At 51.5% G+C, this 70,377-nt stretch overlaps 2 protein-coding genes, 1 pseudogene and 4 gene segments (V, D, J or C); 2 read left to right on the top strand and 5 right to left on the bottom strand.

Moving 5' to 3' along the window:
* Positions 1 to 23,541: 23,541 nt before the first annotated feature.
* On the top strand, positions 23,542 to 25,302 carry LOC117023241 (mitochondrial folate transporter/carrier-like). The gene is given in 4 exon segments (XM_033107662.1): positions 23,542 to 24,179; positions 24,181 to 24,272; positions 24,681 to 24,914; positions 24,917 to 25,302. Coding segments are annotated over 4 exon segments (903 nt in total). The 5' UTR covers positions 23,542 to 23,763; the 3' UTR covers positions 25,078 to 25,302.
* A 12,715-nt stretch (positions 25,303 to 38,017) lies between these two features.
* LOC117024153 (disintegrin and metalloproteinase domain-containing protein 21-like) lies at positions 38,018 to 40,216 on the top strand. Its single transcript, XM_033109539.1, has one exon. It carries the CDS (start codon positions 38,018 to 38,020, stop codon positions 40,214 to 40,216), a length of 2,199 nt encoding a protein of 732 aa, XP_032965430.1.
* A 4,949-nt stretch (positions 40,217 to 45,165) lies between these two features.
* LOC117024151 (immunoglobulin heavy variable 2-5-like) lies at positions 45,166 to 45,890 on the bottom strand. The segment is given in 2 exon segments: positions 45,166 to 45,665; positions 45,753 to 45,890. Coding segments are annotated over 2 exon segments (546 nt in total).
* A 3,586-nt stretch (positions 45,891 to 49,476) lies between these two features.
* On the bottom strand, positions 49,477 to 50,306 carry LOC117024147 (immunoglobulin heavy variable 3-33-like). The segment is given in 3 exon segments: positions 49,477 to 49,487; positions 49,706 to 50,056; positions 50,158 to 50,306. Coding segments are annotated over 3 exon segments (408 nt in total).
* A 1,324-nt stretch (positions 50,307 to 51,630) lies between these two features.
* Positions 51,631 to 55,084, bottom strand: LOC117024146 (immunoglobulin heavy variable 1-3-like; annotated as a pseudogene).
* Positions 55,085 to 60,427: 5,343 nt separating this feature from the next.
* Positions 60,428 to 60,958, bottom strand: LOC117024141 (Ig heavy chain V region MC101-like). The segment is given in 2 exon segments: positions 60,428 to 60,783; positions 60,867 to 60,958. Coding segments are annotated over 2 exon segments (402 nt in total).
* Positions 60,959 to 65,710: 4,752 nt separating this feature from the next.
* LOC117023242 (immunoglobulin heavy variable 3-23-like) lies at positions 65,711 to 66,292 on the bottom strand (the record flags this gene model as incomplete). The annotated part of the segment is given in 2 exon segments: positions 65,711 to 66,051; positions 66,151 to 66,292. Coding segments are annotated over 2 exon segments (387 nt in total), but the record flags the coding sequence as incomplete, so codon positions are not given.
* Positions 66,293 to 70,377: the final 4,085 nt, after the last annotated feature.

Genomic DNA, 70,377 nt, shown 5'->3' with positions numbered 1-70,377 from the left:
ACTCAGGTTTGTTACTCATTGCTTCATGAATTGAGCTGCTCTGGACCTGCTATCTACAGGTGTTTCTTCGGGCTGGAAGGAGGGGCGGCCTTGGAGGCCTCGCACCCACAGAATTTCGGTCCTGCTGCCATGAAGACGAGTGCTTCCAGTGGCCAAGGCCTCTTCAGTCCTTTCCCTGGCCCAGCGCCGTCTGCTTTTCTGCAGCACACATTGCAAACAGGGATGGAACTCTGGAGCTCTCATCTCTCGGAAGCATATTTTTGCTGCCACCAGGCTTCTCGCCACTGTCTCTATGTCATCCGTCATTGCCCCCCATGTGGCCTCTGCCCAATGTCAGCTGCTTTTTGCACCTTGATTTAGATTTGGATTCTGTGGTTTGTATCAATTTCCCCAGTTTCACTGAAAATGAAAGTTTCCATTAAAAAAATTCCACATGTTGTCTTTGCACAAATTCTGGGAAGATGAGGGAAAACTACTGTGTGGGGAGGTGTGCCTGCAGGAGGAGGAATCAGATACAGGCGAACACTAGAAGTTTCTACCACACGGAGGTGTTTCTGTGACTCAACTCACCTTCGCCGGCCTGCTCTGTCCCTGGAGGTGACCTGTACGGGCTGCTCGTCCCAGGGGAGACGGCTGAGTGTGAGAGACTCCAAGGCCAGGGCAGCTCTGTGGGGTCCTTCCAGCTCCAGCACTCCTGGTCCCCCTGGCTCTCAGCCCCATCCCATCCGGTGCCAGGCATGGAGCACTTGCAGCGGTCTTTGTCTTGTTTCCGGGGAACCCAGCCTGGGACACCCTGCTGCTCCCTCGGGCTCAGGTGGAATGGACTTGGGGATGGCCCCGTGGGTCCCCTGAGCTTGGTCCATCCCATTATCCGCAGTCTGTTATGAAACTCTCCCCAACATGCTCTATGTTCAGCCTTTCCCGCCAGACTTGGGGTTAATTAAATCGCTTTGTTTCAGCATTTCGCTTCTGCTCCCCTGTTGTCATTTCAGCTGTGCTCCAAGGGCTTATAACGTGACTCCAATCCAGTGGTCGCCTGCCGTGCTGGCCACCGGCTCGCATTCCCCCTGCACACGTGTGCCCACGGGAGGCTCGAGGCTTCACTCTCAGTGGTCGGAGTCTTTCCATTTTTGTCTGGGTTGCATAAAGTTTATCTTTGGTCAAATGAATCATTTTACTCTCAATAGTCTATGCAGTACATACTGAGTTGTGTGTATGAAGTCTGACAATTAAGTTCGTGAACTTGTTGCAACGATGTTGCTAAACTTTTTTGATATCAGAGGGATTATTCATTATGAATTTGTACCATCTGGACAGTTACCCAAGTTTACTATTTGGAAGTGCTGGAAAGGCTGTGTGAAAAACTGAGACGACCTAAACTTTTCACCAACAATTCATGGCTCTTGCATCACGACAATGCACCAGCTCACACGACACTGTCTGTGAGGGAGTTTTTAGCCAGTAAACAAATAACTGTATTGGAACACCCTCCCTACTCACCTGATCTGGCCCCCAGTGACTTCTTTCTTTACTCAAAGGTAAAGGAAATATCAAAAGGAAGACATTTTGATGACATTCAGGACATCAAGGGTAATACGATGACAGCTCTGATGGCCATTCCAGAAAGAGTTCCAAAATTGCTTTGAAGGGTGGACTAGGCGCTGGCGTTGGTGCATAGCTTCCCAAGGGGAGGACTTGGAAGGTGACCATAGTGATATTCAGCAATGAGGGATGGAGCACTTTTTCTAGGATGAGTTCGTGAACTTAATTGTCCGACCTCGTATGTATAAATACACATACATGTATAATACGACTGAAAATAGTTATATTTATCATAATTAATATTAATATGTGTGTGTGTGTGTAAGTTTACTTAACAAGCAAGGACGCAGGGGCCAACCCCCAGGTTTGTGCGTGTGACAATATATTTGAACTCCCGTCATGCTGGGCATAAAGTTCTTGGATTGTATTTTCTCTCCCACAGTGTTTTGTGCGCATTGGTAAACTTTTTGTTTTTTTTTTACGTTTTGAGAAATCAGACTAGATTGGTTCCCATCACATTAATGAGCTGACGTCGCTGAAGTGCCTATCTGCTTGTTTTGAAGTCCAGTGACTCCAATAAAGCAGTGTTATCGACTGCTCTGGGCAATTTTTCTTCTGGGAGTTTAAAGAATCTTCTGGAATGTTGTCTTGAGTCACGTCTCGGAACGTTGGTTCTGGATTCCTGGCTGCCTGTCCCTGTGAGTGGTCAGTGGTGTGAAGTGAAGGTTCTGTCTGTCTGTGTTTTGGGCGTGCTGTCCTCTGGAGGTGGCCAGGGGGCTTGTCACCTCTAGACATCTCATGTGCATCTCACTGTGGGCAAAGGGCAGAGGGCAAATCACATGCTGGACGCCCCACCTGCTGACCCCATTTACATCTCAATGGCCAGACACAGCTCACGTGGCCACCCTGAGCTAGGTGGGAAGGATGAGGGGACAGTGGGTACTGGGTGGCACTCAGATGGTCTGCCCCAGAAACGGATGGAGTAGGAGCTGTAAGAATGGCCGTGGCCACCAGCTCAACATGGCCCCAGGCCTAGGTGTGCAGAGTTGGGTTGAGATCAGGTTCCAGAAGAGGGGTGGGCGGGGGGAGGGGAGAGGGAGTGGAGAGGAGGGAGGGCCTGTGGGGCAGAGGGGGAGAGAGGTGCAGGGCCCAGGGTCCGGGCTGTGTAGGGAGTGAGCTGGAAAGACAGGAGGGGGGCAGAGGTCGGCCGCCGCAGACTTCGTTCTGGAGGTGGGGGAGGTGGCTGAGGGACAGAAAGACGGTCTTGTGAGAAGGCAAGGACGCGACAGTGTGTATGCAGGTGGCAGGTGGCAGCGAGAGGGTCAACCCTCCACAGACTGCAGTGGGAACAGGAGGGGGCGGGGGGCTGCCGTGTGGTGTGTGAGTGTGTGTGTGTCACTCTGAGGCCGTGGCTTCCAGGACAGGCTGGGCTCTCGTACAGGGCGGAAGAGGAAACAGAATGTCTGCCCAGGCTCCTCGGGGTGGATATGGGGGTCACAGCAAGGGACATGAGGGCCAGATCGTGGTGTGGCCGTGGCCGGGGAGGGGGCTGGAGGGCCTGTGTGATGCTGCCTGAGGTCTGAGAGACAGCCTCGCCTTCTGGGGGACATTTCAGCTCCCGCTGGTGGGGGTGGGGGTCAGGGGGTGGGGGGTCAGGGGGTGCGGGGTGGATGGGGTGGGGGGCGGAGGGGTGGGGGTGGGTGAAGGTCCTGCTGACCCAGCCTCCTTCCTGCCGTGCTGCCTGAGCAGCGTGTCCTTGTCCAGGCGCATCCAGGGCTGGGCTGGGCTGTGTGAGGGGCTCTCTGGGGTCCCCTCCACTCACCCCCAACCCCATGGGCATCAGCATGTTGCACCGCCCCAGGAATTGCTGTGTCTGAGTGTCCATGAGATTCCCGGGGGTGGCCCGGGAGCTTGACGACGGCGCTGGTCTTAGGGACGCCGAGGAGGGGGCTTAGCTCACTGCCGTTTGAGTCTGCAGAGCCCTGGTGAGGACGGGGCCTGGCCCAGCGGCGTCCCTGTCACGCCCGCCCGTCACCTGGCACCACGACTCTGGCTCCTGCTGGTCCCAGTGCAGGTCTCCAGGGACCTCAGACCTGCGGTTTCTCTCCTGAGTTTCCCTGTCCCCACAAAGTCAGGGTGTCGCCAAGTCCTACATGCTCCTTCTCTCCAACTGCAGCTAAAAGTGCCCCCTCCTCCAGGAAGTCTCCCTGACACCCGGACTGACCCCAGACTGGGCCAGGCATCTCGCCCTCCGTGCCTGCCCTGCGCCTCCCCTCAGGGCCTCGTGCCACCACTGCAGTGTCCCCTGTGTCCGTGGTCACACCCCAGGGCCCGGCTCAGGCCCTCTGGGCTAGAGAATGAGTGAGTGAAATGTTGTGGCATTGGGAGTTAATGAAGAAACACACTGTTGGCTGGAAAAAAACACATTGCAGAGAAATCCATGCAGGGCAACCTGGGCTTCCTGTTGACATGATTTGCAAACCTCCCAGGAGGGGTGGGGGGGGGCAGGAAGGGGCTCCCTGAGTTAGTGGTTTGGACACCAGAGCTGGCCTGGAGCTTATCTGCTTCCTGCGAGCCGGCGCCCAGGCCGGGCAGCCTGGCCCTCTCAGTGCCCTGCACGCTGTGAGAGAGCAGGTTGCCTGGGGGCTCAGCTGACGTTCAGGGCTCCTGCCCCATGGGTGACCAGCACTGGCCCATTGGGACCCCAGCACGAGGCACCTTTGCCCAGGAAGGGAGCCCGGTGAGTGCCTCCCAGAGCTCCCACCCTCTGAGACAGGCACGTGTGAAGGGCTGGGTGGGACTTCCAGGGCTCCAGGTGTGGCCACGTCCCCACAGCTGGGACAGCGGCCCTGTGAGGACCAGGTAGGGGCTGCTGGTTGGCTGTCCCGAAAACGGAGGGTGGGGGGGCTCTGTGTAGATGGGTGGGCGGGGGCTGGGGTCAGGTCTCCTGGGTGTTCCTGCATTGGGCTCTGTGACTAGTGTCCTGTCCGCTGGCCATCACCTTGTGTGCTGGTTGCCCGGCCACGCTTCCTGAAAGAGCCTGAGGCCTGGTGTCCTCCCAGCCGGTTGCCGTGAGCTCCCGTCCCAGCCAGCCCCGCCAAAGGACAGAGGTCAGGAGGTCTGTGGTCTTGCTGGACACTCGGGGCCAGCCAGGCTCTGGGCCTCCTGGTGTGGCTCTGGATGACACATGTGAGGGGTCATGCCTGCAGGACCCTGGCCCTGGGGCAGTGGTGGCAAGAGTGGATGCTGACCATAGGGCCAGCTCTGGCCAGGAGCCCTGGAGGCCTGGCAGGAGGGCGAGGACAGGCCCCATCCTCGCCACGGATGGGGACACCAAGGGGCGTCTGGGGCGTCTGGGGTGGCCTGTGGAGCCTGTGACATCCCCTGGACGGGAGCTGGGCTCCACTCTCTGACCTTTGGCCCTAGCTGGGTCCCTGAAGGCGGTGGGGACAGTTTTAGCTACAAACTGTCACCGTGGTTGGTCCCACTATACTCACGGTGACCAAGGCTGCTCAGAATCTGCCTTGGGGCTGTGAGGGGTGGGATCCCGGGTGGGGTTCTCCTGTGGGGCAGGGCTGGGCCCGCGGGTGTGGGGTCGGGACGGTCATGGGCAGGTTTTACGAGTGGCCTGTGACACTGTGAGCCCCAGTTGTTATACCCACACTGTCTCAGACCTGCACAAATTCTGTCAAGGACCCCACACGGTGTGCGGGGTCCTGCCTCCTGGCCCAGGACCCTTCCTCAGGCTGTGGCTGTGCCCCAAAAACGCAGGGTGGGGCGTGGGGGCATCTTCTGGCCGGGAGGATGGGTGTCGCACCTCAGATCTTGAGTGCAGGCTCAGCTACTGGCCAGCTTGCGGGCGAGGGTTTCTGTCCTGGTGAGTGTCACTGTGGTACCAGCTGCTAGTATACCACGGTGACACAGGCAGGACCAGAAACCTGCTAGCCTGCTGGGGGCTCGGTGTCTCCGTGGTCTTGGGTGAGGCCCTCCCTCTCTGGATGAGCTCCCCCAGCCCCTCCCCTGCACCCAGCAATACTTCCACACTGGCCCTGTCATGCTGCCTGGGCACTGTGCCAGGGGAGCCGGGACTTGGGAGACGGGTCAGCAGGCAGGCGGATGGGTCATGGAGTTCCTGGGGGTTCAGCTCAGCTCTAGACCAGGTGTGGGCACAGTCAGCCCTGCCCGTCTCTGCGGCCAGCACAGTGGTCGCCAGTAGAGCCTTCTACCAAACCCTCTGCACACTGACCACCACGGTGTGTCCTGGTGCGTCCGTCCCTGTGGCTTAAGAGGAGCCAGTAGGTGGGGGCGCAGGAGACGAGGCCGGGACCCCGGGAGGACCGCTCAGTGGGCCGTCGTCCCTGTCCGTGGGCCCGTCCTGTCCTCTGGCCTCTGGACAGAAGCGCTGTGAGGAAGGGCCTCCCCGGGCAGGGCAGCAGGTGGGCGGAGGAGGGGGGCAGTTCTGGGCAGGAGGGCTGGACTCCGTGGTGTCCGGTGGGCGCTGTCCACATCCTTCCCTGCCCAGGGTGCTCGCACTGGACACCGGCAAGGAGGTGGGCAGCCTCTCAGCCTGCAGCGTCCCTGTGTCTGCAAAGGAGCTGACTGTGAGTTCACCAGCTCCCTGTGGCGAGGGGACCGGCTGCAGCTCCTAGCAGGGGTGACAGAGCCAGTCGGGAACAGCTGGTTTTGAGCACAGGCCGAGTCACTGTGGGTGCTATACCCGTACCCACAGTGACAGAGGCCCGGACAATATGCTTGTCCCAGGGTCTGGGGGCGGGACACACAGTTCACAACTGCCCACTCTGGCTGGGGTCACGGCCCCTCCAGGTGTCCTCAGAGGGACAAGCCAAGGTAAGTGTCACCTCGGGGAGCTAACTGCAGACAGGACTGGGGAATGGGGCTCCACTGAGTGTTCCCTAGGTCCCCTCATGTCCAGGAGAGGTCCCTGCACCCGGTGCAGGCGGGGTGCTGGCCAGGTACAGGGCCTGGGCTGCCTGCTGGGGCTCCCAGCCCCCTCGCTGCTGGGTGGACCTGCTCCGTGCCTCAGTGTCTCCACTGTGGAGGGCTCCTGATGGAGGCCCTGTGGGGGCAGGGCGGCCGTGACGATGAGGGGTGATTTGCCGAAGGCCCACAGCTCCATGCTCCCCGGCCCCCACCTGGCGTATGTGCCAGGCCTGTGCCTCCTGGTTCCTTCTGCCCCTCCGTCATGCTGGACGCTGTCCCCAACAGCTTCTGATTTCTGTGGCACCATTTAGACCCAGTCAGCCCTGGGACTCCTCTGGAGCACAGACGTCTGGCTTGGGGGCGCTCCTCCCTCCAGGGCCCGAGGCCAGGGGCCGGTGGCCTCAAGGGCCCCAGACTCAAAGGTGTGAGCTGCCAGGCCTGGGGTCAGGGGCCTGGGCGTGTGGGTGGTACTGGGGCTGGTGCTGAGGTGACTGCGTTGCTGCTGTGGGCGGGGTCACTGTGGGTGCCGGAGTCATCGAGACCACTGTCTGACCCCTGTGACAATAACTGAGGCCTGGGGTTCGGAGGTGCTCAGGATGCCTGGGTCCACTCAGGTTGTCGGCCGTCCACGGACGCCGGGGGAGCTGGGGCCGGGAGGCATGGGGCAGACTGCACGTGAGGTGTGGCGTTTGCTGTGCTGGCGGGGCTCAAGCCGCTGCCCCAGGGTGGGGACAGCATGTCAGGGGCCAGGCCCGGCTGGTGAGAACTGCCTGCCAGGGCCTGGGCTGGGCTTGGGGCTAAGGTGGGCATCTAGTCTGCCCTCTGATGCCCCTGGTCCAGGGTCCGAGGGCACTGGATGGGGAGGGAAGCCCCTGAGGGACCCTCTGCTGGTTACACAAGGGGCTGGGTGGCTCCGAGGGCTCACCTGGGAGCACGCCTACCTGGGCGAGAGGTTTGCGTGGGAGGTTGCAGCCTGGATCAGAGGAGCAGGGCTGGGGCAGCGGGAGGAAGGTTGCAGCTCCCAGACAGGCCCTGGGGGAAAGGACAGTCCCCAAGGCCACTGCCCTTAGCTGCTGCCACCCGAGGGCTGCTGAGTGTGGTCTTCGAGGCGGGGGCTATAGCCTGACCCAGGCCGCCCTTCTGGAGGTGCAGGCTCCAGCTTTGCTGCTGCGTCTGTATGTCATGTCGTGGACATGGTGACAAACCCTAGGTCCCAGCTCCTGCCGTCTGCAGCCGGCCTCTGCCTGGTGGCGCCGCCTGGGACAGAAGCCTCGACGTGGATAAGGCAGAGTGTGCAAAGGGTAGGTGGGACCCCAACACGCACAGGCAGAGCAGGGGGGCGGCCCTGTGGCTGAATGCAGGGGTGAGGCCCTGGACAGCGTCTTCCAGCTGGAGCCTGGCAGGCACGGATGCCAGCCCAGCTCAGAGCGCCCTGCCACAGCCTGACGGACGGCGTGGGCCAGCTCCTCCGAGGGGCTTTCCCTGGAGGCCACTCACTGTGGGTGGATTTCTACCCGGTGCATGAGACACACCACGGCCAAACACCTGCACAGCCCTGCTCCTGGGGGGAGGCCCCTGGAGCCCCTCTGGCCATGTGGGAACTGGACCCACCTGCTTCAGGGCTGGCAGCTGGCAGGTGACGCTGCCCATCGGGTCAGCACCTATGAGGTGAGGGCTGGCCCAGCTCCATCACCCGCGCCTGTCAGCCTCTGAGGGTCTCTGGGGGCAGGACTGTTGGGAGCTTGGCCTCTGATGGTCGGCCCAGGGCAGGCCCCGTCCCTCCCGATTCCTGCAGTGGTGAGTGCCAGGGCTGTTTGTGCCAGCTTGCCAGGCTGGGGTGTGTGCACACGGGGTCAGGGAGGTCACCTCAGAGCACTTAGAATCCCCCGGCTGCAGGTGGGTGCTGTGCCCATGGGCTGAGCTGGCCGGGAGTGGCCCTGGAGGCCAAGGGTCCTGGCTAAGACACCCAGGAGTGGCCCCTCATGGCCCCGAGGGCCCGGTGGTTACAGCCAGGGTTTTGGTGCCCTGTCTGTCACTGTGGGAGGTATAACTGTAGTAACCCAGTGGGAGGTTCCGTGGCGAAAAGCCCCTGCATGTGGTGCGTGGGCCTCTTCCCTGCCTGAGGCCCCGGTCCAGGCGTCCAGCGGGGCCTGTCCTCACAGGGCCATCTGTTGCAAGTCCCCATGGAGTTGGCAGGACAGGTCCGTGTGGGGGGAGCCGGGGGGTTGCTGCGCCTTCTGCTGTGCCTGCCTTGCCCCCTGGTTTGTGTTACTGGCTGCTCACTGTGGTACCACCGTACCCATGGTGATGTGGTCCCCTACCAAATCCCGTGACGCGTCACTGCCTCACCGAGGACAGACCAGGGTTGGGCTTGGGCTCCGGGCCAGGCTTTTTGATGGGTGCTGTGACGCTGTGGTTGTGTAAACTGTTTGCATAGCCTCTTCTCCGAAGTAATCTGCGTCCACAGTCTCCTCATAGTAACACAGTGACACAGACCCGCCCCCAAACCCCCACCCCGGGGGCTGGGCTGAGGTTGAGGGCCGGGACTCAGGGCTGACCTGTGGACAGAGGCAGAGCCCCAGGGAGGCTGCGGGCCGGTGCAGGGCTGCAGGTGTCCTGCTGGGAGCACCTGGGAAGCCTCGCCCGCCCGGCAGGTGGATGTGACTGCTCTGGTTCTGCGCTGAGGTCACACGCAGGGCACAACCGCCCCAGGCTGGTGTCTGTGCTATCCTGGACCCCAAGCCCACCGTGACAGCCTTCTGGGTTGAGTCCCTGTGATTATGGGAGACGGCTATTGTCAGGCCTCCAAGCTCCGGCCTGGTCAGTGGGGTTTCCCGCTGCAGCCTGACACCCCTCCCTCTCTAGTCCCACCTGAGAAGAGCGCCGCCCTGTCTGGGGGCTGCCCGGGCCGGGCCTTGGTGTTGGTTGTCCTCCAGTGTCCCATGAGATTCTGGAGCTGAGGGCAGCCCTTTGCTGGGACCCCACCGTGCCGGGCCCCGTGCCCGAGGAGCCTCAGCTCCACATGGCTGCCCGCTCGGGGCAGGACCTCTGTTCCTCAGTGGCCCCACCCAAGGGGCCCGTGTCGGTGCCTTTTCTCTTTATTCTCGAGGTGGGGACTGCCCTGGGACCCTGGCCACTGTCCCTGGGCAGGCAGGAGCCACAGGCCCAGGACCCGGTGTGGTTCCCAGCACGATCAGGCGGTTACATTTTAAAAATACATTTACATCAGATCTGAAATCTCACTACAGACGTAGTGTCTGCACGTGGTAAAGTGTCAGTGAGAAGGTGGCAGCCCCTTCCCCGTGTTCTCACGCCCAGCTTCCTGGGCTCCCTCAGTGATGGCAGTGCTCGTCGCTCCCGGGGTGTCCTGCCTCCTGCCCCATCTGGTGGTGGGGCCTGCAGGGGCCTGGATTGCTCCATCCTTCCTGTCACAATCTGGGCACGGCCCTCTGCCCCGGGCCAGCTGTCTCGGTCAGGAGCCGCCAGGCCGCACTTCCCAGACGCTGCAGGCAGCATGTCCGCCTCGCAAGCCTGTCGGGTGGGGATTTTGGACGGCGCTGTGTCACTGTGGTAATAACCACTACTATAGTAGTATCACAGTGACACGTGCCCCCACAAAATCCCCTGTCCCTGCAGGGCTGTGTCCTCCCGTGCTGGCCTGGGCTCCGCAGCCAACAGTCTTTTTCCAGTGGGATTCTGCTCTGAAATTCGGGGTGAGTGGGGATGATCTGACCCAAACCCCCTGGTCGCAGAACGCACAGGCTGCCTGGTGCGCTGCCAGCATGAGCCTGGCCTTGGAGTCGGTGTCGGTGGCTCGCAATGAACAGGAACGCCGCCCTCCAGGCAGGTGGCCCTGGTGATCTGTCGGTTTCCAGTCTGCGCTGGGCCCCTTTTGGTGCTTCCCTGTCCCCGGTGTGGCCAGCAGGGGCCTGGCATCCCACCCGCTGCCTTATGTTGTAGCTGCTGGAGTTGCGAAGGTGGCTCGTGTTCTCAGTGGACTGGGGCTGGGGGACCGCTGACGAATCCCACCTGGGGGCCCCTGCCGAGCTCCCCACCTCCGCCTCGCCCGCTCTCCAGCCGCACCTGGCACTGCGCGGTGGTTCATGGTCTGGCTGTCTCTGGAGACCAACCTTCCTGGCACTTTCATTCCCGGCTGGGGGGAGGGTGGGCTTCCTCCCCAGCGACTCTCGAGAACCCTCTACTCCCTGGAGGGCATTTCGTGTGCTCAGACTGTCTCAGCCTTCATCCTGAGAGCTGGAGCCCAGGCCACCGGCTGCCCCTGGGCCAGGGTTCCAGAGCTCCAGACGTGCCCAGTGCTTTCGGTGAGCATGCAGCTGGGTCCAGGGAGGCTGGGGGCCCAGGTAGGTCCAGGCCAGCCGTGGCCTGAGTGAGGACAGCCGTGAAGGGCTTGGGGAAGGCCCGCTGCCCACCTGTGATCCTAACAGCCTGGGCTCTGTGTTCGCTGGGCTATACCGTCCAGGTCAGCTGTCCACTCAATGACTGGCCAGGTCAGGGGCCTCTAAAGGGTGTGAATTTCAGACTCTTTAGCGGGTGGCTTCAGGTCTTTTATGACATGAGCCCACACCAACGCTTTGGACGTCCTGAGCGTAAGGCTCTGCCTTCTCCCTCGGTGGTGACTGCAGAGTCCATGGTGTCCAGCTTGTCCCCAACCCTGGGCAGGGGTGGTCAAGGTCAGCACAGCCTCCATCAGTTAGTGGTAGAAACAGACTTTATTCAGCCGCTCCGACAGTGGAGGAGAGAGTGAGCTCCACTCAGAGGAGACCGGTGAGGGTGGGGTGGGGCGAGTGGCCTGGGGAAGAGAGGGGCGCCCTGTGCACCGGGCTGAAGGGTCAGGACGGGTGGCCCCAGGAGGTGCCATCAGGCCGCTGGTCTGCTGCTGGCAATGGTGCAGCCGGGCTTGTCCTGCACAGACATGGGGCCGGCGTCCCATCTGTCCTGGTGATTCCAAGTCAACTAAGCTCCCCAAAGACGCTCCCCAGAGACGCTCCCGGGTTGGTAGGAGACATGCAGTCCCAGGGTGGGTGCAGGATCCAGTTGTCAGCCCTTCTCAGTAGAAGCTCCAGGAAAAGAGAAGGCGCTGTGCGGGGTGTGGGCCGGCAGCACTGGGCTTTCTCAGGCTGGCATTTCAGGAGCACTGGGGGTGTCACGGGGACGTGGCTGCCAAAAGCCGTGCTAGGGTGTGGCCGTGTCTCAGTGCAGGGCTTTGGGTGGAGTCACAGCATGCTGTCCCAGAGGCCTCAGGCCCAGCCTGCAAGGGTCCTTCTCTGGAGGATGGCAGCCACAGGCAGGGCATTGGAGGGGTCTGCTCACGGTCCCCCTTCAGCACTTCTGGGGGAACATTGTTACCAGGACGGATGACAACTCGTGTACAGAGTACTTGGAGCTTGACAGATCCGTCCCAGCACGATGGGGTCTCGGTGCCACCCTGCATTCTCAGGGGGTGGGTACCTGGGTTAGGAGCCCAGCGTCCGTGCTGCCTGGGATCCAGGGGATCTGGATACAAAGGTTTCGAGCTGCAAGCATTCCGGATTCTTCCAGAAGGTTCTGCCTCTGCCTTGCTGCGGGAGCAGTTGGGGATTTCCCAGGCTGGAAAGCAGTTTGTTGTCGGCGGTGTTGGGCTGGTGAGTCAAGGTCTCAGTGAGGACAAAGCTCAGGGGTGCACCCCACGCTGGCCACATGCGGTCCCTTGGGAATAACCCCAGCAGCCCTATGTGGATAAGCCTTGGGTTCTCTGTGGGTTCTGTTAAAACTGGGAAGGCGGAGGTTTGCCAACGTATGAGAGGGGGGAGCGGTCCTCAGGTCCGAGGCTGACAGCCCGGCTTTCAACCGTTCTGTCCACTGTGGGGAGGAGGTCCTGTTCCTGCTGCAGGCATGTGGACACCGTCCATCTTGGGGGCTGCAGGACGGAGAGCTGAGCCAGCCCAGCAGGCTGACCCTTCGGAAAGGACCTCCTTTTGGGTGCCTGTTGCCAGCTCCGAGGGCTGTAACGTCACACAGTGACATTGAAGACTTAGTGCCTCCCTAGCCACCACTGCTGGGAGCTCTCTGAGGGGACGTCTCTGCCGGTTGCCCTGCAGAACATCTGTGCACGCAGGGACTTGGACACGGGGGCAGGTCCTGCCCATTGTCTCCCGAGTGTAAGACGACGATGTCTCTGCACAGACCAGGGAGGGTCCGTGGGAGCCCAGCACAGACGTCTCCAGGGTGGGGGCCATCGGGTACGGAGCTGGGGGCCTTCAGAGTTGTTCTCTGGGCTTTGCAGGTCCCCTCAGGTATGGAGAGGAGAGGAGGCCACCCCATGGCCTCCACGGTGGTGCCTAGAGGTTCTGGTCGGACTGGGACCTGGGTGAACCCTGTGAGTCTTTTCCTTTCTGTCGGGATAAACTCAGGTTGTCTGTGGCCTGAGTGCTGGGCTGAGCTGGAAACATTCCTGATTCCCGGTGTGAGTCTGTTCAAGGAGCTGCATGGAGTCTGGCTTCCTGGGTTTCACTGACTGGCTCTTTGTTGCTGTGTTTCTTTTAGGGGCTTTGGTTTAATGTTTGGTGAACTATCCATGTACCGCTGGGTCCTGGAGCAGCTCACAAGGCGAGTTTGCCAAAGCGTGAATCTCACCGAGAAGCCCTCTGGGCTGAGCCCTGTGCATGGGGTGTGCGGGGTGGCGTGGTGGGGAGGGGTGGTGGTGGTGGGGGACACGTCTGCGCCCTGTGCGGGGGTGGGGGGTGGGGGGGTGGTGATGGTGGTGGGGGGGACGCGTCTGCGCCCTGTGCGGGGGGGGGGGGGGGTGGTGGTGGTGGTGGTGGTGATGGTGGTGGGGGGGGACACGTCTGCGCCGTGTGCGTGGGGTGGTGATGGTGGTGGGGGGGGACGCGTCTGCGCCCTGTGCGGGGGGGGGGGTGGTGGTGGTGGTGGTGGTGATGGTGGTGGGGGGGGACACGTCTGCGCCGTGTGCGGGGGGTGGTGATGGTGGTGGGGGGGACGCGTCTGCGCCCTGTGCGGGGGGGGGGTGGTGGTGGTGGTGGTGGTGATGGTGGTGGGGGGGGACACGTCTGCGCCGTGTGCGGGGGGTGGTGATGGTGGTGGGGGGGACGCGTCTGCGCCCTGTGCGGGGGGGGTGGTGGTGGTGGTGGTGGTGGTGATGGTGGTGGGGGGGGACACGTCTGCGCCGTGTGCGGGGGGTGGTGATGGTGGTGGGGGGGACGCGTCTGCGCCCTGTGCGGGGTGGGGGTGGTGGTGGTGGTGATGGTGGTGGGGGGGGACGCGTCTGCGCCCTGTGCGGGGGGGGGGGTGGTGGTGGTGGTGGTGGTGGTGATGGTGGTGGGGGGGGACACGTCTGCGCCGTGTGCGTGGGGTGGTGATGGTGGTGGGGGGGGACGCGTCTGCGCCGTGTGCGGGGGGTGGTGATGGTGGTGGGGGGGGACGCGTCTGCGCCGTGTGCGGGGGGTGGTGATGATGGGGGGGGACGCGTCTGCGCTCTGTGCGGGGCGGGGGCGCAGCCTGCAGGTGGACCCCTAGACTCAAGGCTTCCTTGAGGACGCTGGTTCCTGTTAGGATTTCTGCACCTCTGAGTCAGTCTGGCCATTTCGTTGCTAGGGAAGGAGACTGAAAGGTGACAGCGTGGGCACATACAGCCCCTTGGGAATAACTAATAGCAGCTTTGTGGTGACAACTGCTTCTGTACCTGTCCTGAGCCCCGAGCCTGAGCTGTGCTTGGTGACACGAGTCAGCATGTCCTCAGCGCCCGGATGCTGGGACTCGGCCTGGGCTGGGAGGTGGAGTGTGGGTGGACAAAGGGTGGGCTCGCTTCAAGAATGCTGGCCCATGGAGACCTTGCCTGGAAGCGGCGCCTCAGGGGCCGGCCGAATAGGGACCCGAGGGGTCATCGTGCAGGCGTCTCAGGTACAGCAGATGAAAGGATCGGAGCAGAGGAACGTGGTGGCAGAAATTTAACAAGAACGGCTCGTGTGCACTGAGTGCCCGGTGTGGGCTGGATACCACCCCCTGATGTCCGCCTTTCACTTGGTCCTCACCACTGATGAGTGGGGAAGCCATTATTATTGTCACCGTCCCATGGTGCAGCGGGGAGGCTGAGCACAGGCGGTGAAGGGATCTGCACAGCCCCTGCCAGCGGCCGGCAGAGTCAGGTTCCCATGGAAGGAAGATGACCAAGAAGGTGGATGGTTCCAGCTCTTTGTGGGAAGGGAAAGGACCCCGACTTCTGGATGCTGGGCTTGCTTCCGTCTGACTGTGTACGGACAGTGGGCGGAGGCTCATGGAGTCCAGGGCAGGGGTTCATGGTTCAGGCTCAGAGTGAATGATGGGGCTTTTGGCCGGCCCTCACCCATGAGTCCTGGGTGTGGATGCCCTGTGCTGGATGGAGGGCACCCTGTGTCCTGTGGCCCGTGACCAGTGGTGTGACTGCGGGAACGGCCGGCATGCCTGTCAGCCCCACCCCCAGCCACTGGCTCCCCGTTGGGGCCACCATGGGGGTTTGGGGAGAGCTGACTTCTCCCGTCATCTCCCTCAGGGCCACAAGGGGACTGGCAAGGTCTCCCCAGCTGAGAACTGCTCACGTCCGGCCTCCTGGGGCTGCAGCTCTCCCCAGTCCGTGACCATCCCCTGTCCTATGCTGAGTGGTGTGGTCTGTCCTGGCAGCCTTTCCTTCTGGGGCTACGATCCGATGAGGTCATGTCCTACCCCCCCAGGTGCCCCTGGCAGCTCCCAGCCACGCCCAACCCCCAGCAACCACAGAGCTGGGCCCCCAGGACAGCGTGGGTCTGTGGTGGTGATGGGTTGGTGTCCATGATGGTGAGGGCAGCCCCGCCCAGGAGGTGCTGGGGCTGTGGCAGGGCCAGCAGAGCCCTCCTGATCTTGAGTGGCTTGGGGTAGTGACAGGAGGACACAGCTGGGGAGCCCCTTCTGGAGCACTCCCCTTCCACACTCTCGTGTGGACCCCACCTCCCCACCCTCAGCCATCTCATCCCCAGCTCCTCCCTCTCACCCTGGGGGTCCTCACCTCCTGTAGCCCTGCTGGAGTTGGGTGTTTCCACAACCTTCCATCTCTGAGCTTTAAAAGCCCTTTGAGGATTATAAGGGTGCCACCCCCAGGAACGGTGGAGAAATGGAGGCGCGAGCCCAGCCCCACAGTGAGCGAGGAGCCTGCAGAGTGCAGGGCCCACCGACGTGCAGGCCGTGGGCAGCCCTCTCCTGCCGGCCTCCTGGTGTGAGAAACAAGAAGCCGCATATTCCAGACTTGGAAAGCACTCGGGCTCCGGGCCAGCAGGGCACAGCATGTGGCCAGGCCCGTGTGACGTGCAGAGTGCATCTCTCCGGTGGCTGTTGGCATGGGCACCCTTGCGGCCTTGCCTCCCAATGTGTCTGCTGCCATGTTCAGGTGGCTGTCTGGGCTTTCAGGACATCCTGGAGCGGGGGTCTCCCGAAGAGCCAGTAGTGCTCACGGGTCAGCCGGGGCTGATGAGGGGGCCTAGGTCAGGTGCACGCCACCCCCACCCATAGGGGCCCCTCAGCAGACTCCCTGGCAAGTCAGACCCTTTCCCGGGGGGACACCTGACCACCAAGAAACAGCTCATCCTGAGTGGGGTCTGCCACCCAGCCCCCTTCTCAGTGGACACAACACCTGCCCCACTGGGGTCCCCCAGGAGGGTCTGAGGCTCGTTTGGGTCAAATAGGCCCGTCCTCTCTCTGTTCTCCTGGCCTCTCGGTTTCTGGTGGGGGTGGGGTGACATGAGGGCAGCCTGCAGGGCACCGGGCCCTCGTCTGGATGACCACTCAGGCCAGGCCCTCCCTACCACCAGCTCCTTCCCACCAGGATGGACAAAATACTTTCCCTCCAAATCTCGGGTCTGTACATCCCTGTGCCCTCCGTCTGGACCAGCTGTGAGCCCTGTGCGTGCTGACCGCTCAGGCCCCAGCTCCCGCACTGCCCAGCCAGGCACACGTCCCAGGAGAGGTTCAGCTGCGGATGCGACTTCCCAGAGCACATCCAACATTCCAGTTTCCTCCAGAGCTGGGGAGGGGCGGCTTCCTCCCTGTCCTCTTCCTCTGCAGCTGGCTCCTGACTCCAGAGTCCAGCACTGAGACCCTGCTTGCTTCCCAGAACCTGCTGTCTCCTGGAACCTGGCTCTGACCCTGGCCACAGTGTGGGCACAGTGCCACAGGCCATGCTGCCAGGATGTAAGGAGGGTACACTACGGCAGGACAAGGGGGTACAGAACCCAGGGAGGGAGGAGGGGCCTGCAGGGATTCTGGCAGCACCTTGGAGGGATCAGAGCCTACTTCAGGGGTTTTTCACAGGATTCGTCAGCCCCAGGCACGTCAGCTCAGCTTAGAACCAAGACCCCCACTCAGCTTCTGGGGGCTCTCATGCCCAAGGGGACAGGGAACATGTCTAAGCCCAAGAGTGGGTGTCCGACCCTGAGAGGAGGGTCTGGAGGCCTCCCAGAGCTGAGCGGGCAGGGCCGCCTCTCAGAGACTCCAGGGGTACCCGCTCCTGTCCTTTTCCAGTTCCCAGAGTGGCACCCACACCCCTCTGCTCAGGCGCCTTCCTCGTCTTCAGAGCGGCGGGAGCACCTCTCTGACTGTTTCCTTCTGCTCCTGCCTCACCTGGGCTCGCTGTGTCACATCTGCTTGTCCCTCCTATAGTGACAGTTGTGACCATATTTAGAGCCCAGCTGGATAACCCAGGATAACCTCCCATCTTATGACCCTTAACTAAATCGCACCTGCAAAGACCCCTTTTCCATACGAGGCCACACAGTGACGGGGTCCAGGGAAAAGGACCTGGATATCTCCCGGGAGCCACCACTCAGCCTCCCACCCAACAAGCAATTAAGAAAGATCAGCTGGGAGAGGGACCCTGCTTTCTGAGACACACTGATGTTCACCGGATTCTGGAAGCTTCTGCTGCTTCAGTTTTAGAGCCCGAGCCCCAGGACCTACTGGTGTGGCCTGGTGGAGGACAGGGAGGTGACAGAGCCCAGCTCCCCCACAGGGCCATCCTGCTCCCCGTGGCCTGCTGGGGAAAACAGGCCGGTGCAGCCCCCAGCCACCACGTCTGTGGCCTGGTGGGTTTGCGTGCTCCCCATTCCTCTGCTCAGGGGACGGCTCGCCTTGGGTTTCTCTACCCTGCGTCCTGACAGCTGACCCTGCTCCTTCCAGACCGTCGTTCTTGGCCAGCGGTGACCTGGACACACAGATGGTCTGTGGGCTTTGTGCAGCACTGGGCCGGCCCATCCTGTTCCGGGGTGAGGACCCAGGAAGGACTTGGGGAAACGAGAGGGACACGTGGGCCATGTGGAATGCGTGTGGGAGACCTGGGGGCATACTGTGGCCACCTGGGGGCATATGGGGACCACATAGGGTCACATGACAGGAGTGTGAGAGAAGTGGGGTAATGGAAGGGCACATGGGCTCATGTTAGGGGGTCAGGTGGGATCAGGTGGGGTGAGGTCAAGGGGTCACGTGGGTGTTCCATGGCCGTCACGTGGTGGTCACATGGGAGCCCTTAGGAGGCCACCCTGCTGTCACACATGCCAGTGCACTGGGTGGACAGGGAGGGGCCCAGCTTGTGCTGGGGAAGCTGGTCCACTTGGTTGTCACTTGGCCCCTCCACCTCGGATGCAGGTCCTCAGCCCCGTCCTCTGAGCGGTCACCCCACTCAGAGGTCCTTGCCTGGTCCGTGACACAAAGACCCCAGGCTCAGGCCTGCAGGAGAGCTCCGCTGTTAATGGGTCCTGGGGGCCCTTGGTTGGGTCCCGGTTGCGGCACCTGCCCTGTTTTCTTGCTGGACAGTGGTCTCGGGCAGGGGCCTGTCTCGGCCTTTCTTAAAGCCCAGGGGTTAAAGTCTGCTTCCCGAGCACCTTTCGCTGATGATGCATAGACCTGCAGCGCGGTCTGTGGCAGACGTAAGTGGTCGAGGCCGCCGTCTCACTCTGCACGCTCTGCCCTGGTGTTTGGGCCCCAGCACGTGGGCTGCCCAGGGCGTGGACGCAGCCTCCCTACTGCACAGAGGCCACTTGCCGTCTGGCTTCCCGGGGTGGGCGGGCCCAGCTGCACGCCTGTCTCCACCTCATGGCCATGCCCACCTCACTTGTGCCGTGGCAGATGTGGCAATCTGGATGAAACGTCTGTCTGACGTCACATCCCCCCCGAGTGAGCTGTTCACTAGCCCTCCACGGAGCCGGGGTCCTAGGCTGGTTCTGGTCTCTGGCTGAGCCCTTCGGTGTCTCAGGATTTCCCCGGGAAGCACAGACGTGCTCAGGAGATGGCTGGCTCTGGATCCAGTCCCAGCCACAGGGTGGGGGGTCCTGCAGGGGGCTGGGCAGCCCGGCCTCAGAGGACCCTGCATGGAGCCCTGGGGTGTCCCATGCTCTGTGGGTGCATCAGGGCCCCTCTCAGCTTGCACACAAGCCCCTTCACGGTGGGGCCCTCAGGCGGGCCCTCAGGAAGCTCATCTCCGCCAACCCCACACACCCTGACCGGCCCTTCTCCAGCCTCTGAGCCCCACAGTCTGTTAGGGAGGCCCCAGCTTGGCAGGCGTGGAGGAGAACTCAGCTGAGGCTGGTGGCTTCGTCCCTCCAATGTGTCGCCATCGTCCGTGGCCCGGTGAGCAGCCTGCTCCCATTTTACTTGTTGAGGAGAAATACGGCAGGGCTTTCACACGCAGAAACCTGGAGCGATGCTCAAGTGGGGGCTGGGGAGGCACAGAGGTTATTTTGTGTGTAGAAAATGATCATCTAAACTCAGCACCTCACAGACAGGGACACTGAGGCTCGCATGCTGCTGAAATGGCTGGAGCAGAGGTGGCCTGGGTGGCACGCCCCACCTGACTGGTAACCCAGAGCTCAGCACTAAAATTAGCCCTCTTCCAGGGCCTGTGGGGAATTCTTGCCCAGGCCTGCCTTGGAGGGGGTGGGCAGCACTGGGGGCTCCTGAGGTGGGTGGCCAAAGCTCCGAGGTGGGGGCGCCAGGGTGAGTGCTGTCCTGAGCCAGGGCACCCCTGAGGAGGGTGAGGGTTTGTCATGCGGGGTGTCATCCAGGGTCTCTAGTCCCACTCCCCACATAAAAACGCAGGACATGGTGAGGCCAAAAAGGAACACCCACAGAGCCATAGATGGGGGAGTCATACCACTATATTCTCACTGGTGGCTGGGTTGGAGACACAGAAAGCAGGAGATACACTATCCGCAACCTGCTGTCTGCTTTTCTCTGTCAACCAACCAACCTCACTTGCTAGCTGCAATCTGCCGTGCTAACTGCAATCTGCTCTTGATGGCTCAGCCACCATCTTCTTGCTGGGCCCCATTTTCTGCTAGTGTAGCCACGGCAGTTATATTAGTGGCCAGTGGCTCACTGGTTACAGCTGACGGCCAACTAGCCACAGCTGATGGCCATTTACTACCTGAGCCAGCACCTGTCCACGTGAGGCCGAAAGTCTGGAAACTGCACTCCTGGCTCTGTCCCCACAGGTTCCACATGCCCCGAGCATATTTGTCAGGAAGCCCAACTGGGGGACATAACAGGTTGCTGGCCAGCTTCAGGCTCCTCCACATATGGGACATGCTGTGGCTCAGGGCAGCCTGTGACAGCTGGTCGCCCTGTCTTGGCGTGTCACGAGTCTGGTCCTCTTCTTAATGAAGTTGTCCCTGGGGTGAGGGACACGTGGCAAAAACCAGGAATTCAGAGCCAGACCAACTTGGGTTCAAATTCTGTTCCTGCTGACTGCAGGTCCCTTGGGTTCTCTCTCCATCTTGCGAGAGTCTACTTGGACCAGTTTTCCTGAGGCTCCTCCAGGGTTGGGCGGGTCGAGGGTCCACACAGGTCAGCGCCCTCCCTCCTCCCTCCAGCAGGGGGCCACGGCCTGCACCCAGGAGCCGCAATGTCCAGTGACGGCCAGTCACCCAGAACACCTCATGGAGCATGAGTGTGTGTGTGTGTGTGTGTGTGTGTGTGTGTGTGTGTGTGTGTTTGTAAAGTGTGCGTGAGCGAAAGCCTGCAACTGAGTGAGTGTGTGTGCTTGAGTGTGGGCACGTGGGTGTTCTAGTTCACACGTGAAGTGTGGGCTCCCCAGGGCTCCGCAGCATTGCAGGCCCAGGGGGCACCCTGAACGCTGTGTATGTCGGCTCCACGGCCACCTTCTGTCCATGCCCCTGCTGCCGGGAGGTCAGGACCCAGAGGGCATCCCTACTCCTCCGTGCCCACATGGGTCACCGCCATCCCCTGTCACTTCCCTGAGCCTACCAGGCAGGGCGCAAACACCCAACCCTTCAATTATAGCTACTAAAATTGGGAGAAATCCCGTCCTTGTGGATGTGCAGAGAGGATAGCTGCCATGGTGCCCCCACACCGAGATGAAGGTCTTCGAGGCCCAGCGTGTGCAGGCCTCAGGGATGTGACCCTCTGAGCAGTGGCTCCTGGTGGCCTCTCTCTCATCAGCTTGGGGACCCAGGAACACATGGGTGGTCTCAGGGGGTGGTCCCATCTCTATGCTGTAGGGGGACCTCAGACCTGCCATTAAGAGCCACACTTGCCAGGTGCCCTTGCATGCCCTCCTCCTGTCTAGCTGGTTAAATTGGACGTGACATTTATTTTATTTGCTTTTCTCTTGAGGCGTCAGGTGAGAACAAGAGACTGACTGGCTCACAGGTCCTCAGGCTTCTGACCAGGGGAAAAGAAATCCACAAAATTTGGAGGAAGTGTTAACTCTTTCCAAGTCCTTGTGCACAGGCATTCCAGAATGGTTTGCTTTTAAGAAATTTGTGTAACGTTCACACGGACGGCACATCAAGGAGAAAATGTGGTGACATGTTCATGCACTCTAGAGAAGCAGCCAGAGGCTTTGAAAACCAACGAGATATAGTTGTAACACAAAATACGGTCAGCTTTTTTAAAATGTGATATAGAGAATTGAGAAGAAAACATCTTCTCTTTTCCAGGTGAAAATCTGGAACCCTCTACGTAGTTGGCCCCGCGTGCAGTTCAAATCCAGCACCATTCTTCCTGCAGAGCAGAGCCCGAGCAGGCGCAGACGCAGATGCAGGAGTAGACACTGGCAGCTGCCGGTTCACCTGAGTTTCCGAGGCACTACCTTTTATCGCGCGGGCACAGGTGCAGGCGCAGGCGCAGGCGCAGACACTCACAGCTGCGGGGTTCACGTGAGTTGCCAAGGCGCCACTACCTTTATTGCACAGGCGCAGGTACTCACAGCTGCTGGGTTTGCAGGAGTTCGCGAGGTGTTGCCTCTGCAGTTGTTCCCTGCATTCCGTGGTTCCGAATGAAGTTTGTGTCGGCCGTTGTGAGCTTTGGGAAGGACTGTGCGTTTTCAACACACATCATGGAGGTGTTTGGCTCAATGCCCCTTCCCACACACGCTCACTTCTCAGGTGTGTGTTAAATCCTCCAATAAAGCCGAAAACAAGTCATGATGTGAAAAACGTGAGGTTCAGAAGGGAAAGGCAGAAGCCCTCTCACCTGTCCTCGGCTTACCCTCTCCTGGGGGTAACCGGCTCAGGGTTCAGTGTGCGTCTGTACAACATACTTTGTACATCGTACAGACGGCGTGGGCGGGAAGAAAGACGAGGGGACACACGCTAGAGTGGGGCTAATCAATTTATTTAGCAATATCTAATCAATTTATTAAGCAATATGCACTAGCAAAAGACAAGGGCAATTAATAGAATGTGCTAATGTCAGAAAGTAAAGGTGCTTAAGACTAAACTATATACATTGATAACAATGTCACATCAAAGGAGTGCACATACGTGTAAGTTTAAGAGATCCCAACATATGTTTACTATTGATCAAAAATCACTTGGCTACATACACAAATAACATAAGCGAGGAGTATCCAAAAGCAGTAATAAGCTCTATAAGATAGTAACTATTACAGTAGATGCCAAAAGCTCACCAAACTGGGAGAGAACAGCACTGGAAAAGTCATAAAACCTTGTCAGATCTGTAACTGAGAGACACTCAGGCGTCTCCCACACCGCTGTTTGTTAGTTTCCAAGAATGCTGCTGTTTGTTGTCGTTAGAAGTCAAGCCGTCTTCTGATGTTGTAAGCTGTCAGCTGCATACAAGTTTTCTAGATGCTGACAAGTTCTCTAGAAGGCTAACCGTGGGGAACAGCACTGGAGAGGCCGGGAACCAGCCGGCCCTCACCAGGCTCGTGGCTGGAAGTCAGGACATCCCCTGGTGTCGTAACCTGCATGTTGCTGGAGGTCTTCACAATGTTAGAATGACGAGAAATCACCAATGACAAAATTACCAGATGATGGAACAATAATTATAGTGACACTGCAAACTGAGGTCTATCATACACATTTCCTCAGATTCACCTTAGAGCCAAGTTTCTTGTTCCTGCCTCCCCCTCGGGGAATGGCCAGTTCCGGGAGGGTCCAGCAGTTACTGATATGAATGCTGCCCGTCCGGCCAAAGGGCCAATTCATCCCGATAAGCAATATCTACTGTCCTTGCTGGGACCTTCAGCCCAAGGCCTTCCAAAGCCTGGCAACGTGCCTGTCGCGTCATCCTGATATAACTTAGCTACTTCTTCACTCCATCTGCTGATGTGGGCGAAACAGACAGAACAAAGAGGGAACTCTCTCCACCCCTGATCAAGAATTCCTTTAACCCTAAGCTAACCATCCCCTCACAACATGGACAGAACAACAAACATCACCTCACGTCTCCCCTGCTCTGGAGAATGAGACCAAAGGGGGAGTTTACTCAACCCCTGGTCACAGCACAGACATCACCTCACATACAGGAACAGACAAAAGCGAATAGACAAAAGCTCACATCAGCCAATGAAGGCAAATTTTCCTTAACATCTACCCTACACTCTTCATATATCATATACATTTTTTGCTAACTTTCCTTTTTCACAAATTTATTAAGAAGTAGCTTATTACACCCGTCTACGTCCATCAGCCCCAGCCAGCAGCGGCTGTGGGCGAGGCTGGGCGGGGACCTGGGGGGGGGGGTCAGGGACGTGGGGGGGTGGGCGCGGTCCCACCACCTCCTTTGAGCTCTGCGGGGGGGAGACGTGGGGCTGCCCTCCTGACAGGCCTCCTCTGCGCCCGGGTCTCTTGGCTTCTTGCCTCTGAGACCACGTACCGTCCCCGAAGTGGGCTAGAGCCCAAGGGTTCCTGCTTCAAGGCGGCGTCGTCGCCCCGGTGGTGACCCTTGCGTCTCCTTCCACCTCCGTCCCCCAGGCGCGGTGGTGTCAGCGGGCCCCAACCAATGACCAGCCAGGGCCAGTGGGCACCCGGGTCTTCGGCGTGGAGCACGGTATTCCGCCACGTATGGTACGGTACACGGTATGAGAACCTGGTGGCGGGTGTGAGCGGCGGGGTCCTGTCCAACCTGGCGCTGCACCTGCTGGACCTCGTGAAGACCCGCTTTGCTGTGAGTGATGGATTGGAACGCAGACCGAAATATAAAGGAATCTTACATTGCTTGACTACCATTTGGAAACTTGATGGACTACGGGGACTTCACCAAGGAGTAACCCCAAATGTGTGGGGTGCAGGATTATCCTGGGGACTCTGCTTTTTATTTTACAATGCTATCAAGTCATACAAGACAGAAGGAAGAACTCAAGGGTTAGAGGCAACAGAATACCTTGACTCAGCCGCCGAAGCTGGGGCCGTGACACTGAATCACAAACCCATCATTGGTAGCAAAAACTCGCCTTACGTTACAGTACGATGGTGTTAACTCACCACAGCGGCAATATAAAGGAAGGTTTGATACTGTTAAGGTCCGGAATTGTCCCCCTCAGACAGACAGAGAACCCGCACAATAATGCAAGTCACACAGCGAGGTTTATTTCCAGCCGGCTGGGGTCCGAGTCTCTGCCTGACGCAGCGGGTTTTAACAAGGACCCCAAACACTTAAAGCCAAGGGGTTATATAGCATTTTCAAGGCTTTCCATAGCTTCTGAGAGTATAAGATAAACTTACAGGACTTACATAGTTTCAAAGAGTATAAGATTTACTGCAGGACAAGGAGACCAGGAGTATAAGATAAGCTACAGAACTTCTAGTCTCCATGCTGCAACTGCCCACATCCTGGAATTTTATAATTATGTTGTTTCAGGCTAGGGGCTGTTAACCCTGACCTAAAGATAGCAGTTCTCATGCTAACAGTCTCTTACAATACACTTGTGAAAATATATAAGGACGAAGGTGTGCGTGGATTATATCAGGGATTTATGCCTGGGCTGTTTGGAACATCACACGGTGCCCTTCAGTTTATGGCATATGAATTATTGAGGTTGAAATACAACCAGCGTATCAATAGATCACCTGAAGTCCAACTGAGCACTGCAGAACAGCGATCTGTTGCAGCACTGTCCAGTGTGTCTGCTGGAGCAGCAGCGTATACGTATCAGTTGTGAGAGCTCGTCTGCAGGACCAACACACGTCTTACGAGGGTGTGGTGGATGTAATCACAAACACATGGAGGAAAGAAGGCATCGGTGGATTTTACAAAGGAATTGCCCCCAATTTGATTAGAGTGACTCCAGCATGCTGTATTAGCTTTGTGCCTTAAAGGGATGCCAGAATAATACCAATATTTTTATTTATCATAAACATTTATAAATACTATTGCACTACCATCTATCTGTTGTAAATCATTGTGGTTTTCAAAGCCATATTTAAATGGTTCTTTGAAAATTAGGTCTATTTTTTATATTTTGAAAATGGCACTGTTTTAAAAATAAAGGTGAAATGATTACAAAAAAAAGGAAATAGCTTATTACAGTAAAATAACAGAGTAGTCACATGACATGATAAGCAGAATCCCTTTTTTAACATTTTCTGTAAACATTCTGTTCCCTCATTTGTCAGAGAAGAAAACCATTCCAAACTTTGTTTTTATTTCTCCTTTGTCTTGCTTTGCAGTTTTAATAAATATGTATGTAATGCCTATTTTAAAATACATGTATAAAGTAAATATTACATAGTAATGCAGTAAATAATATCTATACAGTTTTCCCTCGAACAGTGTGGGGATTAGGGACACTGACCTCCCGCAGAGTTGAAAATCCAGGTGTAACTACAGTCGGCACCCCACACACGCCCACGGATTCCCAACCATTGGGTTGACTCTTGAACAACATGGGTTTGAACTGAATGAGTCAACTGAAAAAAATCCACATGTAAGTGGATCTGTGCAGTTCCAAATCATATTATTCAAGATCAACTGTATATACATATTATTTTAACTTGATAAAAATTATATATATAAATATATAAAATAAATATGTTTAATGTATTAAGTGATATGCACACACGCACGTAGAACAAGATATTTGCAAGGTTATTCTCCTTTACAGGGCATTTGCTCTTATTTCCTACCTGATTTGATCTTAGGAGAATCTCTGTATCTTCTTCAACATCTCTCTGGAGATAATGAACAAAAGTTTATGTTTAGTAGAGAAAAAAATTATATTGGTAGAAAATCAGACAAAAGATTACAAGATAATAAAATTATACACCAATGTTCATTAAGAACACACAGACACAATGTCACTAAACTTTTAGGGAATGTAAATCATGACCATGGCGAGCTATCAGTTTACCCTTGTTAGAAGAGCTAACATAAAAAATTGTGATGATACCAAATGCTGGCCAGGATTTGGAGAAACTGGGTCATGCATGCACTTTGGAAAACAGTTTTTTATAAAACTAAACAGGCCATTATCATATGACCCAGCAACCATACTGCTGTGCATTAATTCCAGAGAAATGAAAACTTATGTCCACAGAAAAGTCTGTACACTAATGTCCACAGCAACTTTATTTCTGATAGCCTCAAACTGTAAATAACCAGGACATCCTTCAATGGGTGAATGATGAAACACGCTAGTACTGTGTTTCCCTGAAAATAAGACCTAGCTGGACCATCAGCTCTAATGCGACTTTTGGAGCAAAAATTAATGTAAGACCCAGTATTATATTATGTTATATTATATTATACCTGGTCTTATAATAAAATAAGACTGGGTCTTTTATTAATTTTTGCTCCAAAAGACGCATTAGAGCTGATGGTCCGGCTAGGTCTTATTTTCGGGGAAACAAGGTATATCCATGCAGTGAAATGCTACTCAGAAATAAAAAATAGTTAACTATTGGTGCATGCAACAGCTTGGATGGCTCTTGAATCCGTCTGAGTGATGCTGAGTGAAGAAAGACAACCCCCAAAGGTTGCATACGGTATGAATCCAGTTATATGACATTCCTGAAATGATAAAATTGTATATATGGACAGGTTACCAGGGGTCAGGAATGGTGGTGGAGAGGACAGGGGTAGATGTGACTATGCAGGGATTACACGAGGGAGATCTTCCTGGTGACAGAACATTTCTGCATCTTGATTGAGGTGGTTACGGAAATCCACATGTGAAAAAATGTCACACACACACACACACCAATGAATGACAGCATTATGCAGATTTTCAGTCATGAGAGTCCTCAGAGACTTAGCAGTTCTCAATCAATTCCTCACTTCAATAGGCCCTGGCGCCTTAAAGCTTACGTAAGTGTCTTAAAATTTGGTAAAAACTTAAAGTGAATATGAAATATAAATAAATATGAATACAAAATATTTCCAGAAGAAACAAATTGTTATACCTTGCCTACTACCAGAGGGAATTATGAATTATAATAAATAGTCCTTAAAACGAAATGGAAATCAGTTTGGATTGGTTATTAGAAAATAATATGAGCCTATATAAATTTCAAATAAAAAAGTCCCAAAATTTTGAGAACAAAAATGTGCTGCTTATTTAAGGAAAAAGTACTGATTCTTTAAGAAAAATTGTATGTGCTTGAACCTTAACTTAGTGTGGCCACGCAGCAGCCCACCTGTCTGTCTCCTTGGACCCGCCCCCAAAGAACGGAGAGTCTCTGAGACGGATCCTTTCAGGGACTTTGCTTCACCTTTGTGTTTGCACCTCGTGTCTCCCTGTTTGGCCCCAGAAAGATGGCTGGTCAGCCAATGACGGGTAAGATTCCCCCCGGGGCGGGGGGCGGAGGACAACTCAAGCCAGGCGCAGTCCAGTGGGGACCAACAGGGGAACCCACGGGGTTCATACAGGTGGGCACAGCCCCCCACCTTCCCCCGGCTAAGGAGAGCCTCTGCCTCTGTGGCTGCATTCCTTCCCACAACCTGCAAGGGAAGAGATTCAATCATGTGCTCTCCACCTAGTCATATGCATATAGGTTTTGTCCCTTGGGGAAGCACAAACATCCTGAGACTTAGGTTCTCCTGCCAGCAGGCGAGGGTGATGGGCTTGAATCAGTTTCCTATTGTGGTGTGTGGAATTCACAGATCTTGAGACTGACAAGCTTTATCTCCTTTACTTCACCTAACTAATAAAAGCTAATGTGTTGGCCCTATTAGGCACATCCAGTCCTTGAGGCTGAACGACCCTTGGCCCTCTATTCATGACCACTGTCTTTTCTTAACCCTGCACCACCCTCCTCGCTCCCCACAACCTTGTCGTGAAGGATTCGACAGTTTAGAAGGAAAAGAAAATATTTAATTATGATTTAAATGAATCACATAGTTACCAGGTACAAGATAAGTAAGAGAGTAGAAACAGAACTTCTGTATTTTAACAACTTGAATTTGGTATAAATTTGTTATATAATTTTCAGAAGAACATAAACATAATAATCACACTCAGGATGAACTTTTTTTTGAAAATTGGGCTGGTTAAATAGTTTTGGTTTAAAAAGACTTCAGCCTTCTCAATTTTAATATATCATAAAAGTAATATTAAAACTATTTGGAGTTAATTGACCTTGGATTTACAGACTCATGTCTTTTATCAATTTTTGCTCATTATTTCTTCAAATATTCTTTCTGCCCCTTTCATTCTCTTCTTCTGCAATTTCCATAAAGCATATGTTGGTCCTCTTGAAGGTATCCATAGGTTGCTTAGGCTCTGTTCACTTTTCTTTATTCTTTTTCCTTTCTGATCCATGGACTCGATAATGTCAATTGTCCTATCTTCAAGTTTATTTTCTTCTTCCTGCTCAAATTCAATGTTGAACACCTCTAGTGAAAATGTCCTTTCAGATATTGTACTTTTCAGCTCCAGAATTTGTTTTGTTCCTTTTATAATATCTTTCTATTGATATTCTAATTTTTTTCATACATTGTTCTCCTGATTTCTTTTAGCTCTTTGAGAGTATTTAAGACAAACAGTTGTTTTAAGGCCTACCTAGTAAATCCAATATCTAGACTTCCTTAAGGACTGTTTCTGTTAATTTTTTCCTGTGAATGGGCCATAATCTCTGTTCCTTTGTATACCTAATGGTTTTTTTGGTTGTTGTTGAGAATCAAGACATTTGAATATTGTAATGTGGTAACTCTAGAAATCAGATTACCTACCTTCCCCATGGTTTTCTGGGTTTTTTGATTGTTGAAGGCTGAAGCAGTCCATTTGTTTGGTGAGATTTCCAATCTATTTTTGCAAAGACTGAATTCCTTGTGTATGATAGCTGAAGTTTCACTTTCTTTAAATCAAGTTCAGCTCATGTTTTCACGGAGATTTCCTTGAATGCCAAGAGCTAAACAAACAAAGCAAAAATAAACAAACAAAATAATGAAACAAGCAAATAAAACCCCCAAACATCTCTCAGTCTTTGCAGATTGACTATGCCTTCAGGCACTTTGGTATATGGTAAAATGAGCTTAGCTAGGCTGGCACTGACTCTAGAAGTCAGCCCAAGGTCCAAACTTAGGATCGTCTCAGGACTTTTCTGAGCATGCATTTTGCTGTGGTCCTGCATGTGGCTTTCTACACACCCCCCCGCCCCCATACATATGGGTGCTTTTTAATGGGTGCTTTGAATCTCTTTATTTCCCAAAGACTTTCCCCAGATTTCCTTCTAGATTTTAGGCAGCCTGTTGTGTGTCAGGACCATATCTGCCCCAGACATCTGCAGGTCATTAGCTGTCTTGCAGTGGTTTCAAGTAATACCTGCTCCTTTTAGGACCTGCGTTTGAGTTAGGTGAAACAGATATGAACTCTCTGTGTCAATTCTTCCCAGACAGTAGCCCCAGACAGGTTAGAACATACAGATACAATAATCTTTGAATGTGGTCTGCTCTGTTCCTTCTGGAACCAGGACCAGGGTCCCCCACTGGGAACATGTCCCACTCCCACTTCAAAACAGCCATAACGCTGGGAAGGTGGTGGGGTGCGGGCAAGTGAAAATACCACAAAGCTTTACTTTTGTTTTCAATTGATTCAATTTGATTTCAATTGATTCAGTGTTTACTTAGTTGCTGCAAATCTTTGACTGTTTTCCAGAGCCTGACAATGTCCTGTCTGATATTTTCTGTTTGTTTCTTGATGTTTTTGTGGGGAAACAAGAGCTTGGTGCTGTCTACTCCAGAATTTTGCTTCTGTTACTTTTTAGTGACTCATTTCGAACAAATAGAGAATGAAAAAGAAAAATAGTAACAGCACGAGAAGTCTACCAACTACAGAGAAAACAGAAGGTGGGTGGTAGTTTATAGCTTAGGCCAGCAGAGATGAAAATAAGGGCCCAGATTGAATCGGTTACTTTGGTATATAGTGAAATGAGCTTGTGTTTTAGGAAAAACAAGATTTCTGTTATCTGGAAGATCACAGGACACACACATCAAGAAGAGATGATTTATCTATAGGGTTAATAGATGTGTTACAGGAGTCTCTGCTCAGCATGCGACTCCAGATACCCACCTCCCCAGGTTGCTATTTCAGTGACTCTGGGGATTCTAGTTTAAGAGAAACACACAGATTAGTGGCTTTTGGGGACTGAGAAAAGGAAATGTGGAGCTAGTGTTTAATGGGTTTCTTTATGATATAATCAAAATGCTGTGGACCTAGACAGAAGTGATGCTTGCACAACATAATGGCTGTGCTAAATGCCACCGAGTTGTACACTCTGTGGACGGAAAAGGGGTACGTACAAGGTCAGTGACCAAAAATACCCTCACACAGTGATCTGATTATAAATTCCTAACTGGGCACGTCGTGGTGGGTAGTCACACCCAGACCTGTAACTTTTTTACTAAAAGGTTTGTCTTTGCCTTAAGCAGCCCTGTCGCTGTTTCTGTGCATTTGGGTTCACACACTTTTTTTTTTTTTTTTTTTTTTATTGGGGGAGGGGAACAGGACTTTACTGGGGAGCAGTGTGTACTTCCAGGACTTTTTTCCAAATCAAGTTGTTGTCCTTTCAGTCTTAGTTGTGTCGGGCGCAGCTCAGCTCCAGGTCCAGTTGCCGTTGCTAGTTGCAGGGGGCGCAACCCACCATCCCTTGCGGGATTCGAGGAATTGAACTGGCAACCTTGTGGTTGAGAGCCCACTGGCCCATGTGGGAATCCGACCGGCAGCCTTCGGAGTTAGGAGCACGGAGCTCTAACCGCGTGAGCCACCGGGCCGGCCCCTCACACACTTTTGAAGGGCCTCTTTTCCAGATCACCTTGGAAGCGTGACCACCCTCAAAAGGGCACTTAATCTTGTGAACTATCCTGTAATCTAATCCCAGCTTGCTTTCTCCCACCTTCATGTAATCTCACTTATGTTCTCTCAATTCCAAGTGCATAAAAGAGACTGCAAATTGTTATTCTCCAGAGCATTTGAAATCTTACTCCCCAGCATCTGAGGGTGTCATCAGTTTGGCTCGAATAAATTCTTATAAAAATTCTTCATAAGTTTGAATGTTCTTATGTTAACAACTTTAACGTGGTTAATTTACGTTGTGAATTTTTCATCAATTAAAATCAAAGAACACGCAAAAACTTCACAGGTGGAAGGAGGCATAGATGGAAAAGCCTCCTTTCTAAAAAAACAGTCAGTGACAATGCTAAAGCAAACTTCGTTTTTCTCCAACACATGGAAACTCTTTAAAGTTATCCTTGTGGCAAATTTTTAGTAATCTCTACACATGGCAGAGAAACGTGTAATAACTTGTGTTCTAAATGAAGAAAAAACAATATGTTGGTGTAAGGAATGAGCAAACCTGTAGATAGTTTTTTATGAGTTTACTTGAACCAAACTGATGACAGTTGCTAGGAAGCAAAATCTCAAATGCTCTGGAGAATGACAGTTTATAGTTTCTTTTTATACATTTGGAATTAAGGAGGGTACATAAGGAAGATGACAGGAAGTGGGGGAGAGCAAGGCCGGGATTGGATTGCAAGACAGTTAACAAGACTATGTGCTCCTTACAGATGGTCACACCTCTGAGGGGTATGACCTCTGGCGTGTCAAAGGTGTGTGAAATGGACAGGGCTGCTTACGGCAAAGGAAAACCTCCTACTAAAGAAGTTACAGGTCTGCTGTGATGACCCACCATGACCTGCCCGGTTAAGAATTTATGATCAGATCACCCTGTGAGGTTACCTTCAGTCACTGAATTTTGTCAGATTTATTAGGGAGCCCCTTTTCCATTTACAAACACAGTCCCTAAAATCAGATATAAAAAAGGGGCATTCTGTCAGCTCTGTTGCTAACTAATTTAAAACTAATTTAAGACTGAGCAGGTAATTTCATCTTTGCTTAACTCTGCACCTACTCCTGGTCTGGGCCCTGTGCTAGAGGTCCTGAGCGCGCCCTGGAGTCCTGAGCGCCCCCTGGTGTCCTGAGCGCGCCCTGGAGTCCTGAGCGCGCCCTGGAGTCCTGAGCGCCCCCTGGTGTCCTGAGCGCCCTCTGGTGTCCTGAGCGCCCTCTGGTGTCCCGAGAGCCCCCTGGAGCCCAGCCCTCCTGTCCCTTGCAGGTTTGTGTCTGGGCTCACGCTGACTTCCCCTCACTGTGTCCCTCGCACGGTAATACACGGCCGTGTCCTCGGTGGTCACAGATTTCAGCTGCAGGGAGAACTGGTTCTTGGACGTGTCTCTGGAGATGGAGGTGCGGCTCTTGAGGGACGGGCTGTAGTTAGTGCTCCCATCATAACATATGACCCCGATCCACTCCAGTCCCTTCCCCGGGGGCTGCAGAAATCACTGGTGATGGAGTAACCAGAGATAGCGCAGGTGAGGGACAGGGTCTGCGAGGGCTTCACCAGTCCTGGGCCCGACTCCTGCAGCTGAACCTGGGACAGGACACCTGGGGACAAGAGAAAACTGGTGTGTTACAACCGGACAGCACAGATCCATACTGAAATTTTTGCAAGACTCACAAGGAGGTCCAGCCACCAGGCAGAGGACAAACACACCAATCTCGTGTTGTTTTTCAGCACAGGCATGACATTCTTACAGGCCTGCCCAGGCCCAGGGGAGAAAAACCACTGACTCACTCCATACTGGTGGTGTCACTGGAAGGGACGTTTGCATTTGGTTGACACCTGTGTTTTCAAGAGTGGGCTGTGCAGCCACCGCTGTGACTCAGGTAGAAGCTTCTCTCCCCCATGTCCTGGGCTCCTGTTGGCTTTTCCACAGTGGAAACGGATTGGGCAGCATTTTGGGGAGCAAACGACGACGGGGTGGGAGGGTGGAGAAGCAGAAACAGTGACCGCAGTTAGAACTCTCCAGGGGAGGCGTGGCTTCGGGAAACCCTTGGTATGGTTTTCTTCACTTTGTGAGGAGCTTATGAAGGAATGGGGAGTTGAGTCAAAGCCACAGACCTCCAACCCCAATTCAACACACAGAGAGATCATCTCTGGCCCAAATGCTAATATGCTGGGCCTAAACATTTAGCATGTCATTTTTTTCATATGTTAATCAGGGATGCTGTTGCTACTGTCCCCACCCCCGCCCCCCTGCTTTAGCAAAATGGCAGGCCCACGAGCTATAAAAGTATTCCATAGTTCACCTTTTTGCTAGTTTTTGGTTTATGTTTGGCTTTTAAACCTGTCTCTTTGTTTGTGATTTACCTATTTACCTTTTGACCCCTTCACCCATTTCTGCCACCCCCACCTCTGGCAATCATCAATCTGATCTCTGTATCTATGAGCTTTTCTTTTTAATTTTTATTTTTAGATTCCACATATACCTGAAAGCATATGGTATTTGTCTTTTCTGTCTGACTTATTTCACTAAGCACGATGTCCACGAGGTCCATCCATCTTGTCACAAATGGCAGGATTTACTTTTTTATGGCTGAGTGATATTCCATCGCATATTTGCACCACCTCTTCTTTATCCATCACCCATTGATGGGTACCGAGGTGGCTTCCATGTCGTGGCTGTTGTCAACAGGGCTGCAGTGAACAGGGGCGTGCAGGGATCTTTCAGGTTAGTGCGTTCATTTTCTTTCAAAACTTGGACTTCCAAAGGCTTTCTCATTCATGGTGATTGACTGAGATGATGTTCTCCAGGAGCCCGGCCCAGAGCCCAGAGCGGCAGGAGCAGGGCCCTGGGTCACTGCAGGGACCACAGCTGGGACTGCGGTCTGTGCACCTGCACACCAGGTGGGGGGACGAGACTTCTCCTGGGTCCCTTGGCGAAGGGTGTTGGATCTCACAGCTCTGAAAAAGGCACATTTGTCTGTGGATGGGTGCCAGTTTTTTTGTTGGGGTGGAGCCAACTTATACTGCTGATGTCACCTCTACCACACTTTTAATTCTTTTGTTTGGTTTGAAAGATAAAAACATAAAATATGATTGTAAGTCAGTGTTAATGGGTGCACAATAAATACATAAAGATGTGATTTTTGAGTGTGTGGAGCTTTTAAGGAGTAGAGTTTTTATGGAATTGAATTTAAGTAGTTATCAGTTGATAAAAACTATTATGACTTGGGCATTTTACATAATCCCCATAGTAACCACAAAGAAACTATCTAAGGAATCTATGCAAAGAGAATTGAGAAGGGAATAAAAATGTGTCACTACAAAATTTCAACTAATCACAAAGGAAGTCATTAAGGTAGGAAGTGAGGTACAAAAACTAGCAGACACACAGAAAACAACAAACAGATCTTATTTTAGGTGTTCTTGTCAAAATAAAAAAGGCCACTGCTCATTTCCATCCAAAATTATGTTGCAGTCTTTAAGGTTTTCTATGTACAAGTTCATGCCATCAGTTAACTAGGAGAGTTTCACTTTTTCCTTTCCAATTTGAATGCCTTTTATTTCTTTTTCTTGCCTGGTTGTTGGATATGGAACTCCAGAGCTATGTTGGATAGCAGTGGTGAGAGTGGACACCTTGTTTTGTTCCTGATCTTAGAAGAAAAGTTTTCCACCTTTCAGCTTTGAGTTTGATGTCAGCGGTGTATTTGTCTTATCTCGCCTTTACTATGTTGAGGTGTGTCCCCTCTAGATCCCGTTTGTCAAGAGGTCTTGTCATGAAAGAATGTTGAATTTTGTCAAATGCTATTTCTGCATCTGTTGAGATGGTCATGTGATTTTTGTCTTTCATTTTATTAAAGTGGTGTTTTATACTTACAGATTGGCAAATGTTGAACCCTCTCTTCACCCCAGGGATGAATCCCACTTGGTCATGGTGTATGATCCTTTTTCTATGTTGTTAAATTCAGTTTGCTTGTGCTTTGTTGAAGATTTTTGCATCTTCATTTTTTTTTTTAAATTAAAGTTCATTGGGATGACAATTGTTAGTAAACTTACATAAATTTCAGGTGTACAATTCTGTATTACATCCTCTGTAAATCCCATTGTGTGTTCACCACCCAGAGTCAGATCTCTTTCCATCACCATATATTTGATCCCCCTTACCCTCATCTCCCACCCCCCACCCCCCTTACCCTCTGGTAAACACTAAACTGTTGTCTGTGTCTATGAGTTTTTGTTTCTCATTTGCTTGTTTGTTCTTTTTGGTTCATATACCACATATCAGTGAAATCATGCGGTCCTCTACTTTTTCTGTCTGACTTATTTCGCTTAGCATGCATCTTCATTTTTGCATTAGGGATATTGGTCTGTAGTTCTATTTTCTTGGAGTATCCTTATCTGGTTTTGGTATCGGGTTAATGCTGCCTCATAAAATAAGTATGGAATGTTCTTTCTCACTGACCACCTGAGCGACCCTGCTTTTCCCTCCCCCACCCTAATTCCCACTCTTTTGCTTCAAATTTGCCAATAAAGAGTGAACCCTTGAAACCCTAGCTACGCCACCCTGGGACTCTAATGAAGGCAGAGCCCCAGGTTTACCCTCCTCCCACCCCCTATGTGGCCCTGGGGCGTGCCATGTACCCTGTGGGGACAGAGCCCCAAAAAGCAGTTTCCAGGCTCTCGGCCTCACATAGAAAGGTGCTGGCTCAGGTAGTAAATGGCCGTCGACTGTGATCAAATGGCCATCAGCTGTGGCTAGTTGGCCGTCAGCTGTAACCAGTGAGCCATTGGCCACGAATATAACTGCCGTGGCTAGGCTAGCAAAAAAATGGGGGCTAGCAAGAAGATGGTGGCTGAGTCTGCAAGCGGCACAGTGAGGGTTGGGAATTGTGTGGCTCCTGTGTCCTGTGTCTCCAACCCAGCCGCCAGCGAGAGCATAGAGATACGACTCCCCTACTTATGGCTCCGTGGGTGTTCCTTCTTGGCCTCACCGTGTCCTGCGTTCTTATGTGGGGAGCGGGAGCAGAGACCCCGCAGGCCGCCCCGCATGACAACCCTCATTTGCACTGTGAGTTAAACCTTGTTTTTCAAAGTCCTTGAAGGTTGTTGCTGAGGTGTGTTCTGCAGTCATAGTAAAAGCCACAAAGGCTGGTGCAGCCTCAACACTGGCCCCTGGTGGGGGATGACGGGACTGTCCTTCGGGCTCACTAACTGGAACGCGAGGAGTTGGTGGGAGAGTGACTCAGGCATTCCTACCGAGAACATCCCAGTTCTAGGCTGGGACCAATACAGCATCCTCTCTATTGCCTGTAGTTTTACAGGGGTTGGAAGGCTGACATTATTGATCCAGCCTCAAAATATGTCACTTCCTTCACTTTGGTGGTCTTGATGGATCTTTCTTTTGTTTGTGGCCACTCTTAAGGAGTGCATCATCAGGCACAAAAGTGACAGAAGACCAAGCTCAACTACAATATTGACTGTTGGATTTGTGTTAGTGGCCACATGCTTCTTGGAGGGGCCCACGGCTGACATTCCCACTGGCACTTGGGGTGGCGCCGGGGAGGGTCCCAGACCAGTGGCAATGGCAGTTCCTTTGATTATTGAGAATTCCTTTGGAACTACATTTCTCAGGGACACAGATGCTTCTCAGTGCAGTCAAAGTTCTGTTGCAGAAGCTGTTACTACTGGAATTTTCAGGAACATGGGGGGTACTAGATCTCACAGGACCAGCATCGTGCATTCCGTGGACTGTGTTCATTCAGCCCAAATAGCCAGACCCCAGAGATCAGAGACTGGTGGGACGCCCGGGTAGACGGGTGTGCTGGTACCTCACGGCCTCCGTGCTGCACATCGCCTGCTCCACGGGCATGAAGTGGGGGAGTGCTTGTCTCTTCTACAGTGTCCAACAGGAAACAGCACATCTATTTAGATGTTTATAGTTGAACCCAAAAGTTGTACAATAGGGAAGGAACGTGGACCAGCCAGACATTAGGAGACAAAGAAAATGGCACAACCATTGAAATATATTGGTGATCACATTATGTTTAAATCGAGTGCTATACATTATTTTAAAAATCGGAAATAAAATTGTTGCTTCTTATCATGACCTGTTAATGACTTTCCCGTCTTCTCACTGAGCAACTACAGAATTGGATGAAAATCTGTGAAATATTTGTTCTCTCGCAGTGGGCACCAGCAGAGGCACCCTTGTGTCTTCAGCTGAGAGCTGATTGACACACGCCAATGAGGAAATTACCAAATGCCAGGAAAGAGCCACACAAAAGGATGTGAGGGAACAATCGTTGGGGTTCACATTGATCAGAAAGGATTTATGTTGTCACCACCTGGGGTAAGAAAAAATAAAACCTCGTAGTTCAGGAAGTATCTCAGTACTGGGAAACGTTTTACTCAGTAAACCCAAATAAAGCTTCAAAGCAAAACCCAGAAGAATTACGTGGTTTGCAAATTCCTTGGCTGCAAATCAGAATAAGACATGTATAGTTTAGAATTAAAAAGAATTCAACACATACGAAGGTGAAAATAACAAAGCCTAACTTCATCTGCCAAACAAGTCTACACAACAAGGGAAACAGAGATTCCGGAGTAGGAAGGTGACAGAATTGGTGGAGAAGTCAATTGTGTGGTGATTATATATCATATATTGAAATACGTAGCTAGAGGAAAGATTGAATGTGTTGAATGGAGACATGTGTCTGCTTCCTTCTCTTTTTTTATTTCCATGTTAGCATTTGTAGACACGGCCCTCCCACCTCTCCCACATCAACCGCAGCTGAATTAATGGCCAGGCCCACCCACTGCCACGCCCTGTAACTGTTACCTAATTCCCTCCGGTGACCCACTCAGAGTAGGGTACAGGAAGCCTGTTTTCTGCCAGTGTCTCATTGGTAGGAAGATGGTTCAGACCTGGCTTTGCTGAGGACCCTCCCTTTCATTGTCGCTGACAGATGTCCCTGAGCAGGGGTATGCAGCTAGCAGAAGGCCAGGTCACCCTGAGGACGCCCCTCTTGCTACTTGGGCTCTGGGTGGCACTGTCTCCAGTCCAGTGTTCTCAAGGTCGTCCCTCATGGCGCTACATCTCCTCTGAGGTGGTGATTCCCAGGAAGGAGACGCACCGTGGCAGAGGTGTCCCCATGCTAGGCTGGCTCTCCTACAGTCTGCACTTTGGGGGCCAGAGACACGTCATCCACATGCGGCGTAAGAAACTGTTTTGGCCCAGACATCTGCTGCTGATGACTCAGGATGACCAAGGAGCCTTGCAGATCGATGACCCCTTTGTCCCTCTGGACTGTTACTACCTCGGTTACCTGGAGAAGGTTCCTCTTTCCATGGTCACCATGGACACATGCTGTGGAGGTCTGGAAGGCATTATGAAGTTGGATGACCTCGCCTATGAAATCAAACCCCTCAAGGATTCCCAAAGGTTTGAACATGTTGTTTCTCAGATAGTAGCAGACACCAACGCAACAGGACCCACGTACAGATTGGGATTCAAGGAAGACAAGGAGCCCTTGTTCTCTCAAGCAAACGCTAGTGCAGCCTCCAGGATCAGCAGTAAACTCTACGCATCCCATAGGGCAAATATGAAAGGCTGTATCATAGCTGCACATTCAATTTACACTCTGTTCCGCAATATGTCACAGTGTGCCCACTACCTGAGGAGTATGGGCAGTTTGTTGAACTCCATGTACAAAAGTCTTGACATAAGGTACTACATCGGCATCATGGTCATTTATCATGACAGAGAGCCAACCACCATGAGTTACTATCGGGTGCCAGGGAGCCCGTTTTTTAAGTACTATGAACGCGTCATTTACCAACCTCTTCTTCCACACTCAGCCTTAGTTATGATTAGATCTGGGCCGCATGAACGTTATTTTTCTCCAGTATTTCAAAGTATATGCGACAATCAAAATCTTGTCATGCTGGGTCATCTGGGCAGACATTATTTATTGTTAGCTATTATAGGAGCGCATCAGATCGGGAGAACTATCGGTCTGCATTATGATACAAACACTTGTGTTTGCCAGAGAAGGACCACCTGCATCATGAACAGGTACCCTGTGCTGACAGATGTCTTCAGTAACTGCTCCTTCTTACACTTGCAAAACATCCTTGGGGACTTCCCATCATGCATGTACATGACTGACATCGTGTATACAAACAGGACCATGACAGTCGCTCAGTGTGGAGACAACGTCGTGGACGAAAACGAGCAGTGTGACTGCGGCTCCTTCAAGCACTGTTATAGCAACGCCTGCTGTAACAGTGACTGCAGTCTGACAGCTGGGAGCGCCTGTGATGCTGGCAGATGCTGCACAAATTGCACCTACTCCCCTGCTGGGACGCTGTGCAGACCCATCCAGAATGTCTGTGATCTGCCTGAGTACTGCCTGGGGAGCACCTTCACGTGCCCTGAAAATGTCTATCTGCAAGATGGGACCCCGTGCACGGAAGAGGGCTACTGCTATCATGGCAACTGCACCGACCGCACCATGCATTGCCGAGAGATCTTTGGTGAAGGGGCACTGCAGGGTCCAGACATCTGCTATAATATAAACAGAAAAGGCCACCGATTCGGACACTGTAGGAAAGACGCTGTGGCTTTCAAACCTGAGCCTTGCAATGAACGAGACATCACGTGTGGACGACTGCAGTGTACCAATGTCACGCATCTGCCCCGGTTGCAGGAACACGTTGGATTCCATCAGTCTCTGATATCAGGGGTCTTGTGTTTTGGGGTGGACTTGCACCGTGGGACAGAGACAACTGACATTGGACATGTGAGACCTGGTACCCCCTGTGGCTTTGGAAAATTCTGTCTTAATACATACTGCACTGGTACTATGGCTGAAATAATATATGACTGTGAGCCTTCAAAATGCAATCTCAGAGGAGTTTGCAACAATCGAAAAAACTGCCATTGCCATGTAGGCTGGGAACCTCCAGACTGCATACTAACAGGTGCCGGTGGGAGTGTCAACAGTGGACCCCCTCCAAGAAGAATGCGGTCGGTATCACAAAATATTGGATTAGTGGTGTATTTCAGAGTGGTCGTTGGTCGTATGTATACCTTCGTAGCTGCAATCCTCTTTGGATTGGCCACAAATGTGAGAACTATCAAGATCACTGTAGTCACAGCAGAGACGGTGGGAACGAAATAACAAAGGAGCTTCCCGACCCCTGTACAACTATAGGCAACATAGACGAAACATCTGTGAAAGAATCACACACTACGTGGCAGAGCTCAAATCCACATTTCTAGAACTCTGCAGCGGCCACAGGGGTCTGGCCACACATCATGAGCCGAAGGTGTCGGTGGTCTCACACCAGCTCTGTTTCATGAGTCGCTGACTGGTGCTCTGAAATAAATCTTGAAAACCATACGTTGGTGTCCTCTACATTTTTTGTAAGCCTTTGAGAGCCTAACTGAGCCCGAGACTCTGGCCTGCAGAGGATACCTGAGTCAGCAGCTGGGTCTTGGCCTGTGTGGTTTCTTGTCCCACACAGAATTCATGAAAGTTGACTCAGGTTCCTTTGGGGACCAACTCATGACGTTGCTCTGCAGCAGTGCTCTCGAGCACTGAGGTTTTCTTCATTCTCTAGGCCATCTACCCCTAACCCCAGACTGGCTTCAGGGCCATGGCAGTGCTGGGGCTGTCCCCCGGGGTGGCTGTGGGCTGTGGGCTGTGGACCCTGAGGGATGAGGCTCCATCTTTTGCCAAGTGCAATCTGTGTCACCCTGGAGAGCAAACGTCCCTGTGTGGAAGGCCGAACGCTGTGTTCAGTGACATCGAATCAGAAAATCAGGTAGACGTGGCTGTTTGTGACGCTGGCCTCCGGAGGGAGCCCTACAGATGTTAATTCCTGTCTTCCTGTTGCCTCTACATTGCAAAGGACTGAAGAGTGAGTGTAAGCTGACTGATGGCGGACAACAGACACAGTCTTCACATCAGGTGGGTGGGGCTGGAGAGCCAGTCTGCTCTGTATCTAAATAGTTTTCAATGAACTATTATTTTATAATGTAAGGTAACATTACTAAAAATAAAATGTATAAGTAAAAATAAAATTTTAATTTATAAATTAACTTTTAAAGTTGTATATGCTTTCATGCACTACAGGTACATCACATGGAATTTAAAAGCCGAAGCTCCCACAAACCCAAGGAGTTCCACTTCCCATGTCACCCACAGAAAACCACTTTTAGTAGAGGTCTCTCTTTTGTTTTCCAGTAGGTGGTGCTGAAGCACCAAGTTTTTAATTTTCCCTTACCCGCCCTGCTGGGGTTTCTGGGGTTTCTGGGTTCTCCGGGTTCCCCAGGAAGTGGGCGTCCCCTCTACAGCCCAGTCGCCTGGGTACCAGGGCACCACTCCCGTGGTTGGAAAGGGAGGGCTGTGGGTGTCCTATGTGTCCCTGGCACCACCATCCTGTAGCCAGAAGCTGCCAAAGGGCTGCCCTTAGTTGGCTCAGCTGCTACTACTGGGCTGCGCTTCCCTGGGTGGGGGTGGAGAGTTCACACCTCCCTGGTTCGCTCTTCCTCGTGGGTTTAGCCACAGTGAGGTTGGAAAGTTTTCTCCCTGCCCCCACTCCGTTTCAAGTCGTTGTTTTTCAGTCATAACACCCCCTGGCGGGTGCTGGTGTTATGAGCCTGCGCCCCCCCGGCTCAGGCAGTTGATCACAGGTCGTCGGTCGGCCGCTCACAGCAGCTCATGGCAGCTCTCGGCAGCTGCCAGCCACTCACGCTGGCCACCGGCCACTCATGGCAGCACACGGTAGCCCACAGCAGCTCACAGCAGCCCAGCTCCAGGGAGAGCCGTTGTTCACAGTCTTAGCTGCAGAGGGCGCAGCTCGTTGGCCCATGTGGGAATCACATCAGTGACTTCGGCCGTTAGGAACACGGCGCTGCAACCACCTGAGCCACTGGGCAGGCCCCAGTCTCCCCCTCCCCCCCCAGCCCTTTTGCTATCTGCTGAGGATTTTGCTGCCTTCTTGGCCACATGGGGGATAAAGTTGGTGGATTCCCTGTTGGCAGAATCCTGTGTTCGATTCTGGCAGTCTTTAGAGCGCTCTGAATATTTTGCAACTGACTCTGTGCCCAGCCTCAGTGTGTGCCGGCCACCCAGGCCTGACTCCTGTTTCTGCCCCTGCAGTCTGGTTCTCCCACTGGGGGCTGCACCCTGGGAGTTGTCACATCTTCTGGGGCCACAGCAATCGCCCAGCTGCACATGGTTTCTGTCTCTGTCCTCTCCCTCCCTGTCCAGTCTCACTTGTTTCTTCAAATTTACCCACCTTCAGATGTCTCTACTGGATCTCTCAGATGTATCTGTGTGTTGAGAAGGGAATCCTTTGTTGAATTATAGCTGTCCAACCTGTTGTAACTTCAAGGGGAAAGACTTGGAGGTCTTCTCATGCTGCCATGCTGCTGACATCACCAGAGGAGGCACTTTTTAAAGATGCCCCAAGTAGTCTCTGGGCCTCACATGCAAATGAGGTTGTTTTGTTACCCAGCGTACAGCCTGTGCACAAGCTGCTGGGACAAGGAGTATCCCTCCTCCATCAGAGCCCCTTCACCTTCAATTTCAGCCAAATTACATTTTTGGGCTTCTTCCTTCATAAGGTAGTGCCACATAATTTCCAGATGAGACAACTCGGTAGAAAACCAGCTTGTGTATCTGCTCTAAGTTCTTTTTTTTTTTTAAAGTTTATTGGGGTGACAATTGTTAGTAAAGTTACATAGATTTCAGGTGTACAATTCTGTCTTACATCATCTATGTATCACATTGTGTGTTCACCACCCAGAGTCAGTTCTCCTTCCATCACCATATATTTGATCCCCCTTACCCTCATCTCCCACCCCCCTCCCCCCTTACCCTCTGGTAACCACTAAACTATTGTCAGTGTCTATGAGTTTTTGTTTCTCATTTGCTTGTCTTGTTCTTTTGTTGTTTTTGGTTTATATACCACATATCAGTGAAATCGTATGGTTCTCTGCTTTTTCTGTCAGACTTATTTCACTTAGCATTATACTCTCAAGATCCATCCATGTTGTCACAAATTGTCCTATTTCATCTTTTCTTACCGCCGAATAGTAATCCATTGTGTATATATACCACAACTTCTTTATCCATTCATCTATCGAAGGGCATTTTGGTTGTTTCCATGTCTTGGCCACCGTAAACAAAGCTGCAATGACCATTGGAGCACACGTGTCTTTCTGTATAAATGTTTTCAGATTTTTTGGGTAGATACCCAGGAGAGGGATTGCTGGGTCACATGGTAATTCTATTCGTAATTTTTTGAGGAACCTCCACACTGCCTTCCATAGCGGCTGCACCAGTCTGCATTCCCACCAACAGTGTATGAGGGTTCCTTTTTCTCCACAGCCTCTCCAGCACTTGTTACTATTTGTCTTGTTGATGATAGCCATTCTGACTGGGGTGAAGTGATATCTCATTGTGGTTTTTATTTGCATTTCTCTGATGATTACTGATGTTGAGCATTTTTTTCATATGTCTATTTGCCATTTGTATGTCCTCTTTGGAGAAATATCGCTTCAGGTCCTCTGCCCATTTTTCACTTGGGATGTTTGTTTTTGTTGTTGTTGAGTTCCTTGTATATTTTGGATATTAGTCCCATATCGGAGGCACTGTTTGCAAAAATCTTCTCCCATTCAGCTGGTTCCCTCTTTATATTGTTGATGGTTTCTTTTGCTGTGCAGAAGCTTTTAAGTTTCATATAGTCCCATTCGTTTATTTTAGCTTTTACTTCCCTTGCCTTTGGAGTCAAATTCATAAAATGCTCTCTGAACCCAAGGTCCGTAAGTTTAGTACCTATGTTTTCTTCTATGCAGTTTATTGTTTCAGGTCTTAGACTTAAGTCTTTGATCCATTTTGAATTAATTTTGGCACATGGTGACAGATAGCAGTCCAGTTTCATTCTTTTGCACGTGGCTATCCAATTCTGCCAGCACCATTTATTGAAGAGGCTATCTTTTCTCCATTGTATGTTTTTTGCTTCTTTGTCAAATATTGTCTGTCCATATTTATGTGGTTTTATTTCTGGGTTCTCAATTCTATTCCATTGGTCTATGTGTCTGGTTTTCTGCCAATACCATGCTGTTTTGATTATTGTAGCCCTGTAGTACAAGCTAATGTCAGGGAGTGTGATACCTCCAGTATTGTTCTTTTTCATAAAATGCTGACAATTAAGATTACACGCTCAAACTTGAACTTGAGACATCATGAGAGATGCTTTGCTGTATATTTACTGCCAGACTGCTCGTCACCTGTAATACATGTGCTTCTGGAGCCAAACTTAGGCATTCCCGTTTCCAGGTTTGGGTGTATCACTATCGTGGACTCTCATGGCTCTCTGGGCACAAAATAATGTTGTAAAGATTTCGTAGGGTATCCGATGGGCACTTGTCTCTTTAGGGAGACCACCTCAGGGAAGATCTAGATGCCTGATCACTGCACTGTACACCTGAAGTTGAAGCTGAACAATAATGAATGTCAACTACAAGTTTATATGTATAATTACAAGAAGCGGAGTACAGCATTAGGAATAGAGACAGTGGAAATGTAATGGCTCTGTGATGTCAGAGGGGTAGTGCATGGGGGAGGGGGGTTCACACAGTGTGAGGGATAGAAATGATAAATGTCTAACTATTACATTGTTCTGTGCACCTGAAACTAAAAAAACCCAAAAACATGGAGCAAGTTTTATGTGTCACACCTCCCGTGTGACACCGCTGACGATCATCTGTGCACGGCCACTGTCAGTCACTCCATGAGGAGAGCACCGTCCATCTGTGCTTTCATTTCATACATTATTGATTCGTGCATTTTGGACCACTTTTTCTTCTTCATAGCAAGAGAAGCTGGGATATGAAACTCGGGAATTCATTCGGATTTCTTATGAGCTACTGCTACTTCAGCATGAAATCCAGCATTTTAATCAAACTTGACTTTGTGTTTGTTTGTATTCTGTCACTTACATGGACAGCAGCCCGTGAAACAGCGGCATCCTGTGGGTGATCTTGCGTCCACGTACCTGACCTTGTCAGGTTAAATGCTGATGAAACAGAATTGAGCCTCTCACCTGTATGCAGCACTCACAGGGCCGTGGGTCTTCTAAGGAGAGAAGAGATAGGAAGACGGGGCGCTGAGGCTGTGGATGGGGAGGAACCCCAGAGCCTGGCAGGAAATGCCATGTGCCACACGTTCCTGTGCTGCAGACGTGGGGCCCCGCTGAGGCCCAGCCTGGGTTCTTGTACAGGAGCCCCCTGGGCTGTGTCTCTGTGCCTCCGTGCACAGAAATATGTGGCTGTGTCTGCAGGGTCCATGCTGGTCATTGTTAGGACCACCTGGTTTCTGGAAGTGTCCTTGGAGATCGAGAGCCGGCTCTTCAGAGATGGGCTATAATACTTACCATCATCCCACCAAATGGTTGCGAGCCACTCCACAGCCTTCCCGGGGGGCTGACGGACCCAGCCCACACCCATACCACTAGTGCTCAGTGAGAACCCCGAGAAGGAGCAGGTCAGCGTAAGGGTCTGGGTGGGTCTCACCAGTCCAGGACCCGACTCCTGCAGGGTGACCTGGGACAGAACCCCTGTGGAGAAAGCACGAGAAAGGTGAAGCTACTTCTGGACGAGAACTGGAGTCCCTCCATCCCTGAGGCCCTGACCGGAGCACTCACAGGAAGGGACGGTCAGCAGCAGGAGAGTGGAGCAGAGCGTGTCCATGGTGGGGCACAGTCACTGCCCCAGGCCAGGGCTCGGCTTTTCAATCCACGGAGGGGGGTGGGGAGATTTGCATGGTGTCACATGGTGCTGACGCCTATGGGAGACTGAGGTCTGTGCAGTAGGGGAGCGAGTCTATGCTGTAGGAGAAGCGAGCCCTGGGTGTGGGCTCCACGTCTGCTCTCCATAGGGACCCGACTCAGGACTGGGTGTCAGGAGACAAGTCCTCAGAACTGCCCAGTGTGTGGATGGAGTCTGGGCTGTGACACCCCTCTTCTCACAGACAGTGTCCTCTGCGTGGACACCCCTCCAGGGACCCTCGCCCTGGGGGTCCTGTCCTAGAGGAGGGGGAGTGGAGAACTGGCCAGACGGTCCTCCGCCTGACTCCAGGGCTGAGGTGTGAGCCTGGGCAGAGCAGGAGGCTGAGCCCCCTGTCGTGTCCGAGCTTCCCTGTGGTTAGGAGACGGAGGGTCAGTGGACACGTCACTCACACTTACTGTGTGAACAAGTGCAGCTCATGGGCGTGTTCCCACTGCGTGTGCATCCCACAGGGTGGTCCCGACGTGGACCTCGTCAGGGGGCACAGTCACCTCTGTGGGCTCAGTGACCTCACGTCGGCCTCCCCTCTTCTCCCCCGTGACCCCGACATTCTAGGGCATCCAGTGCTCTGTATGCTCCTCCGTGCTGGCCGTTCTGAGCTCCGTGATTTTCCATAACTGTGGTCACTCCCTGTCCTGTAATGTTGCTCTGAACCCACAGTTCTGTCGTGATTAAACACGTGTGGTTTGTGTGGGGTCTATTGCTCCAGGTTTCGGGGCCAAGAGCACGAAACGTGCCTGAGTGACAGTGCTATTAGAATACTGCACAGGCACAGTGCGCTCAGCGTCAGGAAGAGCCTGGAGGAAGCCTGCAAAGGGCTGCAGTGTCAGTCAGGGTCGTACCTGATAAGCCCTGGACTCATGTCACTGCCTCTCACAGAATGACCGGGTGACAACTAGGTTCCCTATATCCTCGGGTCAATCCATGTGTCAGAATCCTGGGAAGAGCATATGGGCCTACATTTGGTCACACATTCAATTTATGAGAAAGAAGGAGTTGCTGGGAATAAATAGCTTTCATTAAAGCAATTTAATAAGCTTCTCAAATAAAACTATTTGATATCAAAAGTTGGAATGATGATAGATAGAGATGAAAATATTATTACCCTGCAATTTGGCCTCTCCCACACACACACACACACACACACACACACACCACACACGAATGGACTCACACACACAGGGACAGACCCAAGCACAAACTGTTCACTCAGATCTGCATTAAATTACTGCTGTGTCCAGTGAATTCAGCAAACTCATATACAATGTAAAGCAAATCCACACACACATTAAACTCTTCTGCTAAGGGAAACTCCATTTAATTAATGGGGTAAAATGTATTCCACATAGGACATCATGTCCTGTGTCACAATGCTAATTGTACGTCTTCCTTTCCAATTTGGAGCCTTCATTTGATTTTTTGGTGAAATTTCTTTGGCTCTGACCTGCACCCCTGTGATGGACGGGAGTGGAGAGTGTGGCATCTTTGTCTTTCTCCTCGTCTTCGAGGGAAAGGTCTTATTCTTTCCCTGTGGAGAATGAAGTTATGTGTGCACTTGTGACATAGGGCCTTTATTGTATGTCACAGTTTCCTTCTATTCCCATTGTGTCGCACGATATTAAAATAAAAAACCATGCTGAATTTTGTCATTTTATTTTCGTGCATTGATTGATCACCTGATGGAAAAAGAGCAGTGTCATCAAGAAATGGTGCTGGGATCAGTGGACATCCTCCTGCAAAAGAATATGACTGAACCTTGTCATATACTATATACAAAAATTAATTCAAAATGGTTGAAGGACCCGAATATAAGACGTAAAAGCATAAAATCCCTAGAGAAAACACAAAGGAAAGCTTCATGACAATGGATTTGGCAATAGTTTATTCAATATGATAGGAAAACACAGGCTACGAGCACAACAATAGACAAATCAGGATAGATGAAACTCGAAATTGTATGTGCATTAGAAAGGCACAATGGACATCATGAAAAGGAACTTATTGCATGGTAGAAAATAATTGCAAATTATATATCTGATAGTGTGATACTGTCTAGATTGTAAAAGAACCTCTAAAACTGAAACCCAGAAAACAAAATAGCATAATCACAAAAAAGTAAAAAATCTGTATTAACAACAACAAAAAAGAGATAATAAATCGTGGCACAGATGTGCAGGAAAGGGAATTCTTATGTCCTATTGTTGGTAAATAAATGGGTGCAGCTCCTACAGAAAACAGTATGCAGGTTCCTCAAAATATTAAAAATAAAAGTATGATATTATCCAGGAATCCCACCTCTGGGTATTTATCTAAATGAAACAAAGTCACCATGTCGCAGAGTTATCTGTGCTCCCATGTTTACTGAAGCTTTATGTACCATAGCCGAGACATAGATGTAATCTAAGTGTCCATCAACAAGTGAGTGAATAAAGTATGTGTAATGGAATACTATTCAGCCATAAAAAGAAGGAAATGCTGCCGTTTGCAGGAACGTAAATGGACCTCTAGGGCATAACGGTAAACTATGTAAGTCACACAGAGAAAGGCAAACACTGTATGACCTAACTTATGTGTGGAATCCAAAGAGAATCATACAAAAAGGGATCGTATGTGTAGTGACCGTGGGTGGGGGCTGGGCAGTGGGAGAAGTGCATGATGATGATGAAAAGGTACAAACTTCCAGTTACAGGAGAAGTGAGCGCCGGGATGTAGTGGACAACTCGCTGGCTGCAGTGAACACTGCTGTGTGCTGTGTTGGACGTCGGTGAGGGAGTCGACCCTCAAAGTACTCAGCACATGGAAAACACACTTTCCCTCCTTGTTCTTTTCTTTGTTTTGTTTTCTTCTCTTTCCTTATATCCATATGAGATGATGGATGTTATCAAAACTTATGTGGCAATCATTTCTGAAGATATGGAGACATAATTTTATTTATAATAGTTGTTACTGTAGTGGGTAAAAATAAAACAAATTCCAGTAAAAGGTCATCTCTAAAGCACATGTAGTAACAATATTAGGAGGACGGACCATGTGCCCCGAGAATATTGCTGATGGTCCATGAACAGGTGGAAGGTGTCTGGACACATTTCAGAGGAAACCACGTGCAAAATCATGTGCCCTCAGAACACATTTGTATGACGGCTTGTGTTTGAATGTATTTCTTTCTCTAAAACCTGTGTGTGTGTGAGTTTGAGTGTGTGAGTTTTCTGTGCTTGTGTGTGAGTGTCTCTGTGTGTGTCTGAGTGTGTGTGTCTGTGAGCCTGTGTGAGTGTCAGTGCACGTGTGTGAGTCCGTGTGTGTGTGTGTGTGTGTGTGTGTGTGTGCTGATCAAGTAGCATGAGAACAGCATGAAACCTGATCACTACCTATGTGAGCAGACACACTCTGGGGCACATTTTGTTGTGTATTGAAGAGTCAACATGACATTTTACTTAAAGTTGTCAAGAGCTCATCTGCTCCTTTCTAGAAGAGGCTTCAGGATGGTCGTTTCGTCAAGAAATAAATACAGGACACCAGGAATTTGGTGAGGAGTGGTCCCAAGTCACTGCAGTATGTCATCTGAAAACAGACCATGTCCCTTCTTCACTTGTTGTCTGCAGTGAGAGTATGAGAAAACAGAGCCACAAAGCAGAAGTAAGTGTTGTCCCTGGGGGCAGCTGAGAGCTTTGAGAGGAAATCTCTGTTCTCAACAGGAAGCCCCTTCCCCACCCAGGTCCCACCTGCTCCTGGGGCTGGTCCCTGTGCTGGGTGTGTCCTGAGCGCCCCCTGGTGTCCTGAGCGCCCCCTGCAGCCCAGCCCCGCTGTCCCCTACAGGGACGTTTGTGTCTGGGCTCACACTGACTTCCCCTCACTGTGTCCTTCGTACAGTAATACACGGCCGTGTCATCGGCTCTCAGGCTGGTCATTTGCAGATACAGCGTGTTCTTGTTGTTGTCTCTGGAGATGGTGAATCGGCCCTTCACGGAGTCGGCGTAGTATTTCTGACTTCCATCATACCATATAACTGCCACCCACTCCAGGCCCTTCCCTGGAGCCTGGCGGACCCAGTGCATGCCATAGCTACTGAAGGTGAATCCAGAGGCTGCACAGGAGAGTCGCAGAGACCCCCCAGGCTGCACCAAGCCTCCCCCAGACTCCACCAGCTGCACCTCACACTGGACACCTGCAAACACAGAGACATCCTGGTCAGAAACTGTCGCACATCCACTGTTTCTCTGTCATATTCTCTCACATATTCAGAGGCTCCTGTTCTCCATAAATTACCTCTTAAAACAGCCACAAGGAAAACCCAGCTGAGCCCAAACTCCATGGTGTGTCGTCTGTGCTCTGTCCTGATCACGGAATGGGGACACCTGGGGATCCCGAGGCTGGGGCTCCTGTCCCACAGCTGCAGGGTCAGGGCTGGGCTGGTTTTCATCAGCACAGGGGCCCCTATTTGCATGTCCTCCTTCCATATAGGGAGCTCCGGGCTTGGACACCTAGACAAGGGCAGGGCCTCATGCAGGCGTGAGTGTCCTGGTTGGTTGGTGGTCACGTGAGAGTTCAGGAAAACATGATTTCTTACACGGGATGGTGCTGGAGTGAGTGCTCAGCACCCATGACCTCATTTCATTTGTGTGTGAGCACCCTGAACAAGCGACCGAGGTATCAATCCCACCTGCATGTTGCAGAGGTAAACTGCACACGGCAGCCTGAGGAGCCGTGTGATGTGTCCAAGGGCACATATCAGCTGAGAGGGAGCCCCGGTACCCGCCCCATGGACCCCACTGCTCCCTCATCCCACTCCAGGGCAGGGATGGACATGCCAGGTGAGGTTCCAGAACCTCTTTCCTGTAATGAGAACATGTGCGATTTTCTGCATCGTAGTATTTACCTAAGAATGTAGAGAATGGGATACACGTACATATAATTTCATAAGTGTGACATTTTGCATGTTGTTGTCTGTAAGTCTTTCCTTACCAATTGTCCATTTGTTTCCTTGTAGTAGCTTTAATGATGCATTTTTGTCCGTAGTAAACAGCACAGATCAAGAGGATGCAGGTCTTACCTGAATCTATAGACGTTTTATTGAAACTGGAAGCAGGAGCACGAGTAGGAACAGCCCCACCCATTGTCCTCTCTCTGGGTCACTCTCTGTCCCACCTGAGGGACTTGTGGTGATGCCCAGCTCAGGTGGGCGTCTCGTGCAGGAGACTAGCAGGCAGGGAAAGAGCCACCATCGCAGGGACAAGGGACCCTGTCAGTAGTGTGGGGCTGTGACTTCACAGTGGGAGAACGAAGACGTTTAACTCTTAGTGAATCCACGAGGGTATATTTGGAACTGCTCAGTTTTGATGACATGTGGACAAGTGCCAATATCAATATATAATTGAGTGAATGATACTAAATCTACTGGTGTGCGGACATAGCAGGGGGAAGATGTAAGTGTATACTGTCAGTCACATCGTATCTAGTGAAATGTCCACATGCATGTTCCTTGAAGCAGAAAACTAAAATAACCCCTAATTCTTCTCGGACACCTACTGACTGACAAGCCACCAGAATCCCCAGTCTGTCTATATTATACATTAGATCCTTAACTGTATTTCAAAGTCGATGTCATTTCTGACAACGGCATGGTGTGTCCTCACCAGCCTGCAGCATCCCCACACCACGTCCCTGCCCTATGCAAACAGCCCACTGGGTCTCCACCAGGAGACTGAGGAGGAGGACACCTGCCCTCACCTGCCATCACCGTCAGTCCCAGACCTCAGTGTTTGCCTTCCTGAGCTGCACGTGCTGAGCTATATGGGCAGCTGGACAGCAGTGAGGGGTGGGTGTGCTCTTCTTCCTGGGAGATGGTCCTGGGGTCTGGGGACACATGTGCCCTGGGAAAGGGGCCCCGGGCTGCACATCCTGTAAGAGTGCACTCGGTGTGCACGTGATGGTGGTGCCCTCACCCCTGGGCACCTCTGGCTTCCCGACCTTCAAGGAGACCAAGAAGACGCAAGTGTTGAGAGGATGCTTTTCTATCCCTGGGACTTGGAGATCCTGAGAAGTTAGAGAGAGAGTCATGGAGCTGATGGAGAGGCTGAGGGTTCTCAGTAACCACCAGGGCCATTTCCAAGGAGTCTCTGCCTGGACAGTCAGGAAAGAGCGTCAACAAGTTAATACAACAGAATAATTGGTGACGTCAGTTAGGAACACCCGCCATCAGGAGGAGTGCTGTTATTGAAGGTTGGTTATTTATCTATGACACAGAAGTCCCTGCCGTCCCAAACTCATGGCTATTACATGATTATGGGAGAGGAAGACGTCGCAGTGCCTGGCCCTTGGGAACTGTGCTCATTACCGTGGTGACCGTGTATTCTAAGTAGGAGAGTACAGTGCGGGGGACACAGTCAGCAGCATTGTGAAGACTGTACAGTGTCAGACGGGGGCTCCTTCATAAATTATATAAATGTCTAACCACTACGCTGCACACCTGATACTAATGTAAAATAGTATTGACGTCAGGTGCAATTTGGAAAGTAGTCACACGGATGTGTAGTGTCATATGGGGAATATAGTCAATAATGTTCTAGTACAAAAAAAAGGGGGGGGGAAGGACGCTTCTGTGTTTCCAGAACGTTTAGAAAACACTTTCTGCTGCGTGAACGTCAGGAGGAGGATTGAGGAGCCTGGAGACCAAACCCTGACAGGAGAGCAGCCCTCAGCGGACTCCTCCCGGGATGTGAATTGAGTGCGTCCCGAGCGCCCCCTGGTGGTGCGCGAGCGCCTTTGTCCCAAAGCCCCTGCGGACAGACTGTGTCCCTTCCCCTTTATCCAGCATCAGTGTGGGACCCTTGGAGCCCAAGTGCTCTACACCCTCCTGTTCACAGGATTCTTCCTCCCAGAATTTTTCATTACCTGACCCCTCCATTTTATCTATTTCGAACGCAAGCGTCCGTAACTCTTATCCTTTGCCTGCCCTGCTGTTGTATTTTAAGAGACAACTTGTCTTCTAGTGTCACAGACAGAGAGGATTTTACCCCTGGATAGATCCACCCAAATTGTGACCCATACCTGATTTAGAGATTGTATTTGGGACTTTTGAGATGATGGTACTCATACATTTCATACTGGATTTCATGCTTTAATGAGTGAGCTTTTGGGGGATGGTGGGAGGTTCTAACTGTGATTGGCCTGTGGGATGTGTGTGAATACATGGAGGGCTGAGGGAGCTCTGAGATGGTCTGAGTCATGCTTGGACCCTGGGAGTGTTTTATGGGAAAAGGGGCTTTGTCATCCTTGGTTTATTTAGGAATCATGGGAAGAAAACATTTTTCTGAGTGACTCCTAATGCATCCACAGTGTTCATAGCAGAGGGAGGCAGAGGGAGAAGAAAGCAATGTGACCTCTGATGGAAGGTGACCTCCTCCTGGCGGTGAAATTGGAGGAAGAGGACATTGGATGCAAGAAATGCACCTCTAGGGGCTGGATAATAAAAATAAACAGCCTTTACCATTCTATTCCATCTGGGATGCTACCAAGTTTCATATGCTGGGTACATTGTAAACAACAAATATTTATTCGCCACAGCTCTGCAGGCGGCAATCCAACACCCAGGCCCCACATGGTCACCACTGGTGAGGACCCTCTGCCTGATTCACATCCGGTGGCTTCCTGCTGTGTCCTCACAGGTTGGAGGGGACAAGTAAGCTGTTGGTCTCATTAGAGGGGCTCTGCTCCCCTTCCTGAGGGCTGCGTTCTGATGACCTAGCTCCCCAAGTCCCCACCTGCTAACACTACCCTCCCTGGGCTCACGTATTCAACACACAAAACGTGTGCCACACATTGTCAGAGCAGAGCCTTCCTGCAGACCTTCTGGGGTGTGTGTGGTCCTGCCAACACCTTGATATCATCCGGTGAAACTGCGCACGTGCTCTGAGCCCCAGACTGTGAGGGAATCACGTGAGTGGATCTGAGCCCCGAGTGTGTGGTAATTAGATTCACTTGTCCTGGGAAAGTAACAGGCTGGACGTGGGTCTCACATCATCCAGGGTCTCCCCCCGCTGCTCCCTGTGGTGTGAGGACCCCCAGGACTCCCCAGGGACAGGGACACCCACAGGATGGGGTCTGAGGGGAGGACCCTCTTCAGGAACTCACCCCTGCAGGAGAGGCTGAGGGGACGGTGAGCTGACGTAGACTGTGCTTGACCTGGCACACCTGTCACCCATGTCGTTGTCACCACGTGTCATGATGGTCCTCCCATATGTCATGTGTGTGGTGCTTGATCACAGGTGGGAAGTAGAAATTCGCGGTTCATTTTATACTCTCTTTTCCCAAGCACAGTTCTGTTTTTCAGAAATAAGGGAAACTGAGAGAACTTCCTAGGAAACTCTAGAGTCCAATTTCATAATCGACCTCCCACCACGTGATCCTACGTGGTGTCTGAATTAACCTCCCTCATTCAGAGAAGAAGGATGTTCCATACCTGTCCTTTTCAGGGAATTTGAGACTTGATAGAATCCTTCCAGGAAAGGCTTTCCCTGGTTCTTCCTTGCAGATGTTTGGACCCTGGACACCTTTCCCTGAATGACTGAGGGGCCCCTGAAAGCCTCACTGCTCGTCTCAGGTCCTGACTCTGTGTGAGGAAGTCAGGAGACTCATCGTCCCTGTCGTCTCCACATTCCCGCACAGCTGCCCTCTCCTCAGGGTTTCTGACACTCTCAGGATGTGGGTCGTCTCACTGTGTCCCTCGCACAGTAATACACGGCTGTGTCCTCAGGTCTCAGACTGCTCAGCTCCATGTAGGCTGTGCTGGTGGACGTGTCTGCGGTGATGGTGACTCTGCCCTGGAACTTCTGTGCGTAGTTTGTGCCACCATTGCCTGCATAGATCTCCCCTATCCACTCAAGCCCTTGTCCTGGGGCCTGTCGCACCCATTGCATCCAGTAGCTGGTGAAGGTGTATCCGGAAGCCTTGCAGGACACCTTCACGGAGGCCCCAGGCTTCCTCACTCAGCCCCAGGCTGCACCAGCTGGACCTCGGAGTGGACACCTGTGGAGAGGAGACAGGAGTGGGTGGAACCCCCGTGACTGACCCAGGTCCCCTCTTCAGCCAGGGACTGGGGAGCCCCTTACCTGTCGCCACTGCCACCAAGAAGAGGACTGTCCATCTCCAGTCCATGGTGAGGGCTGTGCTGTCAGGACGTCTGTAGGGGAGCGTGTGGCTGTGGGGCGATGCTCTCAGGACACAGACATGTCCGTATTTAACCCCGCCCACCTCAGCTCATTTGCATATTCATGAGCACAGGGTTTCATAGCTGAAGACTTGACCCACCTGAGAGAAGCTCGATGACACAGGACCATGTTCAGTGGGCGTCTGAGGGTCCAAGTCCTAATCCTTGTTGGAGGATGTGTGTCCCCTGCCAGGTCCCTGAATCTGTGCAGACAGAGCCCCTCCCACTGAGGAAGAAACCCCCAGTACAGGATCCTCACTGAGAACCCCCTTTGAACGACACGGAGACCACCTGAGCCCGTTCTGGGCTTTGATCTGAATTTTTCAATCCTGGGGTCAGTGTGTGTCCCCAAATTTTTAAAATTTTACGTGAGTAAAACCACCGTCATCACTTAGATTGTTGCTGTGAGACATCTTGAAGACATTGAAACACCATTTTAAATTTAATTTTATTGCCCCTTGTGCTTGTTAAGATCTCCCAATAGATTACGATATTTACAGACTCTTCAGGAGTCCTTGCCCGAATCTTGTTTTAGAGGTTTTTATAAAGAGGAAGGAAGCCCCAGGCCCTCAGAGGAAGCCCCTCCCCCGCTCCCTCCCCACCTGCTCCTGGGGCTGCAGCCCCCGCTGGGTGGGTCCTGAGCGCCCCCTGCAGCCCAGCCTGTGCACTGCAGGGAGGGTCCTGTCAGAGCTCACAGGGCGTGACTTCTAGAGTCCCTAGTCCAGTGTTAAATGTCTGTGCCTGACCTCACAATGCTCCCTCAGGGACGCCATGAGCTTTGATCTCATCTCTGCAAACAGTGGTTGGCCTCAGTAAACCCCAAGTACACTGCAGGGTGTCCCATGCAAGGACTTTATGAAACCACTGGGGATCCCCTTCCCTGGAGCTGCCCGAGGCACTGACACAGTCGTGAGTCCAGAAGCTGTCGGGTTTGCGGGCGTCTCACCTCCTTTAGGTTCCTCTGGCTGAAGGAGATGTCTGGGAAGCCCTGCGTTGGCTCACAGCCTTCTCTGCCTCTGCTAGTCAGTATTTTAAACCCACAGACCGAGTGGATGATTTTAGCAGTAATGAACCCCCAAGTTTTTCCTTGTCCCCGAGACCTAGTCCATTGGCAGTCCCGCGCTCTGACGCTAGGCCTCGGGGTGTGACTTCTATTGTATACAGAACCCCAGGAAATGTGCCACACACCGAATTGAGAGGAACATACACCCTCGCCCTGCTTTATCTCACAGCCTATGGGACCCGTGCAGATGACGCATGACATGCACCAATTTTGTCCCTCAGATTGTCAGGTATGAGGCCCAATCACACTGGACATGGGGCCCCAAATCCCATCTGAGAAGCTCTGATCTAAGTGTGAGGACGTCTCATTAGCTCTGCCTTCTGAAACCTGCGGGTGTCTCAGGATGATCAGAAATGTGACTTATTCCCTCAAGTCATGAAACCTGCTTCACAGGTATTTATAAATGGGGAGCTTGTGAGGGAGTGAATTCTCTCCCCCACCAGTCACATGTTGAAGCCCTAAGACCCAGTGGCCTGTACTGGGAGAAGGGCTTGTAGGAAGTACTGATGGTTCAGTGAGGTCATAAGGTTTGGGGACTCATCTGCTAGAACTGGTGGCCTTATGTGTAGAGGGAGAGGAAGAGAGATGTCCCTCTCTCTCCACCACAGGAGATTACAGTGAGCAGTCAGCTCTGCCAACTAGGACGAGTTCCCACCAGTAATTGATTATCTGGCAACTTGGCCTTGGTCTCCCCAGGCCCCAGAATGTGAGAAAATAAATTGTTCTTGTTTAAGCCACTCGGTCCTTGGTTTTGTGATGGCAGCTTCAGAAGATGAGAAATATTTTTTATACTGAGAGTGGGGTGCTCCTGTAACAACCACCTAAGAAGGTGTTAGTGACTTTGGCAGTAGGTGATGTGCAGAAGATACAAGATTTTTCACGATCAGACAAGAGAATTCCAAGATTGCTGTGAAGACATGTTAAAAGTGACTGTGGAGAGTTCCAAAAGATGACCAGAGACCTTTGGAGAAGGCTCCATATTCTAAGACAATACATAGATTATGATGAAAACAATGGTGGTTGAAACGTGGACCTAAGAAGCCACTCTGCTGAGGCTCAGATGGAAATGAGGAGCACGTTATGGGTCCCTGAGGAACGGTGATCCTTGTTATAAAGTGTCGAAGAGCTTGGCTGAACTGGTTTCCTGTGTCATGTGGAAGGTAGACCTTGTGAGCAATGGAACTGGATGTTCAGCTGAGGAGATTTCTAAGCCAAGTGTAGGAGGGGCTTGGCTCCTCCTGGCTGCTTCTCCTAAAATGTGAGGGAGGCAGATGGGTCAAGCATCACAGTATTAAGTGAATACTAATCAGAATTCCGAGGTTAGAAAACCTGTCAGCCTGTCTATATAGCCCAAATCAGGAAAGGTTGTTGTGAAGAGGGCACAGAAGGTGTTGCTGAAAAACAATAAAAAAAATCATGGTTGTGCTTCACTGGTGTAATCAGCTATCTCAGTAGAAGCCAGGAATAGAGACGGAGTTTAAGCAGATGTACTGTCACTTCAAAATACATGGGGACGAGAAGCTTTGGCAGAAAGAAGGAAGGTGTATTTGGTTTCTACAGAACAGGATCATAACTCAAATAGGCTATGAAGATGCAATATCGTTTAAGAAAAGGAAAGAATGACCTTGAAGGAAATCCAGAGGTCATCAGGATACGTCTTTTGTTTCAAAGACTTTGCCATTTCCTTGGTTTCAACAGGTGACAAGACCAGGAACCAAAGCCTTTGGGTGAGACCACCCCTGGCAGAGCCTGGGACGTGTGACCCTTGCCAGCACAGCCGTGGTGAGACTGCCCGAGTGGGTCTAGAAAGTGAGACAGCACCTCAGTGGACTTGGGAGGTGGGACCACCACCCCATTGGGTACAGAATGAGGGGCATCCGGGCAAAGAGGACTGTTCTCCAATGTTCATGTCCCATGGGATCCCCCTGGCAGGTTTTGGACCAGATTGGGCCCATCACTCCTTCCTTCTTTCCTATTTACCCTTTTCAGAATGGGACTGTCTCCCCTCTGCCTGACCCACCATCACATTTTGGAAGCATGTAACTTTTCTGGTTTCGTAGGTTCACAGCTGGAGAGGAATTTTGCCTCAGGATGAATCACAGCTCAATTTCCCCAGGATCTGATGAGACTATACTTAGGTGAGACTTTGGACCTTAGCCTTAGAGCTGATGCTGAAATGAGTAAGACTTTTGGGTTGTTGGGGTTGAGTTAAAATCTTTTGCATGTGGGGAAGGCATGAATTTTGGGGACCAGAGGCAGAATGCTATGGATTGAACTGGGTTCCTTCCAAATTCATAAATTGGAGTCCTAATGCTCAATGTAAAATAGGGCTTTCAGTGGGCAAGTAAGGTTACACGAGGTCAGAATGTGGTGGTCCCACGCCAATAGGATCAGAGCCATGTACAAAGAGAAGAGAGAGACCTCCCTCCATCGTTTAAGGCACGTAAGGACTCAGTAGGAACATGGTCAACTGCGAGCCAGGTCAGACCTTTCACCAGGACGTAGAACAGCCGGCACTTTGATTTGGAACCCTCTAACCTCCACAGCATTCAAAATCAATAACTTTTTTTAAAGCTGTGTGACCTACGACACTTTTTCTGGTACCCCAAGGTGAGGGAGAGATCTCGGCATTTTTAATTATATAAAAATATTTGATAATTTCATAGAAAAGCATACATATGTGAATGATTGATAAATATGAAATAAAATGGAGATAAAATAGAGACATTAAATAAAGATAAACAACATTAGGAATTCCCTTTGGAAAATAAAATCAAATATTGTGAACCTGCATTTTTCATCTCATAGGAATATGTTTCCCACTAACACATTCATTAAATACATCTGTGTATGTTCCTTTGTGTGACTGTGAGTGTGTGTGCTCCTGTGTGTGTCACCGTGTGTATGACAGTAATAACATTGTACAAAATAAAGTCATTTATCAAGTATCTCTTAGGGGTCCGGGACTTGGTCCTCGATGGCCACATAGATGGAGAAAATCAAGTGAGGCACCAGCTGCTACAACCATGGACACGTCAGGCTCTCCTCTCTTTCTCCTCTTTTGTCTCGAGGACACTGGGTTCTATATAAGGTTGGAGACATAGCCTGGGAACCATCATTGCTGGAAACTGCTGGGTGAAGAGGGATATACTGTATTTTGCAATGTATAATATGCACCGACGTTTTTGGCCCAAACTTTCAGGGAAAAAATCTTTTGTTTCAATTTTTTAATTCACACTTTTATTTGCTTACCTAAAAGTACCTGATTTTTGTATTATTAAGGAATTTTAGCATTTCTAAAACAGATTATGGTACAAGAAATTTGACATCACAAATAATTACAAAACACAAGAACAGACACAAAGTACAAGGAATTTTATGTACTGGTAGCAAATTTACTGTATTTCCACATCATGGCATCATGGAAGGCCAAGAACTCTTCGTCATTGCAAGTTCATCGTAAGTTCAATGAAATCGATTATCGTATTCCAGAGTATGATTTTGAATATAGGTATCGTTATTGATTTCTAGAGTTACACATTTCACTCATAAGCATAAATAAAATAATTAAAAACATTTATATAGATATGGAATTAGTACTATCCATGTATAATGTACATCCTTATTTTTCCCTCACAAATTTGGGCAAAAAAGTGCATATTATACATGGCAAAATGTAGTATATGTTCTCTGGTACTTCAGGAAAACAATATGAGACATTTAGATTTTAATTCAGATTAATTTTTTATACCATGAGTTAACCCTTCCGAATATTAGACAAGTAGACATGTGGTATTTATTATTATTATTATTATTATTATTATTATTATTATTAATTATCATTATTATTATCATTATTATTTTAGCTGAAGATTCCTGAGACTATTAAGACAGGGACCAACACTGTGCGAATTTACTTCAGTGTCAACTGTATGCGACTCCTGTTCACAATACAGACCCAATTTAAGAGATGAAGCAAAAGATATATAGTACGAATATGTCTGCCATGTGTAAATATCTATTGTGTTTCAATTGTGAATACACCATGTCATGATTTAGAATAGATGTACTGGGGGGTCTCTAGTGGTACATATTTTTAATTAAATTAAGGTGACTCTACATGGTGACAGGACACTCCCTCCCCATGTCCCCACCTTCCCTGTTACATCTGCCCTCAGGCTCCTTCCTGAGTTCAATGTCACAAGTGACCCAGGAGGTCTGAGCACAGCCTCCTGGACCCTGAGCACCCCCTAGTGTCCAGCCCCCCATCACCTGCAGGGACGTTTGTGCCTGGGCTCACACTGACTTCCTGTCACTGTGTCCCTCGCACAGTAATACACGGCCGTGTCCTCGGCTGTCAGACTCTTCACTGTTAAATAAACTTGGCTCTTGGAGGTTTCCCTGGTGATGATGAGCCGGGACTTAAGCGTTGGGTTATAGCCTGTGCTTCCACCACTCCATACAGCACCAACCCACTCCAGCCGCTTTCCTGGAGCCTGGCGTGTCCAGTGCACATGATAGCTGGTTAAAGAGAATCCAGAGACAGTGCAGGTGAGGGACAGGGTGTGCGAGGGCTTCACCAGTCCTGGGCCCGACTCCTGCAGCTGCACCTGGGACAGGACACCTGGGGGCAAGGAGAATCAGTCTGTCACTCACCTGCAGTCACATCCATCCCACAGACCCGAGTCTGACACCTGGGACCCTCACCTTGGGGGGCTGTCACCAGGCACAGGAGAAGACCCAGAAGTGCCATCTTCTTCTAGACCACAGCTCTGCCTTCCCCAGAGACCTCAGCCCTGTGTGAGGAGAGAGCTGGGAGCTCACAGCCCAAGGAGGGTTTTACCCTGGAGCCTGAGGAGAAATTTGCATGTGGGGCAGCCTGTTCCTATAAGTGGGGAGGGACTGAGTCAGGCTCCCCTGGTCCTTATGGGCCCAGTAGGGTCTCTCTCTTGAATTCATACAGCCTCTGAGTCAGGGACGAAAGAGCCCATGGTCTATAAGATACACTGGAAAAGGTCAAAGACAAGCCATACTTTTCTGTGTATAGACGAAATCCTGGAGCAGTGGAGTATATCACCCAGGTTCAACACTTATGGGTATTTGTAATAATGATTAAAATGATTAGCATTATGTGCAGACACATTATTACAACCAACACATTAAATATATTCACAGTTCCCAAACGTTCATAGATAAAAATTCAACTTAAATAAAAATTTGATGTCAGTTTTCTTGTAAATATACCAGAATCACAATCAGTCCTTCCCACCCTATTCTTTTAAGATCATATGACTTCATTTTGTCTAAGTAACTGCCTCCTGCACAGTCAGGCTTGGAGGCTCCTCATTACAGATGTTGGACATTTATACTGTGGTTTGTCTCACTTCTCCTTAAGCAGTAAATAGTCTTTCCATATTCTATACATTGCTTTATAAGATACCTATTTGTTATACTTTGTAATGTGGATTTTTATATTAATTTTTTTCAAATGAAATTTTAAGTATAAAAAATTACTTTTATAAAAATTGGCAAATGCTTTTTTAAAGTCTGTGCTTTGTGTGTCACATCAGGAAACCCTTGTCTTATCCAGGGTCCCACCCATTCTGCTCCATTGACGTGTGTCTCTCCCTCCACCAATGACACACAGTCTTGATTATTGCAGCCACTTCACAAGTCTCTTCCCACTTTCAGAAACTCTTCAGTAGTAACTAAAATAACAGAACACTGGGCAGAGTTGGATTCTGGAGCATCCTGAGAAGGGCTGCAGGCCGATCTTTGTCTCCATGTCCATCATCTGTAGGTCCCGGGAAGCCCACATCCTGGTCTGAGGACTGGGGTCCCCCATCCCTTTCTGATGGACGTCAGGGACAGGGGGTGTCGGCTGTGGGGTCACTGATGACTCAGGGACATGTGCTCATGGCCTGCAGCCTCCTCGTTCCCCACTGTCTATTCTGATGCCCAGGGCTGGGCTGTGCTGACCGCTGGCCCTTTGTGACATAGGTTAGAGGTCAATGAAGCCGTCCCAGGACAGGGCTGAGCCTGTTCTCTCTCTTCTCAGCTCAGGGAGGTTCCCAGAGTCTGAGGTCAGCTCCAGAGGCTTCTGGACAGCTGCTCAGAACCCACAACACCCCACCCCTGAGAGAGACACATACCTCTGCCCACAGTTTAGGACAGGAGGTGTTGCCTCTTTCCAAATGAGGCCACAGAGAGCAGCACAGAGACACACACAGGAAACCCATGTGACATCGAGGTTTCCAATCGATTGCTGTGCCCAACCGAGATGTGCAATTGTGAAGACAAGCAGTTACGGGGCGTCTCTAAGACCCCCCTCAATACTAGACCTTCCTGCTTTAGTGCCAATTGTCTGCATTCTTCCATGAGATGTCAGTCAGGCACGGCCACCAGAGGACGCACAGGAGGGGATCAGGGGAAAACAGAGTTTATCACACTCACAGGTCCTACAAACAGGAAGCTCGGGACCACGTGAGACCACATGGAAGGACCAGGGTGGTCAGCAGGCAGGAGACAGGGAGCGAGGGGCAGCTGAGGACCTGGTCTCACTGGCCTTTCCCTGGGAAAGGAGGACCAGGCAGGTGATCAGCGTTGGATGGACCAGGTTGAGTAATGTCAGTGGGCTCAGCGATGAGGGGCGTGTCCCTGTGCCGGGCGCCTGGGCCTGGGATGATGAAGGCAGAGAAGTGTGTCCTGGTGTGCGGGCCAGAGAGAGGCGGTGCTCTGGGTGGGTGAGGTTGTGTGTGAAAGGCCTGCTCCAGCCTGGGCTGTGCTGCCTCTGAGGACTGGGTGTCCACGAGGTGCTGTCTCTCCCCAGCAGGAAAGGACTGTAAAGATGTGGAAACATGATAAGTAGATAAGGTGATAAAGTGCATGAACACACACGATGCAGGAGGTGCCTTTCTGCATTCCCAGCAGCTGCTCCTTGCCCTGTTCTGTCCCCATTTTATGCAGGAAAACCATGGGTCCTCTATCCTCTACCGTGAACCACGGAGACAGGCCTGGGGAAGAGAGCCGTACCCCCAGGAATCTCCTATTCAGACCCCTGAGCACTCCAGGTTCCAGCACCCAAGTTCCTCTCCAGACTCGGGGTTCAGCTCCCCTCTGCTTGTCAGCTCGGGCTCAGGCTTCATGTGGGCGTGTGGGTGGGGCTGTAGGCTGTACACTGTGTGATGGGCGGGGGCTCCTATACACTCGGGGTCTAGTGTGTGAGCGCTCTACCCTCCCCCATGATTCCTTTCTATTTGATAAAGTAGATGAGCCCGTATTTATCCAGGACACAATGGGGTGGACGACAGAAGGCTAGCTTCTATAAAAACAGATCTAACAGGTGGAACGGTCTACACCATGCAGTGAATTAATCCTGTTCTCCTTGCATTAGGGATGCTGGGCCGTCCCCATGAGGAGTGGACGCAGAAATGTCCCTCATAGCGACGAGGGGCCAGTTCTGTGAGAAGCTCAAATGCTCCTTAGTCTGTCCGACCATGAAACCCAGAGAGAAATCCAAACACACGAGGTTCCCTAACGGGAAATCTCAGCACTTCTGATCACACCCACCTGCATCAAACCCCTCTGAATGGATGTCTTCCTAAGTGTGGTGAGTCCTTACAGCAAAGACCTTTACGTGGGTCTAAAGCCAAAGTCACCAGCAGACCGACTGTGCCATGTCAGGGGCCCGTGCAAATCAGTGTGAGGGACCCTTGTTAAAGGTTAAGAATTCAGTGACACTGAGAGCACAGCATACACTCTCAGTGATGCACAAATCCTGTTTCTCACTTCTCTTCAGTTGAATGGCTTTAAAATGACTCCCACATCTTTAGCCTCGTTCTGCAACAGGAAGTGTCTCTGCTTCTTATTGATACCAAGTTGGGCTCATGCCACCAGGTGTCCTGGTGCAGGATCGTGGAAGTGACCTGTCCCCCGGTGGTCACGCTGAGCCACACGGGCTGCAGGACGCAGGCACGTTGTCAGGATTCCTTTCCTTCTATCAAAGACTTTGGGATGAAAGACTGACATTTAAGTTCAGTGTCTTCTCTGGAAAGAGAATAGGACATGAAGACCCAGGGTGAGAACACCTTTCATCACTTACAACTCTTTTAATTGCAGAAATGTGTTGTATCTGCTTGACTCAAAAGTGCAGTTGTTTGGTGATTAGTTCTATATGGGTACAACCAAATGGATACTTTTAGAAAAAGTGAGTAAATATTAAGACAAGTCAGAAAACAATATTTTATATATTTTCACTGAGAGCAATACTCAATTATTTTCTATTCTTTATCCAGCTTCTTAAGTACACTCAGCTCATATGCCTTTGCTGTATTTTAAAATTTCTCCTAAACAAACTTCCAGTTGTGGGTTCTGTCTGTCCTACTTCATGTCTTTCCCATAACTTAGCTCACAAATATCTGACTATACACATGGGCTGGTCACTGAGACGTGACAAGAGACCAGCACACCCCCTACACGTATGTTCCCTTGACCTGTCTCAACATTGCGACTCATGAAGTGTCCACCACCGTGGTCTGTACAGGGGGCTCTGTAAGAATGTCCTGTGTCATAAAGCTTCTGGATTGTTAGTGGTGCCTCGTGGTCAGCAGCCAGCTGTTCCCCCACCTGACACAGGCCTGTCCCGCAATAGTGCCTGTGTCACCATGAGTCACATGTTTCCATGACATGTGGGCTCAGCAGGGCCACCTGAAAACCCTAGTCAGTGTAACCCGCCCTGGGTGTCCAGAAAGGACAGACATGTTAGATGAATTAGATGACATGGGGACACGTGAATGCCCATGTATTTACTGGACCTCCCTGCTTTGAAGGGCACTGTGGGGAGAGCTGGGGGTGTGAGCAGAGCTCCAGCCCCGTGGAGCTTAGGGTCTGGGACAGAGTGAGTGAGAATTAGGACAGGAGGTGACAGAAGGTGATGTTGGGGAGGGTTTCAACATTGATTTGAGGAAATGAGGAACAAGACATTAAAGGTACAGTGTTGTAGGGAAGACGGAGACCGTGGATGGCAGAGGTCCTGGGGGACTGACCCCATGGGGCCATGTGAGCCTGTGTGAAGTACGGGCCCTGTGGGGACACCGTGGGCATGTGGGGGGCAGAGAGCGTGAGCTTAGCCCACAGAGGCCTGGACAGAGCTGGGGTCTCTCTGTGGGGAAGTGTTTCCCAACCACAGGGGAGACGGCAGCCCTCAGGATGGTCTCTCTGTGGCAACCAGGACACACAGGAATTTGGTGAAGGAAAGGCCCCAGTGACTGGTGACATGTCATTGTAAACACTGCTTCCACTTTGTTGGCTGCTGAGAATCCGCAACATTAGAGTCAGAAAGATGATTCACGACTTGTCCCTGGGGGCAGATGAGAAATTTCAGAGGGAATCTGTTCTCAACAGGAAGCCCCTTCCCCACCCAGGTCCCACCTGCTCCTGGGGGCTGGTCCCTGTGCTGGGTGTGTCTTGAGCGCCCCCTGGTGTCCTGAGCGCCCCCTGGTGTCCTGAGCGCCCCCTGCAGCCCAGCCCCCCTGTCCCCTGCAGGGAGGTTTGTGTCTGGGCTCACACTGACTTCCCCTCACTGTGTCCTTCGCACAGTAATACACGGCCGTGTCGTCAGCTCTCAGGCTGGTCATTTGCAGATACAGCGTGTTCTTGGCGTTGTCTCTGGAGATGGTGAATCGGCCCTTCACGGAGTCGGCGTAGTATATGTAACCACCACCACTACTAATGTATGAGACCCACTCTAGTCCCTTCCCTGGAGCCTGGCGGACCCAGTCCATGCTGTAGTCACTGAAGGTGAATCCAGAGGCTGCACAGGAGAGGCGCAGAGACCCCCCAGGCTGCACCAAGCCTCCCCCAGACTCCACCAGCTGCACCTCACACTGGACACCTGCAAACACAGAGACATCTTGGTCAGAAACTGTCGAACATCCACTGTTTCACTCATATTCTCTCACATATTCAGAGTCTCCTGTTCTCCATAAATTACCTCTTAAAACAGCCACAAGGAAAAGCCAGCTGAGCCCAAACTCCATGGTGTGTCGTCTGTGCTCAGTCCTAATCACGGAATGGGGACACCTGGGGATCCCGGGGCTGGGGCTCCTGTCCCACAGCTGCAGGGTCAGGGCTGGGCTGGTTTTCATCAGCACCGGGGCCCCTATTTGCATGTCCTCCTTCCATATAAGAAGCTCCGGGCTTGGACACCTAGACAAGGGCAGGGCCTCATGCAGGCGTGAGTGTCCTGGTTGGTTGGTGGCCACGTGAGAGTTCAGGAAAACATGATTTCTTACACGGGATGGTGCTGGAGTGAGTGCTCAGCACCCATGACCTCATTTCATTTGTGTGTGAGCACCCAGAGCAAGTGACCAAGGTATCAATCCCACCTGCATGTTGCAGAGGTAAAGCTGCACATGGCAGCCTGAGGAGCTGTGTGATGTGTCCAAGGGCACATATCAGCTGAGAGGGAGCCCCAGTACCCTCCCCATGGACCCCACTGCTCCCTCATCCCACTCCAGGGCAGGGATGGACGTGCCAGGTGAGGTTCCAGAACCTCTTTCCTGTAATGAGAACATGTGCGATTTTCTGCATTGTAGTATTTACCTAAGAATGTAGAGAATCAGGGTTCATGGAGATGTATTTTCATGAGTGTTACATTTTGCATGTTATTGTCTGTTGTCTATAAGCCTTTCCTTAGCAATTGTCCATTTATTTACTTGTACTGGCTTTAATGATGAATATTTGACCATAGTTAATGGCAGAGTTTAGCACGATGCAGGTCTTACCTGAATCAATAGACATTTTATTGGACCTGGAAGCAAGGAGCACGAGTAGGAACAGCCCCACCCATTGTCCTCTCGCTGGGTCATTCTCAGTGTCCCACCTGAGGGACTTGTGGTGATGTCCAGCTCAGGTGGGCTTCTCATGCAGGAGACTAGCAGGCAGGGAAAGAGCCACCACGGCAGGGACAAGGGACCCTATCAGTAGTGTGGGGCTGTGACTTCACAGTGGGAGAACGAAGACGTTTAACTCTTAGTGCACCCATGTGGGTTTATTTGGAACTACTCAGTTTTGATGACATGTGGACAAGTGCCAATATCAATATATAATTGAGTGAATGATACTAAATCTACTGGTGTGTGGACATAGCAGGGGGAAGATGTAAGTGTATGTTGTCAGCCACATTGTGTCTAGTGAAATGTCGACATGCATGTTCTTCAAAGCAGAAAACTAAAATAGCCCCTATTTCTCCTCGGACACCTACTGACTGAGAGTCCACCAGAATTCCCAGTTCTGTCAATATTATAAATTAGATCCCTAACTGTATTTCAAAGTCGATGTCATTTCTGACAACGGCATGCTGTGTCCTCCCCAGCCTGCAGCATCCCCACACCACGTCCCTGCCCTGTGCAAACAGCCCACTGGGTCTCCACCAGGAGACTGAGGAGGAGGACACCTGCCCTCACCTCCCATCACCGTCAGTCCCAGACCTCAGTGTTTGCCTTCCTGAGCTGCACATGCTGAGCTATATGGGCAGCTGGACAGCAGTGAGGGGTGGGTGTGCTCTTCTTCCTGGGAGATGGTCCTGGGGTCTGGGGACACATGTGCCCCTGCGAAAGGGGCCCCGGGCTGCACATCCTGTAAGAGTGCACTCGGTGTGCACGTGATGGTGGTGCCCTCACCCCTGGGCACCTCTGGCTTCCTGACCTTCAAGGAGACCAAGAAGACGCAAGTGTTGAGAGGATGCTTTTCTATCCCTGGGACTTGGAGATCCTGAGAAGTTAGAGAGAGAGTCATGGAGCTGATGGAGAGGCTGAGGGTTCTCAGTGACCACAAGGACCATTTCCACAGAGTCTCTGCCTGGACAGTCAGGAAAGAGCGTCAACAAGTTAATACAACAGAATAATTGGTGACGTCAGTTAGGAACACCCGCCATCAGGAGGAATGCTGTTATTGAAGGTTGGTTATTTGTCTATGACACAGAAGTCACTGCCGTCCCAAACTCATGGCTATTACCTGATTATAGGAGAGGAAGACGTCGCAGTGCCTGGCCCTTGGGAACTGTGCTCATTGCCGTGATGACAGTGTATGTCACGTCCAGCGCAACACGGGCAGTGAGGGAACGAAAAGGGGCGGCGTTAGGTTAAGTTTTGAGAAAGAAAGAAACAGACTTGATGCAGTTGAATCTCCGAGGGCCCAGGGTCTCAGAGTCGTGAGACTGGAGTGCAGAATCAGGCCGACTGGTGGCTTTTATTGATTTTACAAGGGAGTAAAAATGATCTCATCTACGGTCTGTGAAACTCATCCATCAGATCACAAAGGTGATTTAATCCAATTACCCCTGTCTGCAAACAGCCGGAGCAGAGAGTCCTATGATGACTTATTTAAGGTATGTACCCTCCTGGGGACGAGCCTCTCATGATAAAACGTTGTTATTGAGCTAAACAGGGAGAGCGGATATTACTGCTCTCCTAATCCTCTCTCACAATCAGGTGAGAGAGAAAGCCAGTGTCAGCAACGGCTTCCTTTTGGCGGGGGAAGGGAGGCAATACTCCTTCCCTTATTTTCCATCATAGCTCATTGGGGTCCGCACACGGTTCCGCCTGTCTTAGGTTGTTCCTCATGTGAGAAATCTGACCCATCCCGGCTGCAAACCATCTTTTGGGGACCGAACAGAGAGACATGAGGTGTAAACATAAAGATGAAGCAAAGTCCCAAGAAAGCAGTCTCACAGACTCTTCTTTCCTTAGGGAAAGGTACGAGGGGACAGTCGGCTAGACTGCGGCGTGACAACCAGCGTATTCTAAATAGGAAAGTACAGTGCGGGGAATACAGTCAACAGCAGTGTGAAGACTGTACAGTGTCAGACGGGTAGTCGCATATTAGGGGTTCCCGTCATAAATTATATAAATGTCTAACCACTAAGCTGCACACATGACACTAATATAAAACTATTGGACGTCAGCTATAATTTGAAATTTAGTCACGTGGATGTGTAGTGCAGCCTGTGGAATATAGTCAATAATGTTCTAGTACAAAAAAAAGGGGGGAAGGACACTTCTGTGTTTCCAGAACGTTTAGAAAACACTTTCCGCTGCGTGAACGTCAGGAGGAGGATTGAGGAGCCTGGAGACCAAACCCTGACAGGAGAGCAGCCCTCAGCCGACTCCTCCCCGGACGTGAATTGAGTGCGTCCCGAGCGCCCCCTGGTGGTGCGCGAGCGCCTTTGTCCCAAAGCCCCTGCGGACAGACTGTGTCCCTTCCCCTTTATCCAGCGTCAGTGTGGGACCCTTGGAGCACAAGTGCTCTACACCCTCCTGTGCACAGAATTTATCATTACCTGACCCCCCCATTTTATCTATTTGGAATGCTAGCGTCCGTAACTCTTATCCTTTGACTGCCCTGCAAGTATTTTAAGAGACAACTTGTCTTCCAGTGTCTCAGACAGAGAGGATTTTACCTCAGGATAGATCCAGCCAAATTGTGACCCATACCTGATTCAGAGATTATATTTGGGACTTTTGAGATGATGGTACTCATACATTTCAGACTGGATTTCATGCTTTAATGAGTGAGCTTTTGGGGGATGGTGGGAGGTTCTAACTGTGATTGGCCTGATTGGCCTGTGGGATGCGTGTGAATACATGGAGGGCTGAGGGAGCTCTGAGATGGTCTGAGTCATGCTTGGACCCTGGGGGTGTTTTATGGGAAAAGGGGCTTTGTCATCCTTGGTTTATTTAGGCATCATGGGAAGAAAAGGTTTTCCTGTGTTTTCTGAGTGACTCCTAATTCAACCACAGTGTTCATAGCAGAGGGAGGCAGAGGGAGATTAGATCCAGGAGAAGAAAGCAATGTGACCTCTGATGGAAGGTGACCTCCTCCTGGTGTGACGTTGGAGGAAGAGGACATGGGATCAAGGAAAGCACCTCTAGAAGCTGGAAAATAAAAATAAACAGTCTTTACCATTCTATTCCATCCGGGATTCTGTTCCATATTCTGGGTACATTATAAACAACACACATTTATTCCCACAGTTCTGCAGGTGGCAATCCAACACCCAGGCCCCACATGATGACAACTGGTGAGGACCCTCTGCCTGGGTCACATCCGGTGGCTTCCTGCTGTGTCCTCACAGGGTGGGAGGGACAAGTCAGCTGCCTGGGGCTCATTAGAGGGGCTCTGATCCCCTTCCTGAGGGCTGCGCTCTGATGCTTAGCCC

This window comes from Rhinolophus ferrumequinum, chromosome 6 (genome assembly GCF_004115265.2).
Source record: "Rhinolophus ferrumequinum isolate MPI-CBG mRhiFer1 chromosome 6, mRhiFer1_v1.p, whole genome shotgun sequence".
Classification (NCBI taxonomy): Eukaryota; Metazoa; Chordata; class Mammalia; order Chiroptera; family Rhinolophidae; genus Rhinolophus; species Rhinolophus ferrumequinum.
Note: the sequence above shows the minus strand (reverse complement) of the source record. Positions and strands in the feature narration are given on the sequence as shown.

Excerpts from the sequence above, each read along its gene's own strand:
- LOC117024153 (XM_033109539.1), top strand. The coding sequence starts at position 38,018 with ATGCAGCTAGCAGAAGGCCAGGTCACCCTGAGGACGCCCCTCTTGCTA.